This window comes from Lithobates pipiens, unplaced genomic scaffold (genome assembly GCF_037356315.1).
Source record: "Lithobates pipiens isolate NorthernLeopardFrog02 unplaced genomic scaffold, aLitPip1_a1.2 Scaffold_13, whole genome shotgun sequence".
NCBI lineage: Eukaryota > Metazoa > Chordata > Amphibia > Anura > Ranidae > Lithobates > Lithobates pipiens.
This window is the reverse complement of record NW_027507718.1, coordinates 540,416,967-540,489,055: the sequence shown is the minus strand read 5'-3', so window position 1 is coordinate 540,489,055 and position 72,089 is coordinate 540,416,967. Positions and strand designations below refer to the sequence as shown.

General features: G+C 48.4%; 2 protein-coding genes across 2 annotated transcripts; one reads left to right on the top strand and one right to left on the bottom strand.

Annotated features, from left to right (window-relative positions):
* Window positions 1-25,404: 25,404 nt before the first annotated feature.
* LOC143975767 (beta-1,4-galactosyltransferase galt-1-like) lies at window positions 25,405-38,805 on the bottom strand. The gene is made up of 2 exons (XM_077478286.1): window positions 38,696-38,805; window positions 25,405-26,833 (listed from the first exon to the last, which is right to left on the bottom strand). The coding sequence occupies exon 2, from the start codon at window positions 26,807-26,809 to the stop codon at window positions 25,547-25,549; it is 1,263 nt and encodes a 420-aa protein (XP_077334412.1). The 5' UTR covers window positions 26,810-26,833; window positions 38,696-38,805; the 3' UTR covers window positions 25,405-25,546.
* On the top strand, window positions 37,086-67,603 carry LOC143975766 (beta-1,4-galactosyltransferase galt-1-like). The gene is made up of 2 exons (XM_077478285.1): window positions 37,086-37,332; window positions 63,078-67,603. The coding sequence occupies exon 2, from the start codon at window positions 63,102-63,104 to the stop codon at window positions 64,362-64,364; it is 1,263 nt and encodes a 420-aa protein (XP_077334411.1). The 5' UTR covers window positions 37,086-37,332; window positions 63,078-63,101; the 3' UTR covers window positions 64,365-67,603.
* The last annotated feature ends 4,486 nt before the right edge of the window (window positions 67,604-72,089 follow it).

Here is a 72,089-nt window from a genome sequence, read left to right as displayed (position 1 = left end):
TCAAGATCAGGTACAGGGATCAAGATCAGGTACAAGGATCGGGATCAGGTTCAGGTACAGGGATCAGGATCAGGTACAGGGATCAGGTACCAGGATCAGGTTCAGGTACAGGGATCAGGTACCAGGATCAGGTTCAGGTGCAGGGATCAGATTCAGGTACAGGGATCGGGATCAGATTCGGGTACCAGGATCAGGTTCGGGTACTGGGATTTGGATCAGGTACAGGGATCGGGATCAGGTACAGGGTTCAGGTACAGGGATCAGGTTCAGAGATCAGGTACAGGAATCGGGTTCAGGGATCAAGTTCAAGTACAGGGATCGGAATCAGGTACAGGGATCGGGATCAGGTACAAGGATCGGGATCTAATACAGGGATCAGGTACAGGGATCAGGTGCAGGTACAGGGATCAGGTTCAGGGATCAATTTCAAGTACAGGGATCAGGTACAGGGATTGGGTACAAGGATCAGGTTCAGGTACAGGGATCGGGATCAGGTACAGGGTTCAGGTACAGGGATCAGGTTCAGAGATCAGGCACAGGAATCAGGTTCAGGGATCAAGTTCAAGTACAGGGATCAGGTTCAGGTGCAGGGATCAGGTACAGGGATCGGGATCAGGTACAGGGATCGGGATCAGGTACAGGGATCGGGATCAGGTACAAGGATCGGGATCTAGTACAGGGATCAGGTACAGGGATCAGGTGCAGGTACAGGGATCAGGTTCAGGGATCAATTTCAAGTACAGGGATCAGGTACAGGGATCGGGTACAAGGATCAGGTTCAGGTACAGGGATTGGGGTCAGGTACAGGGATTGGGGTCAGGTACAGGGATCAGGTTCAGGGATCAAGTTCAAGTACAGGGATCAGGAGCAGGGATCAGGTTCAGGTACAGGGATCAAGTACAGGCATCAGGTACAGGGATCGGAATCAGGTACAGGGATCGGGATCAGGTACAAGGATTGGGTACAGGGATCAGGTTCAGATACAGGGATCGGGATCAAGTACAGGGATCAGGATCAAGTACCAGGATCAGGTTCAGGTACAGGGATCAGGTTCAGGTACAGGGATTGGGATTAGGTTCAGGTACAGGGATCAGGATGAGGTTCAGGTACAGGGATCGGGATCAGGTACAGGGATCGGGATCAGGTACAAGGATCGGGATCAGGTACAGGGATCAGGTTCAGGGATCAAGTTCAAGTACAGGGATCAGGTTCAGGAGCAGGGATCAGGTATGGGGATCGGGTACAAGGATCAGGTTCAGGTACAGGGATCGGGATCAGGTTCAGGTACAGGGATCAGGTTCAGGTACAGGGATCAGGATCAGGTACCAGGATCAGGTTCAGGTACAGGGATCAGGTTCAGGTACAGGGATCAGGTTCAGGTACAGAGATCAGGAGCAGGGATCAGGTACAGGGATCAGGAGCTGGGATCAGGTTCAGGTACAGGGATCGGGTACAGGGATTTGGTACCAGGATCAGGTTCAGGTACAGGGATCAGATTCAGGTACAGGGATCTGGATTTAGGTCCAGGTACAGGAATCAGGTACAGGGATCGGGATCAGGTACAGGGATCGGGATCAGGTTCAGGTACAGGGATCAGGATCAGGTTCAGGTACAGGAATCAGATTCAGGGATCAGGAGCAGGTACCAGGATCAGATTTAGGTACAGGGATCAGATTCAGGTAAAGGGATTTGGATCAGGTTCAGGTACAGGGATCAAGTACAGGCATCAGGTACAGGGATCGGGATCAGGTACAGGGATCGGGTTCAGGTACAAGGATCGGGTACAAGGATCAGGTTCAGATACGGGGATCGGGATCAAGTACAGGGATCAGGATCAGGTACCAGGATCAGGTATGGGGATCGGGCACAAGGATCAGGTTCAGGTACAGGGATCGGGATCAGGTTCAGGTTCAGGTACAGGGATCAGGTACAGGGATCAGGATCAGGTACCAGGATCAGGTTTAGATACAGGGATCAGGTTCAGGTACAGGGATCAGGTTCAGGTACAGGGATCAGGTTCAGGTACAGAGATCAGGAGCAGGGATCAGGTACAGGGATCAGGGATCAGGTTCAGGTACAGGGATCGGGTACAAGGATCAGGTACAGGGATCAGGTACCAGGATCAGGTTCAGGTACAGGGATCAGATTCAGGTACAGGGATCTGGATCAGGTTCAGGTACAGGGATCGGGATCAGGTACAAGGATCAGGATCAGGTACAGGGATCGGGATCAGGTACAGGGATCGGGATCAGGTACAGGGATTGGGATCAAGTACAGGGATCAGGTTCAGGTACAGGGATCAAGATCAGGTACAAGGATCGGGATCAGGTTCAGGTACAGGGATCAGGATCAGGTGCAGGGATCAGGTACCAGGATCAGGTTCAGGTACAGGGATCAGGTTCCAGGATCAGGTTCAGGTACAGGGATCAGGTTCAGGTACAGAGATCAGGAGCAGGGATCAGGTACAGGGATCAGGAGCAGGGATCAGGTTCAGGTACAGGGATCGGGTACAAGGATCAGGTACAGGGATCAGGTACCAGGATCAGGTTCAGGTACAGGGATCAGATTCAGGTACAGGGATCTGGATCAGGTTCAGGTACAGGAATCAGGTACAGGGATCGGGATCAGGTAGAAGGATCTGGTTCAGGTACAGGGATCGGGATCAGGTACAGGGATCGGGATCAAGTACAGGGATTGGGATCAAGTACAGGGATCAGGTTCAGGTACAGGGATCAAGATCAGGTACAGGGATCAAGATCAGGTACAAGGATCGGGATCAGGTTCAGGTACAGGGATCAGGATCAGGTACAGGGATCAGGTACCAGGATCAGGTTCAGGTACAGGGATCAGGTACCAGGATCAGGTTCAGGTGCAGGGATCAGATTCAGGTACAGGGATCGGGATCAGATTCGGGTACCAGGATCAGGTTCAGGTACAGGGATCAGGTTCGGGTACTGGGATTTTGATCAGGTACAGGGATCGGGATCAGGTACAGGGTTCAGGTACAGGGATCAGGTTCAGAGATCAGGTACAGGAATCGGGTTCAGGGATCAAGTTCAAGTACAGGGATCGGAATCAGGTACAGGGATCGGGATCAGGTACAAGGATCGGGATCTAATACAGGGATCAGGTACAGGGATCAGGTGCAGGTACAGGGATCAGGTTCAGGGATCAATTTCAAGTACAGGGATCAGGTACAGGGATTGGGTACAAGGATCAGGTTCAGGTACAGGGATCGGGATCAGGTACAGGGTTCAGGTACAGGGATCAGGTTCAGAGATCAGGCACAGGAATCAGGTTCAGGGATCAAGTTCAAGTACAGGGATCAGGTTCAGGTGCAGGGATCAGGTACAGGGATCAGGTACAGGGATCGGGATCAGGTACAAGGATCGGGATCTAGTACAGGGATCAGGTACAGGGATCAGGTGCAGGTACAGGGATCAGGTTCAGGGATCAATTTCAAGTACAGGGATCAGGTACAGGGATCGGGTACAAGGATCAGGTTCAGGTACAGGGATTGGGGTCAGGTACAGGGATTGGGGTCAGGTACAGGGATCAGGTTCAGGGATCAAGTTCAAGTACAGGGATCAGGAGCAGGGATCAGGTTCAGGTACAGGGATCGGGATCAGGTACAGGGATCAGGTACAGGGATCAGGAGCAGGTACCAGTATCAGATTTAGGTACAGGGATCAGATTCAGGTAAAGGGATTGGGATCAGGTTCAGGTACAGGGATCAAGTACAGGCATCAGGTACAGGGATCAGGTACAGAGATCGGGATCAGGTACAGGGATTAGGATCAGGTACAGGGATCAGGTTCAGGTACAGAGATCGGGTTCAGGGATCAAGTTCAAGTACAGGGATCAGGTTCAGGAGCAGGGATCAGGTATGGGGATCGGGTACAAGGATCAGGTTCAGGTACAGGGATCGGGATCAGGTTCAGGTACAGGGATCAGGTACCAGGATCAGGTACCAGGATCAGGTTCAGGTACAGGGATCAGGTACAGGGATCAGGTTCAGGTACAGAGATCAGGAGCAGGGATCAGGTACAGGGATCAGGAGCAGGGATCAGGTACAGGGATCGGGTACAATGACCAGGTACAGGGATCAGGTACCAGGATCAGGTTCAGGTACAGGGATCAGATTCAGGTACAGGGATCTGGATTTAGGTTCAGGTACAGGAATCAGGTACAGGGATCGGGATCAGGTACAAGGATCAGGTTCAGGTACAAGGATCGGGATCAGGTTCAGGTACAGGGATCAGGATCAGGTACAGGGATCAGGTACCAGGATCAGGTTCAGGTACAGGGATCAGGATTAGGTACAGGGAGTTGGTACCATGATCAGGTTCAGGTAGAGGGATCAGATTCAGGTACAGGGATCGGGATCAGGTTTGGGTACCAGGATCAGGTTCAGGTACAGGGATCAGGTTCGGGTACTGGAATTTGGATCAGGAGCAGGGATCAGGTACAGGGATCGGGATCAGGTACAGGGTTCAGGTACAGGGATCAGGTACAATGACCAGGTACAGGGATCAGGTACCAGGATCAGGTTCAGGTACAGGGATCAGATTCAGGTACAGGGATCTGGATTTAGGTTCAGGTACAGGAATCAGGTACAGGGATCGGGATCAGGTACAAGGATCAGGTTCAGGTACAGGGATCAGGATCAGGTACAGGGATCGGGATCAAGTACAGGGATTGGGATCAAGTACAGGGATCAGGTTCAGGTACAGGGATCAAGATCGGGTACAGGGATCAGGTTCAGGTACAGGGATCAGGATCAGGTACCGGGATCAGGTACCACGATCAGGTTCAGGTACAGGGATCAGATTCAGGTACAGGGAATCGGGATCAGGTTCAGGTACAGGGATCAGGATCAGGTACAGGGATCGGGGTCAGGTATAGGCATCAGGTACAGGGATCAGGTATCAGGTTCCAGTACAGGGATCAGGTTCAGGTACAGGGATCAGGATCATGTTCAGGTACAGGGATTGGATACAAAGATCGGGATCAGGTCCAGGGATCAGGTTCAGGTACAGGGATCTGGTACAGGGAACAGGACAGGTTCATGTACAGGGATCAGGTTCAGGGATCAAGTTGCAGTACAGAGATCAGGTTCAGGTACAGGGATCGGGATCAGGTACGAGGATTGGGATGAGGTACAGGGATCTGGTACAGGGATCAGGTACAGGGATCTGGTACAGGGATCAGGATCAGGTACAAGGTTCAGGTTCAGGGATCAGGTTCAGGTACAGGGATCAGGTACAGGGATCAGGTACAAGGATCAAGTTCAGGTACAGGGATCGGGATCAGGTACAGGGATCGGGTTCAGGTACAGGGATTGGGATCAGGTACAGGCAGGGCCGTCTTTAATATTGATTGGACCCTGGGCAAAACTTTTCTAGCCCCCCCCCCATGCAGTTTTGCTCTCCACCTGCTCTGAGACATACAATAAATAGCAGCTAGACTCTAAATCAGTTTACTGAATCAGATCAGGCAGCGATTGCGATTGGTTACCAGCGGTTACAGTGTATCATTACCGCTCACTGACTGGTTGCTACAGGTTACAGCACACATTACGGCTCACTGATTAGTTGCTAGAGGTTACAGCACATGATTTATGCTTGTTGAGATTACTGTACAGTAATACTGCTCACTGATTCGTTGCTAGAGGTTACAGCACATCATCTCCTCACTCCAGGGGTCATGCTATACATATGGATGCTGCCTTTATTTACATATCTATGCAGCTATTTACATATGAATGCTGCTGCTATAACAATAGGGCAGAGCTGGGCAGCATTAGTAGCAGCACTTCACACTGAGATATCAGGACACAGAAAGAGACAAGGAAATTTAAACTGGGATAGTTGGCAAGTATGAGGCAGCTGCTTTGGGCCCCACAACAATGACAGGGCCCAGGGCAGCTGCCCCTTTTGCCCTGCCTTAAAAATGGCCCTGGGTACAGGGATCAGGATCAGGTTCAAGTGCAGGGATTAGGTACCAGGATCAGGTAAAGGGATCAGGTTCGGGTACAGGGATCAGGTTCAGGTACAGGGATCAGGTACAGGGATCGGGTACAAGGATCAGGTTCAGGTACAGGGATCGGGATCAGGTAGAGGGATCAGGATCAGGTACCAGGATCCGGTTCAGGGATCAGGCACAGCGATCAGGTTCAGGTACAGAGATCAGAAGCAGGGATCAGGATCAGGTACAGGGATCAAGATCAGGTACAGGGATCAGGATCAGGATCAAAGCTCACAGAATCAGGTGAGGGCACATGGAAAATAGCAAGGCACGGTGTGTGCGCTTTGCCGGGTATTTAGACACATCTCCTAGAAAGTGCTGGAGGAGCCGCGCTCGGAAGGTGTAATAGGTTGCTGCCGCCCTCCAAGTCCTCAGCCCCCGATTGGAGGTTGTGGATGTTCACCTGTTTTTTTTTTTAAATGAATATGGGGCTCTGGGCGCTACCTCTAAAATATATTTAATGGGATAAGCCCGTATTTTATGGAAGTTTTTTCAAAATCCTCCATGCTGATTACAATCAATGGCTCCCCTCCAAACTCTCTCCAGTATTCAGCTTGAGCTACCTAGTCCTGTACACACTGCACTATCCAGATTACAGTACAGTATATACCCCTGTATTGCATCTATGTGTAGAAAATGCAAAAAAGAAAAATGATGGTAATGCCCCAAGGGGGGGAAAAGAGGAGAAAAAAAATGAAGCAAATTAAAAAGAAAAAATCATTTAAAAAATTTGATGTTATGAAATTCCAACATGCATGTTGACAGAAACCAAACCAACGCACGAGGACGAAAAATATTATTAGTAAGTGCACCTATTGGGTCCCAGCAGTATATGCCGGTATTGCCATATTTCAGCCCAAGGTGTTATAGAAAGGAAAATCCTCTTTAACAGAAAAAAAAACTCCGTATCCAATAACGCTATGTAAATAATCCCGGGATCAACACAGAGACCGCGGAGGAGCGGCATGCGTTCCAGCTGCGCTCCACAGAATCTGCAGACCGGAAGTGACGTAGTGTGTGTGGCTCCGTTTGTACGCGTTTCGTCACAGACGTCCTCAGCAATGGTACAGGGATCAGTTTCAGGTACAGGGATCACAGAATCAGGTGAGGGCACAAGGAAGATACCAAGGCAAGGTGTGTGTGTGTGCGCTTGACGGGATCAGGTTCAGGTACAGGGATCAGGTACAGGAATTGGGATCAGGTTCAGGTACAGAGATCAGGATCAGGTACAAGGATTGGGATCAGGTACAGGGATCAGGTTCAGATACGGGGATCTGGTACAGGGATCAGGTTCAGGTACAGGGATCAGGTTCAGGGATCAAGTTCAAGTACAGGGATCAGGTTCAGGGATCAAGTTCAAGTACAGGGATCAGGTTCAGGGATCAGGTACAGGGATCAGAGCAGGGATCAGGTACAGGGATCAGGTTCAGGTACAGGGATCGTGTACAAGGATCAGGAACAGGGATTGAGATCAGGTACAGGGATCAGGTTCAGGTACAGAGATCAGTATCAGGTACCAGGATCAGTATCTGGTACCAGGATCAGGTTCAGGTACCAGGATCAGGTTCAGGTACAGGGATCAGGTTCAGGGATCAAGTTCAAGTACAAGGATCAGGTTCAGGTACAGAGATCAGAAGCAGGGATCAGGTACAGAGATCATGAGCAGGGATCAGGTTCAAGTACAGGGATCGGGTACAAGGATCAGGTTCAGGTACAGGGATCAGGTTCAGGTACAGGGATCAGGTTCAGGGATCAAGTTGAAGTACAGGGATCAGGTTCAGGTACAGAGATCAGAAGCAGGGATCAGGTACAGGGATCATGAGCAGGGATCAGGTTCAGGTACAGGGATCGGGTATAAGGATCAGGTTCAGGTACAGGGATCAGGTTCAGGTACAGGGATTGGGATCAGGTACAAGGATCATGTACCAGGATCACGTTCAGGTACAGGGATCAGATTCAGGTACAGGGATCTGGATCAGGTTTAGGTACAGGGATCAGGTACAGGGATCGGGATCAGGTTCAGGTACAGGGATCGGGATCAAGTACAAGGATCGGGTACAAGGATCAGGTTCAGGTACAGGGATCGGGATCAAGTACAGGGATCAGGTACAGGGATCAGGATCAGATACCAGGATCAGGTTCAGGTACAGGAATCAGGTTCAGGTACAGGGATCAGGATCAGGTACAGGGATCAGGTTCAGGTACAAGGATCGGGATCAGGTACAAGGATCGGGATCAGGTACAAGGATCGGGATCAGATACAGGGATCAGGTTCAGGTACAGAGATCTGGTACAGGGATCAGGTTCAGGTACAGGGATCAGGAGCAGGGATCAGGTACAGGGATCAGGTTCAGGGTTCGGGTACAAGGATCAGGTTCAGGTACAGGGAACAGGGTCAGGTACAGGAATTGGGATCAGGTTCAGGTACAGGTACCAGAATCAGGTACAGGGATCAGGTTCAGGTACAGGGATCAGGTTCAGGGATCAAGTTCAAGTACAGGGATCAGGTTCAGGTACAGAGATCAGGAGCAGGGATCAGGTACAGGGATCAGGTTCAGGTACAGGGATTGGGTACAAGGATCAGGTACAGGGATCAGGATCAAGTACAGGGATCAGGTTCAGGTACAGGGATCGGGATCAGGTACAGGGATCAGATTTAGGTACAGGGATCGGGATCAGGTTCAGGTACAAGGTTCAGGTACAGGGATCGGGATCAGGTACAGGGATCAGGTTCAGGTACAGGGATCAGGTACCAGGATCAGGTTCAGGTACAGGGATCGGGATCAGGTTCAGGTACAGGGATCATGTACAGGGATCAGGTACAGGAATTGGGATCGGGATCAGGTGCAGGGATCGGGATCAAGTACAAGGATCAGGATCAGGTTCAGGTACAGGGATCTGGTACAGGGATCAGGTTCAGGTACAGGGACCAGGTTCAGGGATCAAGTTTAAGTATAGGGATCAGGTACAGGGATCAGGTTCAGGTACAGGAATCAGGATCTGGTTCAGGTACAGGGATCAGGTTCAGGTACAGGGATCAGGTTCAAGTACAGGGATCAGGATCAGGTACAGCGATTGGGATCAGGTACAGGGATCAGGTTCAGGTACAGGAATCAGGATCAGGTTCAGGTACAGGGATCAGGTTCAAGTACAGGGATCAGGTTCGGGTACAGGGATCAGATCGGGTACCAGGATCAGGTTCAGCTACAGGGAATAGATTCAGGTACAGGGATCGGGATCAGGTTCAGGTACAGGGATCAGGTACAGGGATCGGGATCAGGTACAAGGTTCAGGTACAGGGAATGGGATCAGGTACCAGGATCGGGTTCAGGTACAGGGATCAGGTTCAGGTACAGGGATCAGGTACAGTTATTGGGATCGGGATCAGGTGCAGGGATCGGGATCAGGTACAAGGGTCGGGATCAGGTACAGGGATCAGGTTCAGGTACAGGGATCAGGTACAGGGATCAGGTTCAGGTACAGGGATCAGGTTCAGGGATCAAGTTTAAGTACAGGGATCAGGTTCAGGTACAGGGATCAGGATCAGGTACAGGGATTGGGATCAGGTTCAGGTACAGCAATCAGGATCAGGTTCAGGTACAGGGATCAGGTTCAGGTACAGGGATCAGGTTCAAGTACAGGGATCAGGTTCAAGTACAGCGATTGGGATCAGGTTCAGGTACAGGAATCAGGATCAGGTTCGGGTACAGCGATCAGGTTCGGGTACAGGGATCAGGTTCAGGTACAGGGATCAGGTACAGGGATCAGGTACAGGGATCAGGTTCAGGGATCAGGTTCAGGTACAGGGATCAGGATCAGGTACAGGGATTGGGATCAGGTTCAGGTACAGGGATCAGGTACAGGGATCAGGTTCAGGTACAGGGATCAGGTTCAGGTACAGGGATCAGGTTCAAGTACAGGGATCAGGTTCAAGTACAGCGATTGGGATCAGGTTCGAGTACAGGGATCAGGTTCGGATACAGGGATCAGGTTCAGGATCATGTACAGGGATCAGGTTCGGATACAGGGACCAGGTTCAGGTACAGGGATCGGGTTCAGGATCAGGTACAGGGATCAGGTTCAAGTAATGGGATCAGGTTCGGGTACAGGGATCAGGTTCGGGTACAGGGATCAGGTTCGGGTACAGGGATCAGGTTCAGGATCAGGTACAGGGATCAGGTTCAGGTACAGGGATCAGGTTAAGGTACAGGGATCAGGTTCAAGTACAGGGATCAGGTTCGGGTACAGGGATCAGGTTCGGGTACAGGGATCAGGTTCGGGTAGAGGGATCAGGTTCGGGTACAGGGATCAGGTTCAGGATCAGGTACAGGGATCAGGTTCAGGTACAGGGATCAGGTTAAGGTACAGGGATCAGGTTCAAGTACAGGGATCAGGTTCGGGTACAGGGATCAGGTTCGGGTAGAGGGATCAGGTTCGGGTAGAGGGATCAGGTTCGGGTACAGGGATCAGGTTCGGATACAGGGATCAGGTTCAGGATCAGGTACAGGGATCAGGTTCGGATACAGGGATCAGGTTCAGGTACAGGATCAGGTACAGGGATCAGGTTCAGGATCAGGTACAGGGATCAGGTACAGGGTTCAGGTACAGGGATCAGGTTCAGGTACAGGGATCAGGATCAGGTACAGGGATCAAGATCAGGTACCAGGATCAGGATCAGGATCAGAGCTCACAGAATCAGGCAAGGGCACAAGGAAAATAGCAAGGCACGGTGTGTGCGCTTTGCCGGGTATTTATACACATCTCCTAGAAAGTGCTGGAGGAGCCGCGCTCGGAAGGTGTAATAGGTTGCTGCCGCCCTACAAGTCCTCAGCCCCCGATTGGAGGTTGTGGATGTTCAGCTGTTTTTTGAAATGAATATGGGGCTCTGGGCGCTACCTAAGCCCGTATTTTATATAAGTTTTTTTCAAAATCCTCCATGCTGATTACAATCAATGGCTCATCTCCAAACTCTCTCCAGTATTCAGCTTGAGCTACCTAGTCCTGTGCACACTGCACTATCCAGATTACAGTACAGTATATACTCCTGTATTGGATCTATGTGCAGAAAATGATAAAAAAAAATGATGGTAATGCCCCAAGGGGGGGAAAAGAGGAGGAAAAAAACACAGAAAAAGCTCAACAGCAGTTATCATGCGTTCTCCACATACCACCTATTGGTAAAAAGATATTTTGAAACCAGTGGGATGTAGTACGTGATTGTAAACACTAGAGGGGGAACTTTAAAGTGCAAATTAATCTAAATAAAATACTCAAATGGAAATAAAAAAATTATATAAAGAGCTATAATAAAAGTAAAAATCAATATAAAAATAAAAGGATAACTGTGCAAGTCTACTGTTTGGATGTATAACTCCTCATGCAGGGTTTTTTTTATAGGTTCATAGTGTCCACAATTTCTATTTCCATGTGAAAAAAAAGGGGGAAAAAAAGGGGGAAAAAGAGGAAAAAGAGGGGGAAGCAAAAAACAAAAAACAAAACAAAAAAAAAAAGACCTCTAATATGTTCGATGTGACAGTAGATTCCAAATCCTTATCCAAAAAGTGTAAAAAAAATGTGCAAAAATACAAAAAAAAAGTGCAGAAAATGACAATAATTCATAAAAGATATAAAAAAAATTCTAAATTGTAGAAAATGTCTTGCAAAAAAAAAAAAAAACAGCATTCAAAAGTTCCATTAAAGTGCAAAGTGCCTATTAAACTTCAAAGGGAGTATAAAGTGCTCGACCAATTTATAGCAAAGAATATATGGAGACGAAGTGATCAAAAAATTAATACAAAGGGGTTACCACATCCCAGTATTATATACCAAAAAAGAAAAGGGGGGGAAAAGCAACGGGGCTGAAGGGTAACCAAGGAAATACCAATATAAAAATAAATAAACAATATTTTTATTATTATTATCCAAAAAAAAAAATGAATTCATTAAATATATACAGGAAAGGCACAGGTCATATAGCCACGAGCTATTACCAATCCTATACATAAGCTAATGCTGCTGATTTCAACATGTTTCGCTCCAGTGAGCTTCTTCAGGAAAATGCAGCTTTATTTTAAAAACTAAAAAAAAACAAAAAAACACATAATTTTAGTTTAAAAATATGGGTAAGTACACATAGGTGTGATAAGTATGCAATTTATAGCAAGTTTCCAGACAGGTCAGAAAAAGGTGACTTTAGTGCTTATTCACACAAATCCAGTGACTTCTGCGTTCACCCACTTTGGGTCCCCACTCACCAGATCCTTATCCCCCCTAGGGGGTTATGTGCGTGTGTAATATCTCCGCCTCCTCCAGTCGCTTTGTGGCCAGTTCCTCCACCTTCTCACTGTGTGTCAGTACCCCACTCCTATTTGAGATGGTTAGCAGTAGGCGGACGGTTCCTCAGAGGGAAGAAAAAAAACAAAAAAAAAAACAATTCCCATAGTGCAGTATGTTTGTCACCGAAAAAAAAAAATTTATTTATTGATAAAACTTTATACGGATCGGTCCAAAAAAACATAAAATCACAACAAAAAGCAAAAATTATATAATTAATCCAAAAAAAAAAAAAAAAATGAAGCAAATAAAAAATCATTTAAAAAATTTGATGTTATGAAATACCAACATGCATGTTGAAAAATTCCCATAGTGCAGTACGTTTGTCACAGAAAAAAAAAATTAATTTATTGATAAAACTTAATACGGATCGGTCCAAAAAAACATAAAATCACAACAAAAAGCAAAAATTATATAATTAATCCAAAAAAAAAGAAAAAAATGAAGCAAATAAAAAATAAAAAATCATTTAAAAAATTTGATGTTATGAAATACCAACATGCATGTTGAAAAATTCCCATAGTGCAGTATGTTTGTCACAGAAAAAAACAATTAATTTATTGATAAAACGTTATATGGATCGGTCCAAAAAAACATAAAATCACAACAAAAAGCAAAAATTATATAATTAATCCAAAAAAAAAGAAAAAAATGAAGCAAATAAAAAATAAAAAATCATTTAAAAAATTTGATGTTATAAAATACCAACATGCATGTTGACAGAAACCAAACCAATGCACGAGGACGAAAAATATTATTAGTAATATTTCAGCCCAAGGTGTTATAGAAAGGAAAATCCTCTTTAATGGGAAAAAAACTCTGTATCCACGCTATGTAAATAATCCCGGGATTAACACAGAGACCGCGGAGGAGCGGCGTGTGTATCCAGCTGCGCTCCACAGAATCTGCAGACCGGAAGTGACGTAGTGTGCGTGGCTCCGTTTGTACGCGTTTCGTCACAGACGTCCTCAGCAACGGTACAGGGATCAGTTTCAGGTACAGGGATCACAGAATCAGGTGAGGGCACAAGGAAGATACCAAGGCAAGGTGTGTGTGTGTGCGCTTGACGGGATCAGGTTCAGGTACAGGGATCAGGTTCAGGTACAGGGATCAGGTTCAGGTACAGGGATCAGGTTCACGTACAGGGATCAGGATCAGGTACAGGGATCCGGATCAGAGCTCACAGAATCAGGTGAGGGCACAAGGAAAATACCAAGGCAAGGTGTGTGTGCTTTGCCGGGTATTTATACACATCTCTTGCAATCAGGCTCAGGTGACGCCTGATCGCAGGATATTATGTCGGCTCCACACTGCCAGGAACCACCCGATGGTGGGCGCCAGTACTGCGGCCTAAAGATCAAATAATACCACCAGCCGGAGAGAGCTCCTCTGACAGTTTCAGACTGCCAGGAGACACCCGCTGGTGGACATCAGTACTGCACGCCCAATGTCTGAAAATTCCTAACAGCCGGTGGAACCATTCCTGACACCAGGAAGGGATCCCTTTTCCATAAGCACGTCAATGAGTCTACGGAACCAATCTAGGGAATGGGTTAAAAAATGCAGAAATGCAGATGTCCCCCCCACACCACAAAGCAGTACAAAATGATAACATGAAGCCCAGCACATAGCTAGCATGACTCCACAACAGGCACAGAGGTCATTATTATAGATTGGGAGAAAAGAGAGGCGACGCGGAGCAGCAGACCATGGATTGAAGAGTGCGGGGGCATAGAGAAGATGACCATGGATTGGAGAAAGAGTAGGTACAGTGGAGTGGACCATAGATGGAGGAAGGAAGGAGGCAGAGGGCACAAATCTTAGAATGGGAAGGAGAGAGGAGACACAGAGCAGATGACCATGGATTAGGAAGAGTGAGGAGGCACAGAGGAGATTACCACCGATGAGGGAAGAAAGGAGGCAAAGAACACAAACCTTAAAATGGGAAGGAGAGAGGAGACACAGAGGAAATGACCATGGATTAGGAAGAGTGAGGAGGCACAGAGGAGATTATCATGGATTGGAGGAAGAAAGAGTAGGCACATTTGAGATGACCGTTGATGAGGGAAGAAAGGAGTCAAGGAGCACAAACTGAAGCCTGGGGGTGGAGAGCAGAAACACAGAGGAGATGACCATGAATTAGGAAGAGTGAGGGGGCATCGAGGAGATGAGCATGGATTAGGAAGAGTGAGGGGGCATCGAGGAGATGACCATGGATTAGGAAGAATGAGAGGGCATAGATGAGATGACTATGGATTGGAGGAAGAATAGGCATAGTAGTGATAACCATAGATGAGGCAAGATATTAAGCAAACAGCACAAACCATAGACTGGGGAGGAGAGAGGAGATGACCATGGATTAGGAAGAGTGAGGGGGCATAGATGAGAAGACCATGTATTGGATGAAGAAAGAGTAGACACAGTGGAGATAACCATAGATGAGGGAAGAGTCATGTTGTGGAGTCATGCTAGCTATATGCTGGGCTTCATGTTCTCATTTTGTACTGCTTTGTGGTGTGGGGGGGGGGGGGTGGGGACATCTGCAATTTTTAACCCATTCCCTAGATTGGTTCCGTAGACTCATTGACGTGCTTGTGGGAAAAAAAAAACACAGACCTTAGACTAGTGAGGAGAGAGGAGACACTGAGGAGATGACCATGGATGAGGAAGAGTGAGGGGCAAAGATGAGATGAACATGGATTGGAGGAAGAGTAGGCACAGTGGAAATAACCATAGATGAGGGAAGAGAGGAGGCAAAAAGCACAGACCATAGACTGGAGAGGAGAGAGGAGACACAGAGGAAATGGCCATGGATTAGGAAGAGTTCGGAGACACAGATGAGATGTCATGGTTATGCAATAGAGTTGGTCTACTTACCTGTTCCCATGTGTTCATCTCTAGAGACCAGCCGACCCTCATCTGACTGCTTTTGTAATCCATCCTCTGGCATGGCTCCACCCTAGCTCCTATCAGAGAACTCTATATTAACCTGTGCACTGCAGGCCAACCCTGCTGATCAACCTTTGTGTGTTTAGCTTCCTGTTACCTGCCTTGTGCTCTTCTGTTGTTTTCCGTTACCGACTTTGGCGTGTCCTTGACTATCCCTGTTTGCCTGTGATCCTGACCTTTTGGCGTGTCCCTGACTATCCCTGTCTGCTTGTGGCCCCGACCTTTACTTTATCCCTCACTATCCCTATCCTCCTGTTGCCTACTGTGGGTGTGAGCTGGGGGACCCTGGGGGTCGCGACCTGGAGCCAGTTTCAGCCAAGTCTATCCTCACCACTAGAGGCGCTGGTGAACACCTGCTGGCTCTTAGACTCCGCGCCCCAGGGAATCTTACGCTCTAACCCTAGTGGGATCTGTCCCCCATCTGCAGCAGGCAGCCGTAGGGTCCACAACCTTGCGGTGCACTCCTGATCCCTACGGTGTGCACCTGTCACCTTGCCTCAAGGTGACCTGACATGAGATGACCATGGAATAGGAAGAGTGAGGGGCCAAGATTAGATGACCATGGATTGGAGGAAAAGTTGGCACAGTTGGAGATAACCATAAATGAGGGAAGAAAGGAGGCAAACAGCACAAACCATAGACTGTGGAGGAGAGAAAAGACACAAAGGAGATGACCAGAGAGTGGGGGAACAGAGAGAAGGCACAAGGAAGATGACCATGGATTGGAGAGAGAGAGAGGGTATATAGCACAGATGACTATGAATTGGGAGTAGAGAGAGGAGACATAGAGGATATTACCATGATTTGGAGAAGAGAGAGGCACAGAGGGGTTGTATATAGTGATGGACGAACTTCCGACGGGACGTTTCGCGAACGCGAAATGCGAACGGACCCAAACGTTCGCGAAACCGAACGTTCGCCGCGGGCCCCATTGACTTCAATGGGAGGCGAACTTTGCAAACCTTCATGTCGAATTTGCGGCCACGTGGTAATTATTAGGGGGTAAAACGTAGTCCCACCATCTGGACAATGACATAATACATGTATGAGGTGAATTTGGGATCGATAACTACAAGCATTTTTATTTTATTTGGGAAATTGTTCTAACAATTCAGGACTATGGAGCTAATGAAGGCAATGGAGGAGAGGGAAGGTCAGGGACCAGGGTAGGCAAAGAAGAGGGTGCAGGAGATGATCACCAGCAGCGTGACATACCGGAATGACACATGCACCGTGATAGAGGCATCTGACAGCAGCACCGTAATACAGAGCACTGACAGCAGCACCGTGACATACAGCGCTGACAGCAGCACCGTGACATACAGCGCTGACAGCAGCACCGTGACATACAGCGCTGACAGCAGCACCGTGACATACAGCGCTGACAGCAGCACCGTGACATACAGCGCTGACAGCAGCACCGTGACATACAGCGCTGACAGCAGCACCGTGACATACAGCGCTGACAGCAGCACCGTGACATACAGCGCTGACAGCAGCACCGTGACATACAGCGCTGACAGCAGCACCGTGACATACAGCGCTGACAGCAGCACCGTGACATACAGCGCTGACAGCAGCACCGTGACATACAGCGCTGACAGCAGCACCGTGACATACAGCGCTGACAGCAGCACCGTGACATACAGCACTGACAGCAGCACCGTAAGCAGCCCCAGGAGGAAGTCAGCACAGCACAGGGATGGTGTGATCCCCTCATAATAAGAACCCCCAGGAGGAAGTCAGCACAGCACAGGGATAGTGTGATCCCTTCATAATAAGAACCCCCAGGAGGAAGTCAGCACAGCACAGGGATATCATAAGCAGCCCCAGTAGAAATATGACACCGCTCAACCTCTTCAAAGAGGAGGGTAGGGGCATATAGTACGGTGTGCTTTTTTGGGTCAAGGAAGTGAGCCAAATGAATTAAGAAGGTCTGTGTGCTTGATTAAAAAAATAGTTTATAGACATATACATGGTCTACTGGTCACATGTGTTGAATTCCTCCGAGATCCATGCCTCATTCATTTTTAGAAATGTGAGGTAGTTAACACTGTGGTGAGCTAGGCGAGTACGCTTATCGGTCACAATCCCCCCTGCTGCGCTGAACGTCCTTTCGGACAGGACACTGGATGAGGGGCAAGCCAACAGTTCGATTGCAAATTGGGCAAGCTCTGGCCAGAGGTCAAGCCTGCCCACCCAGTAGTCTAGGGGTTCATCACTCCTCAGAGCGTCCACATCGGCCGTTAACCCAATGTAGTCGGACACCTGACGGTCTAGGCGTTCCCTGATGCTGGATCCGGATGACACCTGTCGATGGGTCGGCTGAAAGAATGACCTCATATCCGAAGTCACCAACACATCTTCAAACCGGCCTCTTCTTGCAGGCGCTGTTGGATTGGTACCCGCAAATCCTTCTCTGGGAGTGGGAATTGCTCCTCTGCCAGCGCACGCAAAAGCAGAATGCAGCATTTCTCGAAGCAAGGCCTGGAAGTGCTGCATTCTGACAGCCCTCTGCGACGGCGGTAACATTTCCGCCATTTTGTGTTTGTACCGGGGGTCTAAGTACGTTGCCACCCAGTACTGGTCCTTGACCCTCATGCTTTTTATACGGGGGTCCCTATTAAAACACTGGAGCATGAAGGCCCCCATTTGCACTAAAGTGGAAGCGGTGTGGTGGCCTGGCTCCTGCTCATCATCCAGGATAATGTCGTCCTCTTCATTCTCCTCTCCCCATCCTCGCACAACAGGGATCCCAGAAAGGTTTAAAGCATGCTCTTCTTGCTCCTGCTCATCCGCCCCGGCACCATCCTCCTCTGACTCCTCATCAGACTCCTGTTGTTGACTTGTCTCAGATAGAGTAGCCCCCCCTGGGAATTCATCCAGCATTGCGACTTCCTCATCTTCCCGCTCCTGCTCCTCCACAGCCTGATCAATGACACGACGCAATGCACGCTCCAGAAAGAAGGCATAAGGTACCATGTCACTGATGGCGCCATGGCTGCGACTGACCAGTTTGGTGATCTCCTCAAATGGCCGCAGAAGTCTGCATGTGTCGCGCATGAGCAGCCACTGGCGCGGTGAAAAAAAACCCAGCTCCCCAGAACCGTTTCTTTCGCAGAGTTCATACAGGTAGACGTTAACTGCACGTTTCTGCTGGAGCAGCCTATCAAGCATATAGAAGGTTGAGTTCCATCGCGTCGGGCAATCGCAAATAAGACGTCTGACCGGCAGATGGTGTCGCCGCTGAATGTCAGCAAGGCGAGCCATGGCCGTGTAAGATCTTCTGAAATGGGCCGAGATTTTCCTTGCCTGCCGCAAGATGTCCTGGACCCCAGGGTATTTGACAAGGAATCGCTGCACGACCAAGTTTAAGACGTGTGCCATGCATGGCACGTGCGTGATTTTGCCCTGTTTCAATGCGCTAAGCAGATTGGCACCGTTGTCACACACCACTTTACCAACTGTCAAATTGAGCGGTGTTAGCCACTCATCTGCCTGTGAACGCAAAGCTGAAAGGAGTGCCGGGCCAGTGTGGCTCTTTGCTTCCAGGCACAACAGACGCAGCACGGCATGGCAACGTCTCACCTGGCATGTGGAATAGGTTCTGGGGAGCTTGGGCGGTGCAGTGGAAGAGACGCTAGCAGCGGAAAAGGAGGAGGCAGCTGAGGAGGAGAGGGAGGAGGATGGAGTAGGAGGAGGAGAAGAAGAGTCAGGCCTGCATGCAATCCGTGGCGGTAAAACCAAATCTACACGGGTGCCACGGGTTACATGCTTGACGGCCGTCAGAAGGTTCACCCAGTGGGCAGTAAAACTGATATACCTTCCCTGCCCGTGTTTGCTAGACCACGTGTCTGTGGTCAGATGTATCTTGGCACCGACACTGTGTGCCAGAGATACATTCACTTGCCGCTGAACATGGCCATATAGCTCTGGGATGCCCTTCTCTGAGAAATACTTCCTTCCTGGGACCTTCCATTGTGGTGTTCCAATGGCCACAAATTTGCGAAAGGCCTCCGAGTCCACCAGTTTATATGGCAGTAGTTGGCGGGCTATGAGTTCTGACAAGCCAGCCGCCAACCGTTGGGCAAGAGGGTTATCCGGCGTCATCATTTTTTTACGCTCAAACATTAGGCCCACGGAAGCCTGCCTTTTTGCAGAAAAATGTGAGCTTGGCGTGATGGAAGGTGGAGTGGAGGACAATTGTGAGGAGAGAGGAGAAGGAGAAGTAGAAGACGAGGCTGGACGGTGAGAGCCTGCAGTGTGGCTTTGTGTGTTCCGTTGCTCCCACTGGGCTCGGTGATGGCTGCTCATGTGCCTTCTTAAGGCGGTCGTCCCTAGGTGAGTATTGGGCTTACCGCGACTAACGCGTTGACTGCAAAGATTGCAGATGGCAACGCTATTGTCAGCAGCGGACACGTTAAAAAAAGCCCACACTGCGGAGCCATGTGCCGGTGTCCTGGGAGCGCCAGATGTGACCGTACATGGTCGATGACTCGCTCCTGATACATTTGCAGTCTGCTTTGTCCCTGCTGTGCAATGTAAGTCATTGCTGCTTCTCCTCCCTATCTGCTGGTCCATATCTCCCTCTGAACTCCCCTCCTCTTCCTCTCTTGTGGGCACCCACGTGACATCACTAGACACGTCATCATCAACGTCACCTTCCCCACCGCTATAAGTAGAGATCTCGGAGTAGGCAGCAACACCGGGGACCAACCTCCTCCTTGGGCTGATCTGGGTACTGGCGTCAGACTGCTGAGTAGCGCTTGTTGCTACCTCCTCTTCCTGATCCAATACCAAGAGTGGCTGCGCATCAGAAATGTCCTCTTGATATGGATCGGAAAATAATTCCAGTGACTCAAGCGGAAGGTATGTGGTGGTGGTGGTGGTGGTCGTGTTGTTGGTGGTAGTGTCTTTGGGGGTGCACATAGCAGAGAGTGAAGAAGAGGGTGCAGATCGAGAGGATGAGGAGGGTGCAGAAGAGTAAGGCTGAGCGAGCCACTCAACCAAGTCTGGTGCATCCTTTAAAGTAATTGAACGCACCTTCTGCAACTTCCCACTTTGGCTCAAGCCTGTTGCTCCTGCCCTACCCCTACCACCCCTGCGGAAGGGCCTGCCTCTTCCTCTGCCTGTCATTTTTTAAATGACCCTGTGACAAAACTCTTAGTCCCTATACCGATGAAGGACTGCTGCAGTATAGGGCAGCGGTCAGCAGTGGTGCACGTCAACCCTATCTATTGTGGACCGATAGCGGTCCTTACAGAACAGCAGACTGTACCGCACTCAAGCCTATGTACCGTAGCACCCTATACCAAGTTACCAGTCCTTATAAGAACTTTTGTGGACCAAGCAGGTTGTGTATTAGTGTTTAGCAGACTGTACGTCAGTCCCTATACCGCTGAAGGACTGCTGCAGTATAGGGCAGCGGTCAGCAGTGGTGCACGTCAACCCTATCTATTGTGGACCGATAGCGGTCCTTACAGAACAGCAGACTGTACCGCACTCAAGCCTATGTACCGTAGCACCCTATACCAAGTTACCAGTCCTTATAAGAACTTTTGTGGAACAAGCAGGTTGTGTGTTAGTGATTAGCAGACTGTACGTCAGTCCCTATACCGCTGAAGGACTGCTGCAGTATAGGTGAGCGGTCAGCAGTGGTGCACGTCAACCCTATCTATTGTGGACCTATAGCGGTCCTTACAGAACAGCAGACTGTACCGCACTCAAGCCTATGTACCGTAGCACCCTATACCAAGTTACCAGTCCTTATAAGAACTTTTGTGGAACAAGCAGGTTGTGTGTTAGTGATTAGCAGACTGTACGTCAGTCCCTATACCGCTGAAGGACTGCTGCAGTATAGGTGAGCGGTCAGCAGTGGTGCACGTCAACCCTATCTATTGTGGACCGATAGCGGTCCTTACAGAACAGCAGACTGTACCGCACTCAAGCCTATGTACCGTAGCACCCTATACCAAGTTACCAGTCCTTATAAGAACTTTTGTGGACCAAGCAGGTTGTGTATTAGTGTTTAGCAGACTGTACGTCAGTCCCTATACCGCTGAAGGACTGCTGCAGTATAGGGCAGCGGTCAGCAGTGGTGCACGTCAACCCTATCTATTGTGGACCGATAGCGGTCCTTACAGAACAGCAGACTGTACCGCACTCAAGCCTATGTACCGTAGCACCCTATACCAAGTTACCAGTCCTTATAAGAACTTTTGTGGACCAAGCAGGTTGTGTATTAGTGTTTAGCAGACTGTACGTCAGTCCCTATACCGCTGAAGGACTGCTGCAGTATAGGGCAGCGGTCAGCAGTGGTGCACGTCAACCCTATCTATTGTGGACCGATAGCGGTCCTTACAGAACAGCAGACTGTACCGCACTCAAGCCTATGTACCGTAGCACCCTATACCAAGTTACCAGTCCTTATAAGAACTTTTGTGGAACAAGCAGGTTGTGTGTTAGTGATTAGCAGACTGTACGTCAGTCCCTATACCGCTGAAGGACTGCTGCAGTATAGGTGAGCGGTCAGCAGTGGTGCACGTCAACCCTATCTATTGTGGACCTATAGCGGTCCTTACAGAACAGCAGACTGTACCGCACTCAAGCCTATGTACCGTAGCACCCTATACCAAGTTACCAGTCCTTATAAGAACTTTTGTGGAACAAGCAGGTTGTGTGTTAGTGATTAGCAGACTGTACGTCAGTCCCTATACCGCTGAAGGACTGCTGCAGTATAGGTGAGCGGTCAGCAGTGGTGCACGTCAACCCTATCTATTGTGGACCGATAGCGGTCCTTACAGAACAGCAGACTGTACCGCACTCAAGCCTATGTACCGTAGCACCCTATACCAAGTTACCAGTCCTTATAAGAACTTTTGTGGACCAAGCAGGTTGTGTATTAGTGTTTAGCAGACTGTACGTCAGTCCCTATACCGCTGAAGGACTGCTGCAGTATAGGGCAGCGGTCAGCAGTGGTGCACGTCAACCCTATCTATTGTGGACCGATAGCGGTCCTTACAGAACAGCAGACTGTACCGCACTCAAGCCTATGTACCGTAGCACCCTATACCAAGTTACCAGTCCTTATAAGAACTTTTGTGGAACAAGCAGGTTGTGTGTTAGTGATTAGCAGACTGTACGTCAGTCCCTATACCGCTGAAGGACTGCTGCAGTATAGGGCAGCGGTCAGCAGTGGTGCACGTCAACCCTATCTATTGTGGACCGATAGCGGTCCTTACAGAACAGCAGACTGTACCGCACTCAAGCCTATGTACCGTAGCACCCTATACCAAGTTACCAGTCCTTATAAGAACTTTTGTGGAACAAGCAGGTTGTGTGTTAGTGATTAGCAGACTGTACGTCAGTCCCTATACCGCTGAAGGACTGCTGCAGTATAGGGCAGCGGTCAGCAGTGGTGCACGTCAACCCTATCTATTGTGGACCGATAGCGGTCCTTACAGAACAGCAGACTGTACCGCACTCAAGCCTATGTACCGTAGCACCCTATACCAAGTTACCAGTCCTTATAAGAACTTTTGTGGACCAAGCAGGTTGTGTATTAGTGTTTAGCAGACTGTACGTCAGTCCCTATACCGCTGAAGGACTGCTGCAGTATAGGGCAGCGGTCAGCAGTGGTGCACGTCAACCCTATCTATTGTGGACCGATAGCGGTCCTTACAGAACAGCAGACTGTACCGCACTCAAGCCTATGTACCGTAGCACCCTATACCAAGTTACCAGTCCTTATAAGAACTTTTGTGGAACAAGCAGGTTGTGTGTTAGTGATTAGCAGACTGTACGTCAGTCCCTATACCGCTGAAGGACTGCTGCAGTATAGGTGAGCGGTCAGCAGTGGTGCACGTCAACCCTATCTATTGTGGACCTATAGCGGTCCTTACAGAACAGCAGACTGTACCGCACTCAAGCCTATGTACCGTAGCACCCTATACCAAGTTACCAGTCCTTATAAGAACTTTTGTGGACCAAGCAGGTTGTGTATTAGTGTTTAGCAGACTGTACGTCAGTCCCTATACCGCTGAAGGACTGCTGCAGTATAGGGCAGCGGTCAGCAGTGGTGCACGTCAACCCTATCTATTGTGGACCGATAGCGGTCCTTACAGAACAGCAGACTGTACCGCACTCAAGCCTATGTACCGTAGCACCCTATACCAAGTTACCAGTCCTTATAAGAACTTTTGTGGAACAAGCAGGTTGTGTGTTAGTGATTAGCAGACTGTACGTCAGTCCCTATACCGCTGAAGGACTGCTGCAGTATAGGTGAGCGGTCAGCAGTGGTGCACGTCAACCCTATCTATTGTGGACCTATAGCGGTCCTTACAGAACAGCAGACTGTACCGCACTCAAGCCTATGTACCGTAGCACCCTATACCAAGTTACCAGTCCTTATAAGAACTTTTGTGGACCAAGCAGGTTGTGTATTAGTGTTTAGCAGACTGTACGTCAGTCCCTATACCGCTGAAGGACTGCTGCAGTATAGGTGAGCGGTCAGCAGTGGTGCACGTCAACCCTATCTATTGTGGACCTATAGCGGTCCTTACAGAACAGCAGACTGTACCGCACTCAAGCCTATGTACCGTAGCACCCTATACCAAGTTACCAGTCCTTATAAGAACTTTTGTGGAACAAGCAGGTTGTGTGTTAGTGATTAGCAGACTGTACGTCAGTCCCTATACCGCTGAAGGACTGCTGCAGTATAGGGCAGCGGTCAGCAGTGGTGCACGTCAACCCTATCTATTGTGGACCGATAGCGGTCCTTACAGAACAGCAGACTGTACCGCACTCAAGCCTATGTACCGTAGCACCCTATACCAAGTTACCAGTCCTTATAAGAACTTTTGTGGAACAAGTGAGTTGTGAATGTTTAGCAGACTGCAGCAGAAGGGCAGCAGTCAAGTATAATATCCTTTCTATATTTGGAAGAAAGAATATTATACATGTACAAGCCTATTACTGTACCACTGATACCAGTCCTGAAAAGAACCTTTGTGGAACTAATAATAACAGCAAGTCTTTAAAATTACCCTCACTGCCTGACAACACTGCTTCCTTCCTGTCCCTATACAAATTGGCAAAAAAAGAGAACGATTAGTGGTTACTGGAACAGCTCTTTTGTGGACCTTGATAGTAACAGCTAATGATGATGATGATGATGATGATGATGAAAGACTAATCTGGCTGTCCCTGTAGCATACACCGTCCTTTCCCTTTCTCTAAACTAACAAAAGACACTCAGGCTGCTGCAAGAATCAGCAGCACAGCAAACCTATCAACACCTAACACCTATACCAGTCCTGAAAAGAACTTTTGTGTACCAAATAGCTAGTGGTTTATCTCTCCCTACTCCACACAGGAACCTGTCCCTATCGTAACAGAAGAAAGAATGTAAAATGGCCACCGGATCGGGTGTATTTATAGGTTAGGGGGAATGTACAAGTGTCCATGTGCTGTCATGTCTCAATTGGCTGTCCTGTATCACATGATAAACGTGTCACCAAAGGTTAAAGTTCTTGTATACATTAAACACGTAAGTCCGCCGCGGCGAACGACGGAAAAAGGCGTTCGAACGTGCGGACCGCGAATGTCGGAAATTCGCCGCGAAACGACCGCCGGGCGAACCGTTCGGCCATCACTAGTTGTATAGAGATGGGTGAAAGAAAAAAGAGGCAAAGTGAAGATGACCATGGATTGGGGAAAGAGAAAGTAGGTACATAGAAGATGACCTTAGAAGGTGGTAGAGGGAGAGGAGGTAAGAAGAAAAAAAGAAGACCATGGCTTGGGGAAGAGAGAGAAGGCAGAAGAGATGAGCATGGATTGGGGCAAGAGAAAGTACGCACATAGAAGATGACCTTAGAAGGTGGTAGAGGGAGAGGAGGTAAGAAGAAAAAAAGAAGACCATGGCTTGGGGAAGAGAGAGAAGGCAGAAGAGATGAGCATGGATTTGGGGAAAGTGAGGAGACATATTGAACATTAGGGTTAGGAGAAAAAGAGGGAGTGGTGGGGAGATCTTGTTATATAATGGAGTAGGAAGCAGTGACGGATCAGTATTATATAATGTACGGAGATGCTGGGTGATACATAAAAAACATATTTATTTATTACACCCAACTAATCAGTGGAGATTTCTTGGAGGTAACCTCTCTACACCAGTTAATCAGTTTGATCAATATTCTGCCTATACAAAAGTTCCATAATTTGTATGTAGGATAAGAGGGAACTATTGGAGAGGGAAGAGTTTCTGAATGACTCTCTTCACATTGGGCACTAAGGATATATTGTATTTCCACAGTATGTCATCCCGGATCTGGTCCTTACTGACGACGTCCTTCCTTCGGACATTTTTACAATGGAAAGTCTTGGCCATCTCGATCGGCACATCATTAGATTGTCCTACGTATTTCGAAACATAATGGATGGAGGTCTGGAACACTTCCCTGGGGATTAGGATTATTTTACGAGGATTATGCGTTTTTGGGTTAATGGGATTTGGGAAGGCGTGGTGGAGAATATTGTCCCCGGGAACGTGAGACCACAGGTCAAATTCAGGACGCTTGTCTGATGCGGAGAAGACCTGAGTTTCAATGCGGAAGACACTGGTGTTCGGGAACTGTTTCTGAAGGCTCTCCATCAGCGATGACCAGTCCCAGTCCTTGACTGGAAGAATAATTTCATCAATGTCATTGAGCAGAACAAACTTACTTTTGTACATGTTCCTGTATAGACAATCATTTAAGGTTGCAATTTGCCCAAAATAACCGATTTCCTCAGTGAGTCCTGGGGTGTATGTCCACTTTTTCGATGTCTGGAGATGGCGGTCTATTGGCCATGGCACCACCTCTAGAGTTCCTTCATCAATGTAATGATGTAACACCTTCTCCACATCCTGGGAACAGTTTGTGTTATAGATGGTGACCTTTGAGGCCCCCAGAATCTTGTACATCTCAATACTCTGGATCACCTGGAGGACATTGTTGTAGTTTCCATACAAAGTAGAAATACAGACGGTGAAATTGGAGGAGATTGGCTGTAGTGGACGGTTTCTGACTTTAAATAGGAGTTTCTGTCTCTTGTTTGTGGAAATTATGGGAGAGAAAGACATATAAGTGTAATCACATCCGGAAGGTTCTGTACACAGGAGATTCGCCATTCCATATGGGAACCCAAATCTGTCTCTATGAAAATCTATTTTTGCCCTGACAAAGACGTTCTGATTGGAGGAACAATGGAAGATACAGTAGAGTTCTTTCACGGACACATGGAGGATGGCGATGACCCGGACTGATTGGCCAGGTCTAGGGTCATAATACGGGGAGATGATAAATGTTCGGTTATCCAGAGCTGTAATGGTGTCTGTGGCAATGGGAAGTCCATGAGATCTCATCTTCCGATGTCTGATTTCTGCATAGTAGGGGTAATAAAAGACAACAACGCCTACAAATATGATCAGTGTGCAGAACATGAATCTTAAACACGTCCACATTCTGGTCCCATCAGGCGATCACAGCTGTATGAAGACAAGAGAGTACAGAGTCAAATATATTCAGCGGAATTTGAAGTCTATAACTCTATCTATCACATATACCAGAGGAGCTTACACTCTAATGTATTCCTCACAATCACACCCTATTATCACTGCCAGTAATCACCAATGTGGGGGTTAATCGTAACACCAGCACCGAGATAGAGAGCACTGACACCAGCACCGTGATAGAGAGCACTGACCCCAGCACCGAGATAGAGAGCACTGACACCAGCACCGTGATAGAGAGCACTGATACCAGCACCGAGATAGAGAGCACTGACACCAGCACCGTGATAGAGAGCACTGACACCAGCACTGTGATAGAGAGCACTGAAACCAGCACCGTGATAGAGAGCACTGACACCAGCACCGATATAGAGAGCACTGACACCAGCACCGATATAGAGAGCACTGACACCAGCACCGTGATAGAGAGCACTGAGACCAGCACCGTGATAGAGAGCACTGAGACCACACCAGCACCGAGATAGAGAGCACTGACACTAGCACCGAGATAGAGAGCACTGGCACCAGCACCATGATAGAGAGCACTGAACCACACCAGCACCAAGATAGAGAGCACTGACACCAGCACCGAGATAGAGATCACTGACACCAGCACCGAGATAGAGAGCACTGACACCAGCACCGAGATAGAGAGCACTGACACCAGCACCGTGATAGAGAGCACTGACACCAGCACCGAGACAGAGAGAGAGCACTGACACCAGCATCGTGATAGAGAGCCCTGACACCACACCAGCACCGTGATAGAGAGAGCACTGACACCACGCCAGCACCAAGATAGAGAGCACTAACAGCAGCACTGATACTAGCAACTCGCTGCGGGACCCAAAAATATGACACAGCTCAACCTCTTCAAACAGGAGGGTACGGGCATATAGTATGGTGTGCTTTTTTTGTACAAGGAAGTGAGCCAAAGATAGAAAAAAGGTCTGTGTGCTAGATTAAATAAATAGTTTATAGAGTTATGCATATACATGGTCTACTGGTCACATGTGTTGAATTCCTCCGAGATCCATGCCTCATTCATTTTTATAAATGTGAGGTAGTCAACACTGTCGTGAGCTAGGCGAGTGAGCTTATCGGTCACGATCCCCCTGCTGCGCTGAACGTCCTTTCGGACAGGACACTGGACGAGGGGAAAGCCAACAGTTCGATTGCAAATTGGGCAAGCTCTGGCCAGAGGTCAAGCCTGCCCACCCAGTAGTCCAGGGGTTCATCACTCCTCAGAGCGTCCACTTCGGCCGTTAACCCGATGTAGTCGGACACCTGACGGTCTAGGCGTTCCCTGATGCTGGATCCAGATGACACCTGTCGATGGGTCGGCTGAAAGAATGACCTCATATCCAAAGTCACCAACACATCTTCAAACCGGGCCTCTTCTTGCAGCCGCTGTTGGATTGGTACCCGCAACTCTTTCTCTGGGAGTGGGAATTCCTCCTCTGCCAGCGCACGCAAAAGCAGAATGCAGCATTTCTCGAAGCAAGGCCTGGAAGTGCTGCATTCTGACAGCCCTCTGTGACGGCGGTAACATTTCCGCCATTTTGTGTTTGTACCGGGGGTCTAAGTACATTGCCACGCAGTACTGGTCCTTGACCCTTATGGTTTTTATACGGGGTCCCTGTTAAAACTCTGGAGCATGAAGGCCCCCATTTGCACTAAACTGGAAGCGGTGTGGTGGCCTGGCTCCTGCTCATCATCCAGGATAATGTCATCCTCCTCGTTCTCCTCCCCCCATCCACGCACAACAGGGATCCCAGAAAGGTTTAAAGCATGCTCTTCTTGCTCCTCCTCATCCGCCCCGGCACCATCCTCCTCTGACTCCTCTTCAGACTCCTGTTGTTGACTTGTCTCAGATAGAGTAGCCCCCCCCTGGGAATTCATCCAGCATTGCGACTTCCTCATCTTCCTGCTCCTGCTCCTCCATGGCTTGATCAATGACACGATACAATGCACGCTCCATAAAGAAGGCATAAGGTACCATGTCACTGATGGCGCCATGGCTACGACTGACCAGTTTGGTGATCTCATCAAATGGCCGCAGAAGTCTGCATGCGTCGCGCATGAGCAGCCACTGGCGCGGTGAAAAAAAACCAAGCTCCCCAGAACCTGTTCTGCCGCAGAGTTCGTACAAGTAGTCGTTAACTGCATGTTTCTGCTGGAGCAGCCTATCAAGCATATAGAAGTATGAGTTCTGACCGGCAGATTGTGTCGCTGCTGAATATCAGCAAGGCGAGCCATGGCCGTGTTACATCTTCTGAAATGGGCCGAGATTTTCCTTGCCTGCCGCAAGATGTCCTGGACCGCAGGGTATTTGACACCGAATCGCTGCACGACCAAATTTAAGATGTGTGCCATGCATGGCACGTGCGTCATTTTGCCCTGTTTCAATGCGCTAAGCAGATTGGCACAGTTGTCACACACCACTTTACCAACTGTCAAATTGAGCGGTGTTAGCCACTGGTCTGCCTGTAAACGCAAAGCTGAAAGGAGTGCCGGGCCAGTTTGGCTCTTGGCTTCATGGCACAACAGACGCAGCACGGCATGGCAACATCTCACCTGGCATGTCGAATAGGTTCTGGGGAGCTTGGGCGGAGCAGCGGAAGAGACGCTAGCAGCGGAAAAGGAGGAGTCAGCCGAGGAGGAGAGGGAGGAGGATGGAGTAGGAGGAGGAGAAGAAGAGCCAGGCCTGCATGCAATCCGTGGCAGTAAAACCAAATCTACACTGGTGCCACGGGTTACATGCTTGACGGCCATCAGAAGGTTCACCTAGTGGGCAGTAAAAGTGATATACCTTCCCTGCCCATGTTTGCTAGACCACGTGTCTGTGGTCAGATGTATCTTGGCACCGACACTGTGTGCCAGAGATACATTCACTTGTCGCTGAACATGGCCATATAGCTCTGGGATGCCCTTCTGTGAGAAATACTTCCTTCCTGGGACCTTCCATTGTGGTGTTCCAATGGCCACAAATTTTCGAAAGGCCTCCGAGTCCACCAGTTTATATGGCAGTAGTTGGCGGGCTATCAGTTCTGACAAGCCAGTCGTCAACCGTCGGCCAAGAGGGTTATCCGGCGTCATCATTTTTTTACGCTCGAACATTAGGCCCACGGAAGCCTGCCTTTTTGCAGAAAAATGTGAGCTTGGCGTGATGGAAGGTGGAGTGGAGGACAATTGTGAGGAGAGAGGAGAAGGAGAAGTAGAAGACGAGGCTGAACGGTGAGAGCCTGGAGTGTGGCTTTGTGTGTTCCGCTGCTCCCACTGGGCTCGGTGATGGCTGCCCATGTGCCTTCTTAAGGCGGTCGTCCCTAGGTGAGTGTTGGGCTTACCGCGACTAATGCGTTGACTGCAAAGATTGCAGATGGCAACGCTATTGTCAGCAGCGGACACGTTAAAAAAGCCCACACTGAGGAGCCATGTGCCGGCGTCCTGGGAGCACCAGATGTGACCGTACATGGTCGATGACTCGCTCCTGATACATTTCCAGTCTGCTTTGTCCCTCCTGTGCAATGTAAGTTATTCCTGCTTCTCCTCCCTATCTGCTGGTCCATATCTCCCTCTGAACTCCCCTCCTCTTCCTCTCTTGTGGGCACCCACGTGACATCACTAGACACGTCATCATCGACGTCACCTTCCCCACCGCTATAATTAGAGATCTCAGAGTAGGCAGCAACACCGGGGACCAACCTCCTCCTTGGGCTGATCTGGATACTGTTGTCAGACTGCTGAGTGGCGGTTGTTGCTGCCTCCTCTTCCTGATCCAATACCAAGAGTGGCTGCGCATCAGAAATGTCTTGATATGGATCGGAAAATAATTCCTGTGACTCAAGCGGAAGGTATGTGGTGGTGGTGGTGGGGGTGTTGGTGGTAGTGTCTTTGGAGGTGCACACAGGAGAGAGTGAAGAAGAGGGTGCAGATCGAGAGGATGAGGAGGGTACAGAAGAGTAAGGCTGAGCAAGCCACTCAACCAAGTCTGGTGCTTCCTTTGACGTAATCGCACGCACCTTCTGCAATTTGCCACTTTGGCTCAAGTCTGTTGCTCCTGCCCTACCCCTACCACCCCTGCGGAAGGGCCTGCCTCTTCCTCTGCCTGTCATTTTTTAAACGACCTTGTGACAAAAGTCTCTAGAGAAGTAAAGTATGTATGTGGAAGAAGGTATATAACACCCCGTTTCAATCTGTCGTTTTTGGGGGCCACTGGTCTATCACACCAGTTATAATACTTTTTTTTAAATTGTGTTTGTCACTCTTTGTAGTATCGCTGCAGAACCGCTCAGCAGTCACAATGCTGCACAGTGGAAATGCACTATACTATGCTTTCTATATGTGCAAGTATTTTATACGAGTATTACACCCCTATATACTGCACACCAAATAGTACACCTATACCAGTCCTTAAAAGGACCTTTGTGGACCTAGTAGCTAGTGATTTGCAGACTGTCCCTGCTCCAAACACCAAACTGTCCCTCATTCCCTACACTGATAAAAGACAGCTGCAGAATCGGTCAGCAAGCACTCAGCAGTCAGCAGCAGTGCACCATAATATACTTTCTATATTTGAAAGAAAGTATATTATACGTGTACAACCCTATATACTGTACACCTATACCAGTCCTTTAAAAGGACTTTTGTGGACCTAATAATAATAGCTAGTGATTAAACTGACTGTCCCTGCTCCACACAGCGTCCTGTCCCTACACTGACAAAAGACAGAATGTAAAATGGCCGCCAGATCAGGTCTATTTATAAGGTAGGGGGAATGTCCAATTGTCCATGTGCTGAAATGTCTCAATTGACTGTCCTGTACCCCATGATGGATGTGTCATCATGGGTCAAAGGTTTTTGAAAAAAAAAAACAGTTTTGTGCTTAAAAAAAACAAAACAGTAAAGTTAGCCCAATGTTTTTGCATAATGTGAAAGATGAAGTTACGCCGAGTAAATAGATACCTAACATGCCACCCTTAAAAATTGCACACACTCGTGAAATGGCGCCAAACTTTGCTACTTAAAAATCCCCATAGGCGACACTTTAAATTTGTTTTCTGGTTACATGTTTTGCGTTACGGAGGAGGTCTAGGGCTAGAATTATTGCTCTCACTCTAACGTTCGCAGAGATACCTCACATGTGTGGTTTGAACACCGTTTTCGTATGTGGGCGGGACTTACGTATGCGTTCGCCTCTGCATGCGAGCACATGGGGACAGGGGCGCTTTAAAATTTTATTTTATTTTTTTATTGTTAATTTTACTTTATTTATTTTAGTTTGACATTTTTTTTCCTAAAAATAAATTTTTTGATCACTTTTATTCCTATTACAAGGAATGTAAACATCCCTTGTAATAGGAATATGGCATGACAGGTCCTCTTTACAGTGAGATATGAGGGGTCAATAAGCCCCCGCATCTCACCTCTAGGCTGGGAAGCCTGAAATAAAAAATAAAAAATGGCAGAGTATTGGCAGGGTATTGCTGGGTATTTCAGGGTATTGGCAGGTATTGCAGAGTATTTGGTATTGCAGGGTATTGCAGAGTATTGCAGGGTACTGCTCGGTAGGAAAGTGATTAACCACTTGCTGACATATACCTAGTACGTGATCTGGCACGTCTGGGTAAGGGGTGTGAATGCGCGCTGCTGGCGGCACCCTCCTGCTGGTGGCACCCTCCCGCTGGCAGCCCACTCCCGCTGGCGGCCCGCTCCCGCTGGGATTATACACTTTTGGTAAAGAAAAAGAAATATGGCCTATTGAAGGCTGGTAAAGTATCACTGATGTGCACCATTCGCTGAGTAGACGTTCTTCACCACTAGCTGAGGTGAGTGGACTGTCTCTCCTTCCAGTGACCCCACAGCTCAGGTAGGTCCAGTTCAAGTAGGTCCAGCTCAGGTAGGTCCTGCTCAGGTAGGTCCAGCTCAGGTAGGTCCAGTTCAAGTAGGTCCAGCTCAGGTAGGTCCTGCTCAGGTAGGTCCAGCTCAGGTAGGTCCTGCTCAGGTAGGTCCTGCTCAGGTAGGTCCAGTTCAGGTAGGTCCAGTTCAGGTAGGTCCTGCTCAGGTAGGTCCAGTTCAGGTAGGTCCTGCTCAGGTAGGTCCAGTTCAGGTAGGTCCTGCTCAGGTAGGCCCAGTTCAAGTAGGTCCAGCTCAGGTAGGTTCAGCTCAGATAGGTCCTGCTCAGGTAGGTCCAGTTCAGGTAATCCCAGTTCAAGTAGGTCCAGCTCAGGTAGTTCCTGCTCAGGTAGGTCCAGTTCAGGTAAGTCCAGCTCAGGTAGGTCTAGCTCAGGTAGGTCCAGCTCAGGTAGGTCCTGCTCAGGTAGGTCCTGCTCAGGTAGGTCCAGTTCAAGTAGGTCCAGCTCAGGTAGGTCCTGCTCAGGTAGGTCCAGTTCAGGTAGGCCCAGTTCAAGTAGGCCCAGCTCAGGTAGGTCCAGCTCAGGTAGGCCCTGCTCAGGTAGGTCCAGCTCAGGTAGGTCCTGCTCAGGTAGGTCCAGTTCAGGTAGGTTCAGCTCAGGCAGGTCCAGCTCAAGTAGGTCCTGCTCAGGTAGGCCCTGCTCAGGTAGGTCCAACTCAGGTAGACCCTGCTCAGGTAGGTCCAACTCAGGTAGGTCCAGCTCAGGTAGGTCCAGCTCACACACTTCCAACACTGAGGTTTGTTTTGTTTTGTTTTTAGCACCTTATGGATCCCTTTGTCTACAACTCCCCTCCCAATGTCTTCTGGTTTGACTCGGCTCCATCTTGCCCCCCTTTAATAAATGGGGGGGCCACATCACGTTAGCAATCGATTGGCTGACAACAATTAATATCCACTCACCTGTCTCCTTGGTTTCTCTCCGGTGTCTCCGTGGCTGGCTGGAAGGGTTCGTTGGCATCGCTCCCTCGTTGGGTTGGGAGATTCCAACCATCAAAGAAGTCATGTTTATTGAGGCTGCCATAGTAGAAGCACGATGGTGACCGATGATTATTTTATCTACAGCTCTTCTACAAGCGTGACCGCTTACGTTTCCTCTCTGTGTGCAAAGGAGGGACAACGGGACACGCAAAAGCCCACAGCGAGCTATTTATACAAGGTTTCTTTTGTATCGGCCCTCGCCTATTATGTAACTCTAGATAAGCACCTGAAAGATCACAACATACATGATATACAATGTAATACTGACATAAAAGCACACACATGGGTTGGACTTCGTGGACTTTTTCTCAACCTCACCTACTATGTACATACAGTGCCTTGTGAAAGTATTCGGCCCCCTTGAACTTTTCAACCTTTTGCCACATTTCAGGCTTCAAACATAAAGATATAAAATTTCTATTTTTTGTGAAGAATCACCAACAAGTGGGACACAATTGTGAAGTGGAACGAAATCTATTGGATTTTTGAAACTTTTTTAACTAATAAAAAAATGAAAAGTGGGGCGTGCAAAATGTTTCGGCCCCCTTGCGTTAATACTTTGTCAGTCGGTGGTGGACTGGCTTGGTGGGGCAGTGCCGCCATGGCAAAACCTTCATGTGTTCCTGGATGTCACTAGGAAGAGGGAAGCCAGCACAAGTCTGACTTCTCCCATGATCCCCATCCTGGCGGCACTCTCCAGACTCCCTCAGAGACTGCAGACACGATACAGGAGATGGTCAGAGACTGCAGACATGATACAAGAGCTCAATGCAGCCTCACCAGTTCCCATCAAATGCAGCCTCACTGTGCCCATCAATGCAGCCTCACTGTGCCCATCAATGCAGCCTCACTGTGCTCATCAAATGCAGCTTTACTCTGCTCGTGAATGCAGTCTCACTGTGCCCGCCATTGCAGCCTCACTGTGCCCGCCATTGCAGCCTCACTGTGTCCATCATTGCAGCCTCACTGTGCCCATCAATGCAGCCTCACTGTGCCCATCAAATGCAGCTTTACTGTGCTGTGAATGCAGTCTCACTGTGCCCATGAATGCAGCCTCACTGTGCCCATCACTTCAGCCTCTCCTGTGCCCCATGTCCCAGTCTGCAGTCTCTGTCTGCAGGAAGGTGTGTTGTTGATGCTCGGTACGGTACCTTGCATGCCAGCAGGATATCCATGACGGGCAGCAGCAGGCAGGGTCTGTTCTCGTTTTGGATGGGGACGGTGCTCCTTCCAGAGGATCTGTCTGCTGTGAGATGGAGTGGTCCCTGGCCATCTGCACCTTCAGCCGTCCTAATTTTCCGGCCCCAGTCAGCCTGTCCTCTGGTCCCGGGGAAATGGAGAGCACTAGGTGGGAGTTGGAGAGAAGGGGGAGCAGAGAGTACTGGCGGGGTTGGAGAGCACATGGGTGGGGGCAAAGAGCAGGGGGGAGTGGAGATCACAGGGGTGGGGAGTGGAGAGTGCTGGGGGGGAACTTGAGAGCAATGGTGGGGGCCAAAAAGAACACACGCTTTTATCTCAGTGAATGTTTTTATTAATTGACTGTCCTTTCAAGACTGTCACGATCAGCGCTTTCGATTGTGGTTGCTCCTGAATGTTTTTACTTGTATTCACACCCCTCCTGGTGTGCTCATCCACACAGCTGCTCTTTTGGGCTCTTGCAAGGTTCTTAGTGCAATAGATGTCCCAGTTTCCAGGCGGCAGACAGTTTTTGTCTGTTCAGTATAAATACAGCTGTTCTGTGAAGCCCTCAGAGGTTTGTTAGAAAACCTTAGTGAACAAACAGCATTATGAAGGCCGAGGAACGCACCAGACAGGTCAGGGATGAAGTTGTGGAGAAGTATAAAGCAGGGTTGGGTTATAAAGAAATCTCCCAAGCTTTGACCATCTCACGGAGCTCTGTTCAATCCATCATCGGGAAAATGGAAAGAGTATGGGCACAACTGCAAACCTACCAAGACATGGCCGTCCACCTAAACTGACCAGGCCGGGCAAGGAGAGCATTCATCAGAGAAGAGCCAAGAGGTCCATGGTAACTCTGGAGGAGCTGCAGAGATCCACAGCTCAGGGGGGAGAATCTGTCCACAGGACAACTATTAGTCGTCTCTCCACAAATCTGCCCTTTATGGAAGAGTGACAAGAAGAAAGACATTGGAGAAAGAAAGTCATAAGAAGTCCTGTTTGTAGTTTGTGAGAAGCCATGTGGGGGAGGGGGCAGCAAACATGTGGAAGAAGGTGATCTGGTCAGAGGAGACCAAAATTCTACTTTATGGCCTAAAAGCAAAACGCTATGTGTGGGGAAAACGAACACTGCCCATCCCCCGAACACACCATCCCCACCGTGAGACATGGCGGTGGCAGCATCATGTGGTGGGGATGGTTTTCTTCAGCAGGGACAGGGAAGCTGGTCAGAGTTGATTGGAAGATGGATGAAGCCAAATACAGGACAATCTTAGAAGAAAACCTGTTAGAGTCGGCAGAAGACTTGAGACCGGGGCGGAGGTTCCCCTTCCAGCAGGACAACGACCCGAAACATCCAGCCAGAGCTACAATGGAATGGTTTACATCAAAGCATATTCATGTGTTAGAATGACCCAGTCACAGTCCAGACCTAAATCCCATTGAGAATCTGTGGCCAGACTTGAAAATTGCTGATCACAGACGCTCTCCATCCAATCTGACAGAGCTTGAGATATTTTACAAAGAAGAAGAATGGGGCAGAAATGTCCTCTCTAGATGGGCAAAGCTGGTAGAGACACCCCCAAAAAGACTTGTAGAGAAAGGGGGTTCTACAAAGTATTGACTCCGGGGGGGGAGCCATACAAATGCCCCTCCCCCACACTTTTCACATATTTATTTGTATCATTTATCATTTTCCTTCCACTTCACAGTTATGTGACACTTTGTGTTGGTCCATCACATAAAATCCCAATAAAATACATTTATGTTTTTGGTTGGAAAAAAATATGGGGGAACGTCAAGGGGTATGAATACTTTTTCATGACACTGCGGGGCCTTAGAAAGGAGGTTGTACCCTCCAAACATTTCCATAATGAGAGATTCTTGTCCAGGTGACGAGCAGAGTATATTGAGTGTATGGGTTATGGATTATGTATTGATAATTGATGAAGAGGAAGAACAATTAAAGGTAAGGAAGTGTCAGAGAAAGCTTCAGCAATATCCTTCTAATTGTGAGTTTGAAGGATTGAATGATCTTCCCAACAGGAAAGTTGAGAGTTAATGGAAGAGTATAAATTATGCAAATCAGGTGAAATATGTAAAGGGCTTCATGAGATAAGATAAGGATGAGATCTTTGACCTCACAGTATACCGAGAAGGAGCAGAAACAGATTCCATAGAAGTAGACATCGGCGGTGACTCTACAGATATTTCTGATGTGGAGCCGTCTATCTCTTCTCGTCAGGGAGGGGGGAAGGAAAAGAAAACAAAAAATTCCGTCTCTTTTTTTTTTTTTTTTTTTTAAGAGAAGAGTGTGGGACAGCGACCCCCCCAAATCCAACGAGAAGTATAATCATCATCCCAAAGAAAAGGCCAGGACAAGATGGAGGCACAAAGAAGTGGAGAGGTGAGTCCAGCGGTGCCCCAATGTGAATGGGATTGATTTCAGATTTCAGAATACTTTAATTTAATTCAAAAGGGAAATAATTGCTCTACGACCACATTCAACACAAGACAACACAAGATCACAATAATGAACAGAACAAAGACACAATACAATGACCAATGACAGCCATTGGTACAAATAAAACAAATTAAAACTAAACTCTAATAAAACTCCTCTACTATTTAAATACAACATAGAATAAATAACACAGATAGAGATGGGTAGAGCAGTTCAAGCCGAGCAAAAGTACGGCGGCAAAACTTCGCCCCGTTCAGCAAACACCCCGAATTTGAAGGTAGCTCACGGGATGTTGGCCCGCCGAGCGCCCCCCAAGGCACCCGCACGCTTCGCAGTGCATTCTGGGGCCCTAATTGGATGAAACCTTGGCACCTGACCGCTGCTCAGGTGCAAGGCTTCACCAATTAGCATTGTCAGAGCCCTGGTTGGACAAAATAATGATTACTTTCTCCAGTCTCGGCTCAGTGCTCATAGTCCCATAACATTACATAACATTTAGTGCTGTATACATTTTTATTTTTTTTTGTCCCCTGCCTGCCCTGCCCCCTTTTTGTTAAATTGTCAGAAGCAGTATTGCTGGCGGAGACGTGGGGTTCTCCCTTTTTAATTTTTTTTTTTATAGTTTTTACATTTCAATCGGCGTCAGTCCTCAATTTAAAGTGCGCCACACACCACTTTTCTTTGAATAAAATGCATCCAATCACACATGGAGGGTGGGGGGGGGGGGGTTGGGGGGCTAGAGGAACAAAGTTATAGGTATGGAAAAGCCCAGTTATGGGGGATGGAGAACCTCAGTTAGGGGGGATATAGGAGCTTAATTATGAGGGATGGAGGAGTTCAGTTATGGGGGGCTGGGGGAGCTCAGCAATGGGAGATAGAGGACCTCAGTTATGAAAGATGGAGGACCTCAGTTATGGGGGATGGAAGAGCTCAATTATGAGGGATGAAGGACCCCAGTTATGAGGGATGGAGGAGCTCAGTTATGAGGGATGGAGGAGCTCAGTTATGAAGGATGGAGGACCTCAGTTATGGGGGATGAAGGAGCTCAGTTATGGGGGATGGAGGAGCTCAGTTATGGGTGATTGAGGACCCCAGTTATGGGGGATGGATGACTTCAGTTATGAGAGATGGAGGACCTCAGTTGGTGGATGAGGATGATGATTTCATCCATGCAACTCCATTATGCCAGCTTGTCAGCCTCAGGTGACCGTGTCCCATCCAAGGAATAAGTGAGTGAGTCAAAATCTACAGCATGGGGGGGGGGGGGGGGGCACAGGCAGCAGCACACACTAACTCTATGACTTACCCTCCACGCTGTTCTCTCGTATCTGCATTCACCTGAGAAGGCTGGGTCCACTTTCACTACTGACAAACTGACCACACCCCCTGCCCGAATCCCGGCCAATCACATTGCACACTAAACTAGCAGCAGCTAGCATGCTCCGTCTCAGCAGGGAAGGAAGCAGGGCAAGTGCTGGCGTTGATCACCTGTCGGGGGTGCTAGTGGAAGGCGGCGGTGGCTCAGGGTTGTATGCTTCTTTCTGCTTCTCTATTGCGCGGGTCAGCGGCTGCCTGCAGATGAAAATTTAATTTCGTGTGCTGCTGGGGGGAGGCAGGAGTGGGCCCCTTGAGACGCTCGGGCCCCTTACAATAGTATTACCTGTACCCCCCTGATGGCAGCCCTGGTTATGGTTGATGGAGGAGCTCAGTTATGAGGGATGGAGGGCCTCAGTTATGGAAGATGGAGGACCTTAGTTATGCTGGATGTAGGACCCCAGTTATGAGGGATGGAGGAGCTCAGTTATGAGGGATGGAGGAGCTCAATTATGGGGGATGGAGGACCTCAGTTATGGGTGATGAAGATTCTCAGTTATGAGGGATGGAGGACCTCAGTTATGGGTGATGAAGATTCTCAGTTATGAGGGATGGAGGACCTCAGTTATGGGTGATGAAGATTCTCAGTTATGAGGGATGGAGGACCTCAGTTATGGGTGATGAAGATTCTCAGTTATGAGGGATGGAGGACCTCAGTTATGGGGGATGGAGGACCTCAGTAATGGGGGATGGAGATTCTCAGTTAGGAAGGATGGAGGACCTCAGTTATTGGGGATGGAAAAGCTCAGTTATGGGGGCTGTAGGAGCTTAGTAATGGGAGATGGAGGATCTCAGGAATGGGAGATGGAGGATCTCAGTAATGGGAGATGGAGGATCTCAGGAATGGGAGATGGAGGATCTCAGTAATGGGAGATGGAGGACCTCAGGAATGGGGGGTGGATGATCTCAGTTATGGGTCTGGAGCAGCTCAGTTATGAAGGAAGTGAGTTTGAAGGATTGAATGATCTTCCCAACAGGAAAGTTGAGAGATAATGGAAGAGTATAAATTATGCAAATCAGGTGAAATAGGTAAAGGGCTTCATGAGATAAGATAAGGATGAGATCTTTGACCTGACAGGAAAAAACAGGAAGGAGCAGAAACAGATTCCATAGAAGTAGACATCGGCGGTGACTCTACAGATATTTCTGATGTGGAGCCGTCTACCTCTTCTCGTCAGGGAGGGGGGGAAGGAAAAGAAAACAAAAAATTCTGTCTCTTTTTTTTTTAGACAAGAGTGTGGGGCAGTGACCCCCCAAATCCAACAAGAAGTATAATCATCATCCCAAAGAAAAGGCCAGGACAAGATGGAGCAACAAAGAAGTTGAGAGACAGCAAAGAAGAAAAAGGGCCAAATAGGGGCTGGGGAGTCACCAACCCCAGGGACTTTAACGGTATCAGATCAAAAAAATATGTGTAAACAAAGACATAAAATATTACAATTTTATTCAAGCTATACACAATTATAATTTAAACATTCATAAAAGCGATGATTTGACATCAATTGGCAAGAGAAGACATATTGATATTTATGTCTTCTCCTGCCAATTGATGTCAAATCATCGCTTTTATGAATGTTTAAATTATAATTGTGTATAGCTTGAATAAAATTGTAATATTTTATATCTTTGTTTACAAATATTTTTTTGATCTGATACCATTAAAGTCCCTGGGGTTGGTGACTCCCCAGCCCCTATTTGGCCCTTTTTCTTCTTTGTTGTATTTATTAACATTGGGACGTGGTATCCTGGCCTGTTTAGACTCCCTCTCTCTCAAAAATTTATTTTTCTAATGTCAAAGAAGTTGAGAGGTGAGTCCAACGGTGTTCAGTATGAATAGGATTTGTTATGAGAGATGGAGGACCTCAGTTATGGGGGATGGATGACCTCAGTTATGGGGGATGGATGACTTCAGTTATGGGGGATGGAGGAGCTCAGTTACGGGGACTGTAGGAGCTCAGTTTTGTGGAATCATCTCAAAGAAAAGGTCAGGACAACATGGAGAAAGAAAGAATTTATAGGTGAGTCCAGCGGTGTCCAATATGAATGGGATTAGTTATGAGAGATGGAGGACCTCAGTTATGGGGGATGGGTGACCTCAGTTATGGGAGACAGAGGAGCTCAGTTATGGGGATGGAGGAACTCAGTTATGGGGGGGATGGAGGAGCTCAATTATGGGTGAGGGAGGAGCTCAGGTATGCAAGATGGGTGACCTCAGTTATGGGTATTGAGAAGCTCAGTTATGGGGGATGGAGGATCTTAATAATGGGAGATGGAGGACCTCAGTTATTAGGCTGGAATAGCTCAGTTATGGGGGATGAAGGAGCTCAGTAATGGGGGATGGAAAACCTCAGTTATGGGGAATGGAAGAGCTCAGTTATGAGGGATTGAGGACCTTAGTTGTGGGATCTAGAGGACTTCAGTTATGGGAGTTGGGGGTGCTTAGTTATGGAGGATGGATGGCCTCAGTTTCTGGGGGATGGAGGAGCTCACTTATGGGGGATGGGGGAACTCACTTATGGGGGATGGAGGATCTCAGTTATGGGGGATGGAGTACCTCAATAATGGGTGATGGAAGAGCTCGGTTATGAGAAATGGAGAACCTCGGTAATGAGAGATGAGGGACCTCAGTTATGGATAATGAAGGAGCTCAGTTATGGGGAATGGAGGACCTCAATTATGGGGGATGGAGAGCCTCAGTTATGGGGGGTGGAGGACCTCAGTTATGGGGGCTGGAGGACCTCAATTATGGGAGATGAAGGACCTCAGTAGGGATGAGCTTTGACTTGAACATCGGCTGTTCGACCGTACATTCCTAACATTATGGGCCGTTCGTGCCAAATTAGAGTGGCGCGTCATAGCCTAAAATTCACTGCGGCATCGCAGTGCATTGCTGGCTGATGATTGGCCAAGCATACACTATGACCCGCATGCTTTGGCCAATCACAGCATGGAAAAAAGGGAGAGCCGTAATTGGCCAAAGCCAGAGTGGCCAAAGCCAAATCTCTGCCCCAGGAGCCACACTGGGGCAGAGATTCTGTCAGCTGTGCATGGGCAGGCTGAGAGGTGGTTGACGCCACACCAGCTTAAGCCAGGAATGGTGGTTTGCGACAATGGCACCAACCTCCTTTCCGCCCTCTGACAGGGACAACTGACCCATGTGCCCTGTCTGACTCACGTTCTTAACTTGATGGTGCAGTGTTTTTTGGGCAGGTACCCGGGCTTACAGGATGTCCTGAGGCAGGCCAGGAAAGTCTGTGTGCATTTCCAATGATCATTTAATGCCTGTGCTCGGCTGGCTGACCTTTCAAAAGGAATTGAACCTGCCCAAGAACCGCCTAATCTGTGACATGCCCACCAGGTGGAACTCAACATTGGCCATGCTGCAGCGGCTGCACATGCAGCAGAGGGCCATCAATGAGTACCTGTGCAACTACGGCACCACGACAGCTCGGTTTTTTCTCACCACGCCAGTGGGGCATGATCAGGGATGCATGCACTGTCCTGTCACCATTTGAGGAGGCCACGAGAATGGTGAGCAGTGACAGTGCATGCATCAGTGACACTGTCCCTCTTGTCCACCTGTTGGAGAACACGCTGCGTGGAATAATGGACAGGGCACTTGAGGCAGAACAGAGGCAGGAAGAGGAGGACTTCCTTGCCTCTCAAGGCCCCCTTTATCCAGACAGTGTTCCTGCTGGCCCACCAATCACACAGGAAGAGGACGAGGAGAAGGAAGAGGAGGAGGATTGTGTCGCAATGGAGGTGGAGCCTCAAGAAACCCGTGGACTTGTGCGTGGCTGGGAGGGGGTGGCTGCGGATCATGTCGTCCTTAGTGACTCAGAGGACTCCAGACCGAATGCCTCAGCTAACCTACGCTGCATGGCCTCCCTGATGCTGCAAAGCCTGCGGAAGGATCTTCGTATTCATTGGATCAAGGAGAGGGATCATTACTGGCTGGCAACTTTCCTTGATCCACATTACAAGCGTAAGGTTGTGGACCTTATCTGGCTGTCGAAGAGGGAGTAGAGGATGAAACATCTCTGGGAGGCCTTGCAGAAAGGTCTGTGCAACGTGTTCCCAGAGACTGGAAGGTTACAAACTCCTGGTCCTGGACAACGTGTTGCTGAGGCATCGGTCAGTCACAGGAGTGGTGGAGAAGGTGGCCGTCTGACCGATGTGTTCAGACAATTTTTTAGTCCGCAGCCCCAAGGTATGATTGGTTCCAGCAACCATCGCCAGCGTCTGATTTACATGGTGCAGGAATACCTAGGGGCAAGGTCAGACTTGGACACCTTTCCCACCAAAAATCCTCTGGCTTACTGGGTCTTGAGGATGGATCACTGGCCAGAGCTTGCTCAGTATGCAATTGAGCTACTGGCCTGTCCTGCATCCAGCGTTCTTTCGGAACACAAATTAGTGCTGCTGGAGGCTTTGTAACCGATCACAGGGTGCGCCTGTCCACCGACTCGGTTGATCAGCTGACCTTCATAAAAATGAATCAGTCTTGGATAACCAGCTACCAAGCACCTGATGCTGATGTAAGCAAATCATTTTTTCATGAATGTGAGATCCCTTCAAGACTGCCTATGCTGATGCTGAGTGACTGTCCTGTTATGCTGAGTGACTATCCTATTCCTCCTCAGTGTTCATATTGATAGCTTGTAAGAACATTTTTGGTTCTGGGCATCGCCACCAGTGGCTAAGGCCCAATTTTTCAGCCCCTGTTTAACAGGGGCGTGTAATTATAATTTTTGATGCCTTTTTTTGCAGGAGGGTTCGTTGCTGTCCTCAACTACAATATTTTTGAGTGGTTGCAGTGTCATGGCACCATCACCAGTGCCTAAGGACCAATTTTTGATGCAATACTTTGCAGCAGGGCTCATTCCTGTGCTCCAACTAGAGTATCTGTGAGCGGTTGCAGTGTCGTGGCACCAGTGCCTAAGGCCCAATTTTCAGCCCCTGTTTAACAGGGGTGTGTAATTACAATTTTTTATCCAATACTTTGCAGCAGGGCTCATTCCTGCTCTCCAACTAGAGTTTCTGTGAGGTGTTGCAGTGTTGTGGCACCAGCACCACCACCACAACCACCAAAGGCCCAATTTTTCTACCACTGTTCAACAATGGCATGTAATTACAATTCTTGATATAATCGTTCACAGCAGGGCGTTCACAGCAGGGCGTTCCAGCGCCCACCAAGAGTCACTTTGAGGGCTTACAGTGTTGTGGCAACAACAACAACTTAAGCCCAAATTTCTGCAGAGTACATAGGGCAGGCCCCTACTTTCAAACATCCAACTTACAAAGGTCTCCTACTTGCAAACGGAAGGAGACAACAGGAAGTGAGATGAAATCTACCCCATGGAAGGGAAATTCTCTCCTGTAAGAGTTGATATGGGAAAAACGTGTCTCCTCTCCACTGATGCTTTATCCCAATCCTTTTTTTACTAAAAACCCCACATTTTCAAAAAACATTTGTCATTGGGACAGAAAGAGAGGTGAAATCTTTTGAAGAGGTGCACAGACAGCAAAAAAAAATGTTACAGGGGTGATAACCTTCCCTATGTTTTCCAAAAAGCTTAAAAATAGATTTTTTAACTGGATCTACACTTTAAAAATGTACCAGTTGAAAATTACAAACAGATTCTACTTAACACAACAAACCTACACAGTCCCTGTCTTGTTTGCACCACCTGTATACTGCTATTCTGAGTATATAGGGCCTTTCCTTTTTTTAATTTGGGTACGAGGTTCCAATATCCATACAAGACCCAAAGGGGCTGGTAATGGGCAGGGGGGGCTACCCATGCCATTTTCTTAATGATTTTCATCCATATTGCCAGGACCAGACATTACATTAAAACCGCAAGCAGTTTTAAATGACTTTTTTTCCGTTAGAAATGTCATTTTGTGCAGGGACTGTTCTAAACACGGGAAACACGTGCCACTTCACAGGCATACTATAGACACCCCCCCCCCCCCCAGGCATGATATATAAAGGAATATTTCACTTTTTTTTTCACTTTAAGCATCATTAAAATCACTGCTCCCAGAAAAACCAACGTTTTTAAAAAAATTTTTTGCATTGATACATGTCCCCTGGGGCAGGACCCGGGTCCCCAAACCCTTTTTAGGACAATAACTTGCATATTAGCCTTTAAAATTAGCACTTTTGGGTTTGAACATTCGGGTCCCATAGACTTTAATAGGGTTCTAAAGTTTGCACAAATTTTCGGTCCGTTCACAGGTTCTGGTGCGAACCGAACCTGGGAGTGTTCGGCTCATCCCTAGACCTCAGTTATGGGGGCTCGAGGAGCTTAGTAATGGGAGATGGATGACCTCAGTTATGAGGTTCGAAGAGCTCAGTTATGGGGGATAAAGGAGTTCAGTTATGGGGGGTGAAGGAGCTCATTTATGGGGATGAAGAACCTCAGTTATGGGGAATGGAAGAGCTTGGTTATGAGGGATGGATGACCTTAGTTGTGGGGACTAGAGGAGCTCAGTTATAGAAGTTGGGGCTGCTTAGTTATGGAGGATGGATGACCTCAGTTATGGGGGGTGGAGGAACTCAGTTATGGGTGATTGAGGAGCTCAGTTATGGGGATAGATGACCTCAGTTATGGGAGATGGAGGACCACAGTTATGGAGGATTGAGGACCTCAGTTATAGGAATGAAGTCCCTCTGTTGTGGGGGACTGAGAAGCTCAGTTATTGGGATGGGGGACCTCAGTTATGGGTGGAAGAGGACCTCAGTAATGGGGGATGGAAGAGCTCAGTTATGGAAGATGGAGGACCTTAGTTATGCCGGATGTAGGACCCCATTTATGAGGGATGGAGGAGCTCAGTTATGGGGGATGGAGGACCTCAGTAATGGGGGATGGAGATTCTCAGTTATGAAGGATGGAGGACCTCAGTTATTGGGGATGTAAAAGCTCAGTTATGGGTGCTGTAGGAGCTTAGTAATGGGAGATGGAGGACCTCAGTAATGGGGGGTGGATGATCTCAGTTATGGGTCTGGAGGAGCTCAGTTATGAAGGATGGAGGACCTCTGTTATGGGGGATGGAAGAGCTCAGTTGTGGTGATTAAAGAGCTTAGTTATGGGGGATGAAGGACCTCAGTTATGGGGGATGGAGGACCTGAGTTATGGGGGATGGAGGACTTGAGTTATGGGAGACAGAAGAGCGTAGTTATGGAGGATAGAGGAGCTCATTTATGGGGACGGAGGAACTTAGTTAAGGGGGAAGGAGGAACTCAGTTATGGGGATGGAGGGACCCAGTTATGGGGATGGAGGAACTTAGTTATGGGGATGGATGAGCTCAGTTATGGGGGATGGAGGAACTCAGTTATGGGGATGGAGGGACTCAGTTATGCAGATGGAGGAACTTAGTTATGGGGATGGAGGAGCTCAGTTATGGGGATGGAGGAGCTCAGTTATGGGGGGTGGAGGAGCTCAGTTATGGGGGATGGAGGAGCTCAATTATGGGATATGGAGGAGCTCAGTTATGGGGGATGGAGGAGCTCAGCTATGGGGGGTGAAGAAGCTCAGTTATGGGGATGAAGAACCTCAGTTATGGGGAATGGAAGAGCTCAGTTATAAGGGATGGAGGACCTTAGTTGTGGGGACTAGATGGCCTCAGTTATAGGAGTTGGGGGTGCTTAGTTATGGAGGATGGATGACCTCAGTTATGGGGGATGGAGGAGCTCAGTTATGGGGATGGATGACCTCAGTTATGGAGGATTGAGAAACTCAGTTATAGGAATGAAGTACCTCAGTTGTAGGGCACTGAGAAGCTCAGTTATTGGGGAATGGAGGAACTCAGTTATGGGGGATGGAGGAACTCAGTTATGGTGGATGGAGGAGCTCAGTTATGGGGGATGGAGGAGCTCAGTTATGGGGGAGGGAGGAGATCAGTTATGGGGGATGGAGGAGCTCAGTTATGGGAGATGGAGAAGCTCAGTTATGAGGGATGGAGGAGCTCAGTTATGGGTAAGGGAGGAGCTCAGGTATGTAAGATGGGTGACCTCAATTATGGGGATTGAGAAGCTCAGTTATAGGAATGAAGTACCTCAGTTATAGGGATGAAGGATCCCAGTTATGGGAGCTGGAGGAGCTTAACTATGGGTGATAGAAGAGCTCAGTTATGAGGGATGGAGGAGCTCAGTTATGAGAGATGAGGGACCTCAGTTATGGGGGATAGAAGAGTTCAGTTGTGGGGATTAAGGAGCTCAGTTATGGGGGATGGAGGACCTGAGTTATGGGAGACAGAGGAGCTTAGTTATGGAGGCAAGAGGAGCTCATTTATAGGGATGGAGGAACTCAATTACGGGGATTGGAGGGACTCGGTTATGGGGGATGGAGGAGCTCATTTATGGGGGATTGAGGAGCTCAGTTATGGGGGAGGGAGGAGCTCAGTTATGGGAGATGGAGAAGCTCAGTTATGACGGATGGAGGAGCTCAGTTATGGGGAAGAAGGATCTCAGTTATGGGGGCTGGAGGAGCTTAATTATGGATGATAGAAGAGCTCTGTTATGAGGGATGGAGGACCTCCGTTATGAGAGATGAGGGATCTCAGTTATGGGTAATGAAGGAGCTCAGTTATGAGGGATGGAAGAGCTCAGTTATGAGGGATGGAGGAGATCAGTTATGGGGGATGGAGGACCTCAGTTATGAGGGATGGAAGAGCTCAGTTATGAGGGATGGAAGAGCTCAGTTATGGGGGATGGAAGAGCTCAGTTATGAGGGATGAAGGGCCTCAGTTATGCGAAATGGAGGACCTCAGTTATACGGGCTGGAGGAGCTTAGTAATGGGAGATGGAGGACCTTCGTTATGGGGGATGAAGGAGCTCAGTTATGGGGGATGAAGGAGCTCAGTTATGGGAAATGAAGAACCTCAGTTATGGGGATTTAGGAGCTCAGTTATAGGGGCTGGAGGAGCTTAGTAATGGAAGATGGAGGACCTTAGTTCTGCAGGATGCAGCACCCCAGTTATGAGGGATGGAGGAGTACAGATATGGGGGTTGGAGGACCTCAGTTTTGAGGAATGAATAACCTCAGTTATGGGGGATGTAGGAGCTCAATTATGATGGATGGATGACCTTAGTTATGGGGGATAGAGGAGCTCAGTTATGAGGAATGGAGGAGCTAAGTTATGGGGCTGGAGGTGGATGGTGAAGCTCAGTTATGGGGGATAGTGGAGCTCAGTTATGGGGGATAAAGGAGCTCAGTTATGGAGGATGGAGGACCTAAGTTGTGGTAGTTGTGGGTGCTTGATTATGAGGGATGGCTGACCTCAGTTATGGGGGATGGAGGACCTCAGTTATGGTGACTGTATGAGCTCAATTATGTGGATTGAGGAGTTAAGTTATGGGGGATGAAGGACCTCGGTTACGGGGATGGAGGAGCTCAGTTATGGAGATGGAGGAGCTCAGTTATGGAGATGGAGGAGCTCAGTTATGAGGAACGACAACAAACATTAATTGTATTCTCTATGGAGGCAAATTGGTGTTGGTGGATGCATTACTAACTTCCAACATTGGTGTCAGTGTGCCTAAAAATAACCCCCAACATTGGTGGTGAATGCAATATTATACCCCAAGCTTTGATGTCAGTGGGCACAATAATTGCCTCCAGTCATTACCAATGTAAGCAAAATGCAACCCATCCTCCACACCTCCTGCATTTGTGGCATTGTCAGTGAGAGTTAACCCCCCCATCCCTGCCTCATATTGGTGATCACGCCAGTAGACGTTGATTCCCCCATCCTCAACGCTAGGCATGACGATGCCTGTGGCCAATTATAGCTCAGGGGGTTTAGTACACGCCCCACACTATATAAGGCCTTGTGTAATGTGTTGGTGAGCAGGATAGGCAGGGACAGTGTCTTTTTGCTTGGGAACCTAGCGCTGTTACAGTGGGTGTTGTGTGCCTCCTGCACAGGATACACCTGAAGCTACCCCTTATTACTGGTGTTCTGTTTCTGTAATACAGGCATCTTCAGCAGTAAAAGTGGGTGTCGTGTGCCTCCTGCACAGTATACACCTAAAGATACCCCTTATTGCTGGTGTTGTTCTGTTTCTGTAACACAGGCAGGCAGCTGCAGTAATTACAGTCAGTGTACTGTGTCACCTGCTCAGTGTGCACCTAAAGCAACCCAATTGCTGGTTTTCCCATCTCCCTTCAGGCCATTACCATGTCTGGAAGGCCAACAAGGAGAGGCAGACAGTCACAAGCCAATAAAAGAGGGCAAGCAGGCTCTGTGTCTAGAGACAACAGTGCTGGTCGTGGACATGGTGCATCGTCATCAGCACATGGCCACATTTTCGGCAGCTGGACGTGTTGAACCGCATCATGCTGAAGACTTGGTAGAGTAGATGACCAAGCCCTCTTCATCCTCCTCATCCTCTCTCACCCAGGCTCAGGGTACTAGCAAAGCAGCTGCCAATGCATCCTCTTCCCTCATCTCAATGTCATCATCAGTGACTCCTTCCCTAGACCCACCACGTCCTCCTGAGGAGTCTCCTGAACTGTTTGAGCACAGTGTTGGGTACATGCTCCAGGAAGATGCCCAGCATTTTTTAGGCTCTGATGATGATTCCCAGCTAGAGGAAGGCAGTAGTGTGAGCACAGAGAGAGGGGATGTTTAAGAAGGACAGCAATCTGGCAGTCATGTTCCACAAGCTGCAGCATACTGCCAGGTTTGCTCCAGTGATGAAGAAGGAGGGGATGATGAGGTCACTGACTCCACGTGGATGCCTGATAGGAGAGAGGAGGAGGAGGAGGCACATCTCCAACGAGGCAGGATGCCCTCTGGGGGCCAGCTTGGGGGCAGCACACCGACTGAATCACACCGCAGAGCTCCGCCTGTGCAGGGCGCTGCCTCTGCGCGTTATTCCAAAAGTTCTTTGGTGTGGGACAAGTGCATCAGATCACACTGCTGCTATTTGCAACATATGTCTCAAGTGTATCTCAAGTGGCCAAAACATCAGCCGCTTGGGCACCACATGCTTGACCAGACATATGTTGACCTGCCATGCAACTCGTTGGCAAGCGTACCTCAAAGACCCACACCAAAGAACAAAGCGGCCCTCTCCTTGCTCCTCATCAGCTGGGATCTCCAACCCCACTAGACCTTCAGTCCTCTCTGAAACCTGCTCTGAGAGTAATGAAGGTGTAGAATTAGGTGTGTCACAGCCAAGTACTTGCGGCCACTCTGCTAGCAGTACACCCATGTCCGATTGTACCAGGCAAATTTCCCTGCCCCAGCTGCTTGACCGTCAAAAGAAGTTCACGCCCAGCCATCCACATGCCCAGCGGTTGAATGCTAGCTTGGCTAAATTGCTAGCACTTCAACTACTGCCTTTTCAGTTGGTAGACTCGGCCCCCTTCCATGAGTTTGTGCAATGTGCGTTTCCTCAGTGGCAGGTTCCCAAACGCCACTTTTTCTCACGGAAGGTGATTCCGGCTCTCTACCGGCATGTGGAAGGCAATGTCCATGCCTCGCTGGACAGGGCGGTCAGCGGTAAGGTGCATATTACCGCTGACTCATGGTCCAGCAGGCATGGACAGGGACGTTACCTGTCTTTCACGAGCCCATTGGGTCACTCTTCTGGCAGCTGGGAAGGATGCAGGACAAGGTGCAGTAGTGTTGGAGGTTGTTCCGCCACCGCGCCTCCAAAATGTTACTACTGGTTGTGACACACCTCTCTCCTCCTCCCCCTCCTCTTCTTCTTCCTCCATGGCCTCTTCCTGTGCTTTGTCCTCGGAACCAGCGGACATTCAAGGTGCTATACAAGTACGCAGGCAAAAAGATGCCATGCCGTGCTTGCGCTGGTTTGCTTGGGGGACAGGAGCCACACTGGGGCAGATATTTTGTCAGATCTGCAGGGGCAGGCCGAGAGGTGGTTGACTCAATGCCAGCTTAAGCCAGGAATGGTGGTTTGCGACAATGGCACCAACTTCCTCTCTGCCCTTTGACAGGGACAACTGACCCATGTGCCCTGTGTAGCTCACGTCCTTATCCTGGTGGTGCAGCGGTTCTTGGGCAGGTACCCGGGCTTACAGGATGTCCTGAAGCAGGCCAGGAAAGTCTGTGTGCATTTCTGCTGATCATACAATGCCAGTGCTGGGCTGGCTGAGCTCCAAAAGGAGTTGAACCTGCCCAAGAACTGCCTTATATGTGACATGCCCACCAGGTGGAATGCTACGTTGGCCATGCTGCAGCGGCTGCACACGCAGCAGAGGGCCATCAATGAGTACCTGTGCGACTACGGCACCAGGACAGGGTCAGGGGAGCTAGTTTTTTTTTCACCACGCCAGTGGGGCATGATCAGGGATGCATGCACTGTCCTGTCACCATTTGAGGAGGCCACGAGGATTGTGAGCAGTGACAGTGCATGCATCAGTGACACTGTACCTCTTGTCCACCTCTTGGAGCATACGCTGCGTGGAATAATGGACAGGGCACTTGAGGCGGAACAGAGGCAGGAAAAGGAGGACTTCCTTGCCTCCCAAGGCTCCCTTTATCCAAACAGTGTTCCTGCTGTGCCACCCATCACACAGTAAGAGGAAGAGGAGGAGGATGATTGTGTCAGCATGGAGGTGGTGCCTGGCACTCAGCATCAGCAGTAGCAGTCTTTTAGGGATGATTTACAGTCCCAAAAAACCAGTGGACTTCTATGTGGTTGGGAGGAGGTGGCTGCGGATCATGTTGTTCTCAGTGACCCAGAGGACTCCGGACCGAATGCCTCAGCTAACCAGGCTGCATGGCCTCCCTGATCCTGCAAAGCCTGCGGAAGGATCCTCGTATTCTTCGGATCAAGGAGAAGGACCATTACTGGCTGGCCACTCTCCTTGATCCACGGTACAAGGGTAAGGTTGCCGACCTTATCTTGCCATCGCAGAGGGAGCAGAGGATGAGACATCTCCGGGAGGCCTTGCAGAAAGGTCTGTGCAATGCATTCCCAGAGACTGGGAGGTTACAAACTCCTGGTCCTGGACAACGTGTTGCTGAGGCTTCGGTCAGTCACAGAAGGAGTGGTGGAGAAGGTGACCGTCTGACAGATGCGTTCAGACAATTTTTTAGTCCGCAGCCCCAAGGTATGATTGGTTCCAGCAACCATCGCCAGCGTCTGATTTACATGGTGCAGGAATACCTAGGGACAAGGTCAGACTTGGACAGCTTTCCCACTGAAAATCCTCTGACTTACTGAGTCTTGAGGATGGATCACTGGCCAGAGCTTGCACAGTATGCAATTGAGCTACTGGCCTGTCCTGCATCCAGCGTTCTTTCAAGGAACACACATTTAGTGCTGCTGGAGGCTTTGTAACCGATCACAGGGTGCGCCTGTCCACCGACTCGGTTGATCAACTAACCTTCATAAAGATGAATCAGTCTTGGATCACCACCAGCTACCAAGCACCTGAAGCTGATGTAACCGAATAATTTTTTTGGAAATGTCACATCCCTTCAAGACTGCCTATGCTGATGCTGAGTGACTGTCCTGTTATGTTGACTGACTATCCTCCTCCTCCTCAATGATCCTGCTGATAGCTTGGAAGAACATTTTTGGTTCTGGGTGATGCCACCAGTGGCTAAGGCCCAATTTTTCAGCCCCTGTTTAACAGGGGAGTGTAATTACAATTTTTGATGCAATGCTTTGCAGCAGGGCTCATTCCTGCACTCCAACTAGAGTATCTGGGAGAGATTGCAGTGTCGTGGCACCAGCACCAGTGCCTAAGGCCCAATTTCTCGTCACCTGTTTAACAGGTGCATGTAATTACAATTCTTGATATAATATTTCACAGCTGGGCCCGTTCCTGTGCCCACCGAGAGTTATGCCGCGTACACACGATCAAACAATCCGGTGGAAAAGTCCGGCAAACTCATGTCCGGGCTTTTTTACCCGAAAGTACGGCGGACTTAGAAAGTATTTTTGCACTCCAATCTTCCCGCCGGACTCGCATTTCAGCAGACAATCCGGCCGCGCGTGTGCCAGTCCGGCGTACTTTTAAAATGAACGGACTTTTCCCGCCCGGAGAAAAGTCCGCTCATTTTGAGCGCGTCTCCAGGTAGGCGGGGCCCGCGAAGGGGAACCCCAACGCTGAAAAAATCGGGCGTGGGGGTCCCCCCCAGGTCCACATCAGACCCTTGTCCGAGCACGCTACCCGGCCGGCCAGGAAAGGGGGGGACGAGCGAGCGCCCCCCCCCTCCTGAGCCGTACCAGGCTGCGTGCCCTCAACATGGGGGGTGCCTTGGGGAAGGGGGGCCGCGCGGCCCCCCCACCCCAAAGCACCTTGTCCCCATGTTGATGAGGACAAGGGCCTCTTCCCGACAATCCTGGCCGTTGGTTGTCGGGGTCTGCGGGCGGGGGGCTTATCGGAATCCGGGAGCCCCCTTTAATAAGGGGGCCCCCGGATACCGCCCCCCCACCCTATGTGAATGAGTATGGGGTACAATGTACCCCTACCCATTCACCTGCGAAAAAAAGTACAAAAAAAACACAACACAGGGTTAAAATCATTTTATTGCACAGCTCCGGGGGTCTTCCGTCTTCGGGGGTCTTCTCGCCGGACTCCTCCGCTATCTTCTGCTAGCTCTTTTACTAGCGGAGGAGCTCGGCTTTCTTCCTCATCGCCGGCCTCTTCTTCTGACTTCGGGGGTCTTGTCCCCCTCTTCCGTTCTTCTGCCGGGCCACCGCGCCTTCTTCTAGCTCTTTTACAGGCGGTGGCCCGGTCTTCTGTCGCCGCCTTCTGTTCTTCTCATCAGATGTTGCCTCGTCGTTCCCTCCACTCACAATGACGGGGACCGGGCGCGCGGTGATTTATATAGGGACATCACCGGATGATGTCCCCGCCCAGTATGATGTCACAGTCCCAGCATCCTCTGGGACTGTGACATCATAATAGGTGGGGACAGAAGACCGGGCCACCGCCTGTAAAAGAGCTAGAAGAAGGCGCAGTGGCCCGACAGAAGAACCGAAGAGGGAGACAAGACCCCCGAAGTCGGAAGAAGAGGCCGGCGGTGAGGAAGAAAGCTGGGCTCGCTTGTCCCCCCCCTTTCCTGGCTGGCCGGGTAGCGTGCTCAGACAAGGGTCTGATGTGGACCTGGGGGGGACCCCCACGCCGATTTTTTCGGCGTTGGGGTTCCCCTTTAAGTCCATACCAGGTGGCGAGGCCAGCGACGCATCCTTCGCGTGCCCCGCCTACCTGGAGACGCAATCAAAATGAGCGGACTTTCCTCCGCGTGTGTGGGCGAGTCCGTTCATTTCAAAAGTACGGCGGATAGTCCGGCGGACTTAGTTCGCCGTATTAGTCCGCTGAAAAAGTGGCGTGTGTGGGCAAGTAGCCCGTTCGGAAAGTCCGCCAGACTAAGTCCGCCGGATAGTCCGCTACGTGTGTATGCAGCATAACTGTGAGGACTTATAGTGTTGTGGCACCAGCACCACCACCACAACCACCAAAGGCCCAATTTTTCTACCACTGTTCAACAATGGCATGTAATTACAATTCTTGATATAATCGTTCACAGCAGGGCGCTCCAGCGCCCACCAAGAGTCACTTTGAGGGCTTACAATGTTGTGGCAACACCAACACCTTGTTCCGCCATTTCTGCAGAGCATATAGGGCAGGCCCCTACTTTCAAACATACAACTTACAAACGTCTCCTACTTGCAAACGGAAGGAGACAACAGCAAGTGAGATGAATAAAGACGGACCTCCAAAAAAATTATACAGGGGTGATAACCCTTCCCTATGTTTTCCAAAAAGCTGAAAAATAGATTTTTTGTTGACTGGAGCTACACTTTAAAAACGTACCAGTTCAAAATTACTTAACACAACAAACCTACACAGTCCCTGTCTTGTTTGTACCGCCTGTATACTGGTGTTCTGAGTATATAGGGCCTGGGGGGCTGGCAATGGGAGGGGGGGTACCCTTGCCATTTTTCTCAATGATTTTCATCCATATTGCCGGGACCAGACATTACATTAAAACCACAAGCAGTTAATGAATGACTTTCTTTCTGTTAGAAACGTCATTTTGTGCAGGGACTGTTCTAAACACGTGAAACACGTTACACTTCACAGGCATACTACAGACACCCCCCAGGCACAATATTTAAAGGAATATTTCACTTTTGTTTTCACTTTAATCTTCAGTAAAGACTTAAGCCCCGGACCATTTTGCTGGCCAAAGACCAGACCACTTTTTGCGATTCAGCACTGCGTCGTTTTAACTGACAATTGCGCGGTCGTGCGACGTGGCTCCCAAACAAAATTGACATCCTTTTTTCCCACAAATAGAGATTTCTTTTGGTGGTATTTGATCATCCCTGCGGTTTTTATTTTTTGCGCTATAAACAAAAATAGAGCACCAATTTTGAAAAAAAACACATTATTTTTTACTTTTTGTTATAATAAATATCCCCCAAAAATATATAAAAAAAACATTTTTTCCCCTCAGTTTAGGCCGATACGTATTCTTCTACATATTTATAGTAAAAAAAACCCGCAATAAGCGATTATTGATTGGTTTGCGCAAAAGTTATAGCGTTTACAAAATAAGGGATAGCTTTATGGCATTTTTATTGATAATTTTTTTTACTAGTAATGGAGACGATCAGCGATCTTTATTGTGACTGCGATATTGTGGCGGACACATCGGACATTTTTGACACATTTTTGGGACCATTGTCATTTATACAGCAATCGCTGCTATACAAATGCAGTGATTCCTGTGTAAATGACACTGGCAGTGAAGGGGTTAACCAGTGGGTGGCAGTGTAGGGGTTAAGTGTTCCTAGGGGTGTGTTACTAACTGTTGGGGGCAGGGCTTTCATTTAGTGAACACTGATCTCTGCTCCAATCACATGGAGCAGAGATCAGCGTCACTAGTTGCTAGGCAGAACGGGGAGATGCTGTTTACAACGACATCTCTCTGTTCAGCCGCCCTGTAAGACGATGGCGGATATGCCCACGGCGATCGAGACCGCGGGACCCGTGACCGGACTCACGGGGGTCCCGACCGGCACGCGAGCGCGCCGCCGGCAGAGCGCACACGATGGCAGGGCGGCATTGAAGATTGGACGTACCTGTACGCCAATATGCCTGCCCGTGCCATTCTGCCGACGTACATCGGCGTGCGCTGGTCACGAACTGGTTAAAATCAGTGCTCCCGAAAAAACGTCAGTTTAAAAAAAAAAAAATTGCCATTGATCCATGTCCCCTGGGGCAGGAGGCAGGTCCCCAAACCCTTTTTAGGACAATAACTTGCATATTAGCCTTTAAAATGAGCACTTTTGATTTTGAACGTTCGAGTCCTTCAGGTCTGGTATGGATTTCAGGGAGACCCCCACGCAATTTTTTTTTAACATTTTGGTTCAGGGTTCCCCTTAATATTCATACCAGACCCAAAGGGCCTGGTAATGGACTCGGGGGACCCCATACTCTTTTTTTTCAATGAGTTTGATCTATATTGCCGGGACCCGACAATTCATTACAGCCGCGATCAGTTTTAAATGACTTTTTTTCCTTTAGAAATGTCATTTTGCTCTCGGACTGTTCTAAACACGGGAAACATGCGCCCCTTTACAGGCATCCTATAGACGCCCCCCAGGTATGAAATTTAAAGGAATATTTCACTTTTATTGTTTCACTTTAAGCATTAAGAAAATCACTGCCCCAGAAAAATGGCCGATTTGAAAAAAAAAAAACAAATTGCATTGATCCATGTCTCCTGGGGCAGGACCCGGGTCCCCAAACACTTTTTATGTCAATAACTTGCATATAAGCCTTTAGAATTAGCACTTTTGATTTTTCATGTTCATGACCCATAGACATTATTGGTGTTCCGGTGGCTTTCAAATTTGCCGCAAGCACCGCGTATTGTTCGCTGTTCGGCAAGCAGGCGAATGGCCGATGTTCGAGTTCAACTTACGTTCAACTCGAACATCGCACTCATCCCTAGTCGCCACCTTCAGTGGAGTGGGAACCGCCATTAGGATAGTTGAGATATATGTTTCTTAGCCTTCTTACCCCCCTCCCTACTTGGAGACCCTACACTCTTTAATGTTTCTTGTGATTCCTCCTCCATAGAAATCACTGACTCATCACCAGAAGAACTTCCACCCTCCACCTCAGAAAACACCTCAAAAGTATCTCCATCCTCCCAGGTCCAGGAGCACTGACATCCTTCTTCCTCCTCCACCTCTTACCCTTTTTCCTTTAAGCCTCCAACCATTCCATATCCTCATTCAACAATCCTGGTGGCAGAAATCCCCCCCACCCCCCAGGACATCCTCATCCCTCCCCCCTGCCCCCCATAAGCACCTTGTAGAACAGCACCACCTGGTGGAGAAGCTCCTCTGGTGCAGAGACTGTTGTGACTGGCTCAGTGATCTCTGTACAGCACTGCAGTATATGTCAGAGATTAGGGATGAGCTTCGTGTTCGAGTCGAACATACGTTCGACTCGAACATCAGCTGTTCGCCCGTTCGGTGAATTCCGAACGTTATGGGCTGTTCGCGCCAAATTTGTGTGGTGCTCACGGCCTACAATGCACTGCGATGGCGCAGTGCATTGCTGGCTCATGATTGGCCAAGCATGCACTGTGACCCCGCATGCTTGGCCAATCACAGCGCCGGCAGCGAGGAGAGCCATGATTGGCCACAGGCAGGATGCCTGTGGCCAATCATAGCTCAGGCTGTGTAGTACACGCCCCACACTATATAAGGCCGCCAGCGTGGCGGCCTTGTGTAGTGTGTTGGCGTCTGAAGCAGTTAGTGGGTGTTCTGTGTACCTTCAACACAGTATACAACGATCGTTATCGGCCGATTTTCGATCTTGCTGTTGTGTAGTGGTTGTTGTCTGCGTGCCCTGACCGCAGTATACACCGCTATATTCACCTCACCTATATAGCTAATGATCTATCTTTTATAATAGAGCTTGCAGTCAGTGTTAGGAGATAGTGCGTGCTGTCTGCGTGCTCTGTACCCAGTACATACCGCTATATCCACCTACATAGCTCTTCTCTATTTGAGCCCACTTGCCATCTGCAGGAGTTATTGGAAGTTGTGTGTGCCTCCAGCACAGCACAGTATACATCTGTATTTACCCTTTATTGCTGGTGTTCTATAATAAAGGCATCTGCAGGAGTTAGTGTGTGTTGTGTGCCTCCAGCACAATATAAACTACCCAACTGCTGTTTTACCCAACTCCCTTCAGGCCATTACCATGTCTGGAAGGCCAGCAAGGAGAGGCAGACAGGCGCGAGCCGATAAAAGAGGGCAAGCAGGCTCTGTGTCTAGAGACAACAGTGCTGGTCGTGGACGCGGTGCATTGTCATCAGCACGTGGCCATGGGACACGCTTGTCCTTCTTTTCTGCAGCTGGACATGTTGAACCGCAACATGCCAACGACTTGGTAGAGTGGATGACCAAGCCCTCTTCATCCTCCTCATCCTCTCTCACCCAGTCTCAGGGTACTAGCAAAGCAGCTGCCAACGCATCGTCTTCCCTCGTCTCAATGTCAACATCAGTGACTCCTTCCCTAGACCCACCACGTCCTCCTGAGGAGTCTCCTGAACTCTTTGAGCACAGTGTTGGGTACATGCTCCAGGAGGATGCCCAGTGTTTGGTGGGCTCTGATGATGACACTCAGCTAGAGGAAGGCAGTAGCGTGAATGCAGAGAGAGGGGATGCTCAAGAAGGACAGCAATCTGGCAGTCATGTTCCACAAGCTGCAGCATACTGCCAGGTTTACTACAGCGATGAAGAGGGAGGGGATGATGAGGGCACTGACTCCACGTGGGTGCCTGGTAGGAGAGAGGAGGAGGAGGAGGAGGAGGAGGAGGCACATGTCCAACGAGGCAGGATGCCCTCCGGGGGCCAGCTTAGGGGCAGCACACCGACTGAATCACACCGCAGAGCTCCGCCTGTGCAGGGCGCTGCCTCTGCGCGTTATTCTAAAAGTTCTTTGGTGTGGGCCTTTTTTGAGACGAGTGCATCAGATCGCACCGCTGCTATTTGCAACATATGTCTCAAGTGTATCTCGCGTTGCCAAAACATCAGCCGCTTGGGCACCACATGCTTGACCAGACATATGTTGACCTGCCATGCAGCTCGTTGGCAAGCGTACCTCAAAGACCCACACCAAAGAACAAAGCGGACCTCTCCTTGCTCCTCATCAGCTGGCATCTCCAACCCCACTAGACCTTCAGTCCTCTCTGAAACCTGCTCTGAGAGGAATGAAGGTGTAGAATTAGGTGTGTCACAGCCAAGTGCTTCCGGGCACTCTGCTAGTGGTACACCCACGTCCGATTATAGCAGGCAAATGTCCCTGCCCCAGCTGCTGGACTGGCGAAAAAAGTTCACTCCCAGCCATCCACATGCCCAGCGGTTGAATGCTAGCTTGGCTAAATTGCTAGCACTTCAACTGCTGCCTTTTCAGTTGGTAGACTCGGCCCCCTTCCGTGAGTTTGTACAATTCCTCAGTGGCAGGTCCCCAAACGCCACTTTTTCTCACGGAAGGCGATTCCGGCTCTCTACCGGCATGTGGAAGGCAATGTCCTTGCCTCACTGGACAGGGCGGTCAGCGGTAAGGTGCATATTACCGCTGACTCATGGTCCAGCAGGCATGGACAGGGACGTTACCTGTCTTTCATGGCCCATTGGGTCACTCCTCTGGCAGCTGGGAAGGATGCAGGACAAGGTGCAGTAGTGTTGGAGGTTGTTCCGCCACCACGCCTCCAAAATGCTACTATTGGTTGTGACACACCTCTCTCCTCCACCCCCTCCTCTTCTTCTTCCTCCATGGCCTCTTCCAGTGCTCTGTCCTCAGAACCAGCGGTGTTCCGTAGGCGTTCAAGGGGCTACGCAAGTACGCAGGCAAAACGATGCTTGCGCTGGTTTGTTTGGGGGACAGGAGCCACACTGGGGCGGATGTTTTGTCAGCTCTGCAGGGGCAGGCCGAGAGGTGGTTGACGCCATGCCAGCTTAAGCCAGGAATGGTGGTTTGCGACAATGGCACCAACCTCCTCTCCACCCTCCGACAGGGACAACTGACCCATGTGCCCTGTGTAGCTCACGTCCTTAACCTGGTGGTGCAGCGGTTCTTGGGCAGGTACCCGGGCTTACAGGATGTCCTGAGGCAGGCCAGGAAAGTCTGTGTGCATTTCCGCCGATCATTTAATGCCTGTGCTCAGCTGGCTGAGCTCCAAAAGGAGTTGAACCTGCCCAAGAACCGCCTTATATGTGACATGCCAACCAGGTGGAACTCAACGTTGGCCATGCTGCATCGGCTGCACACGCAGCAGAGGGCCATCAATGAGTACCTGTGCGACTACGGCACCAGGACAGGTTTAGGGGAGCTCGGTTTTTTCTCACCACGCCAGTGGGGCATGATCAGGGATGCATGCACTGTCCTGTCACCGTTTGAGGAGGCCACAAGGATGGTGAGCAGTGACAGTGCATGCATCAGTGACACTGTACCTCTTGTCCACCTCTTGGAGCATACGCTGCGTGGAATAATGGACAGGGCACTTGAGGCAGAACAGAGGCAAGAAGAGGAGGACTTCCTTGCCTCTCAAGGCCCCCTTTATCCAGACAGTGTTCCTTCTGTGCCACCCATCACACAGGAAGAGGATGAGGATGAAGAAGATGAGGAGGAGGAGGATTGTGTCAGCATGGAGGTGGAGGCTGGCACTCAGCATCAGCAGCAGCAGCAGTCTTGTAGGGATGATTTACAGTCCCAAGAAACCCGTGGACTTGTACGTGGCTGAGAGGAGGTAGCTGCGGATCATGTTGTCCTTAGTGACCCAGAGGACTCCGGATCGAATGCCTCAGCTAACCTACGCTGCATGGCCTCCCTGATCCTGCAAAGCCTGCGGAAGGATCCTCGTATTCTTCGGATCAAGGAGAGGAACCATTACTGGCTGGCCACTCTCCTTGATCCACGGTACAAGGGTAAGGTTGCCGACCTTATCTTGCCATCGCAGAGGGAGCAGAGGATGAGACATCTCCGGAAGGCCTTGCAGAAAGGTCTGTGCAACGCGTTCCCAGAGACTGGGAGGTTACAAACTCCTGGTCCTGGACAACGTGTTGCTGAGGCATCGGTCAGAAGGAGCGGTGGAGAAGGTGGCCGTCTGACTGATGATTTCAGACAATTTTTTAGTCCGCAGCCCCAAGGTATGATCGGTTCCAGCAACCATCGCCAGCGTCTGATTTACATGGTGCAGGAATACCTAGGGGCAAGGTCAGACTTGGACACCTTTCCCACCGAAAATCCTCTGGCTTACTGGGTCTTGAGGATGGATCACTGGCCAGAGCTTGCACAGTATGCAATTGAGCTACTGGCCTGTCCTGCATCCAGCGTTCTTTTGGAACGCACCTTCAGTGCTGCTGGTGGCTTTGTTACCGATAACAGGGTGCGCCTGTCCACCGAATCAGTTGATCGACTGACCTTCATCAAGATGAATCAGTCTTGGATCACCCACAGCTACCAAGCACCTGAAGCTGATGTAACAGAATAATTTTTTTTGAAATATCACATCCCTTCAAGACTGTCTATGCTGATGCTGAGTGACTGTCCTGTTATGTTGATTGTCTATCCTCTTCCTCCTCCGCTGATATGTTGGAAGAACATTTCTGGTTCTGGGTGATACCACCAGCCCAATTTTTCAGCCCCTGTTTAACAGGGGCGTTTAATTACAATTTTTGATGCAATGCTTTGCAGCAGGGCTCATTCCTGCACTCCAACTAGAGTATATGAGAGAGGTTTCAGTGTCATGGCACCAGCACCAGTGCCCAAGGCCCAATTTTTCTGCCCCTGTTTAACAGGGGCGTTTAAGTACAATTTTTGATGCAATGCTTTGCAGCAGGGCTAATTCCTGCAATAAAACTAGAGTATATGGGAGAGGTTGCAGTGTGGTGGCACCAGCAGCAGTGCCTAAGGCCAAATTTTTCTGCCCCTGTTTAACAGGGACATGTAATTACAATTCTTGATATAATATTTCACAGGAGTGCCCCTTCCTGTGCCCACCCAGAGTAACGGTGAGGACTTATAGTGTTGTGGCACCAGCACCACAACCACCAAAGGTCAATTTTTCTACCACTGTTCAACAATGGCATGTAATTACAATTCTTGATATAATCGTTCACAGCAGGGCGCTCCAGCGCCCACCAAGAGTCACTTTGAGGGCTTACAATGTTGTGGCAACACCAACACCTTGTTCCGCCATTTCTGCAGAGCATATAGGGCAGGCCCCTACTTTCAAACATCCAACTTACAAACATCTCCTACTTGCAAACGGAAGGAGACAACAGGAAGTGAGATGAAAAAAGATGGACGACAAAACAAATTATACAGGGGTGATAACCCTTCCCTATGTTTTACAAAAAGCTTAAAAATAGTTTTTTTTGACTGGAGCTACACTTTAAAAATGTACCAGTTGAAAATTACAAACAGATTCAACTTAACACAACAAACCTACACAGTCCCTGTCTTGTTTGCACCGCCTGTATACTGCTGTTCTGAGTATATAGGGCCTGGGGGCCACACGCATTTCCTTTTTTTAATATGGGTACGGGGTTCCCGTTAATATGCGTACAAGACCCAAATAGGCTGGTAATGGGCAGGGAGGGCTACCCATGCCATTTTTCTCAATGATTTTCAACCATATTGCAGGGACCAGATATAACATTAAAACCGCAAGCAGTTTTAAATGACGTTATTTCCGTTTAATGTCATTTTGTGCAGGGACTGTTCTAAACACGGGAAACACGTGGCACTTCACAGGCATACTACAGACACCCCCCAGGCACCATATTTAAAGGAATATTTCACTTTTTTTTTCACTTTAATCATCATTAAAATCAGTGCTCCCGCCAAAACAGCCATTTTTAAAAACATTTTAGGCATTGACCCATGTCCCCTGGGGCAGGAGCCAGGTCCCCAAACCCTTTTTAGGACAATATCTTGCATATTAGCCGTTAAAATTAGCACTTTTAATTTCGAACGTTCGAGTCCCATAGACTTCAATGGGGTTCTAAAGTTCGTAAGAATTTGGGGTTCGTTCGAAAGTTCTGCTGCGAACCGAACCGGGGGGTGTTCGGCTCATCCCTATCAGAGATATATAAATGTATAAAAATAATAGTGTGTGACTGTGGGGGAGGGGACATTAGAGTGTAAGCTCCTCTGGTACAGAGACTGATGTGACTGGAGTATAAAGTTAACTTTACTTATTTTTAAACTTGAGTACTAAATTTGAAATCTCACTATACGTATTTTATGCTCTTACTCTCTCTTTTTTAATCTTCTTCCAGCTTTGATCACCTGATGAAACCAAAATGCGGAAGTGTTTTAGATACACGTTCTGCGCACTGTCCATGTTTATTTGCGTTGTTGTCATTACTTTCTCCTACCATGTACAATTCAGACATCGGAAGATGAGATCTCAGAAACTTCCCATTGCCACAGACACCATTACAGCTCTGGATAATCGAACATTTATCATCTCCCCGTATTATGAGCCTAGACTTGGCCAATCAGTCCGGGTCATCGCCATCATCCATGTATCTGTGAAGGAACTCTACTGTATCTTCCATTGTTCCTCCAATCAGAATGTCTTTGTGAGGGCAGAAATAGATCTTCACAGTGACAGATTTGGGTTCCCGTATGGAACAGCAGATCTTCTATGTGCAGAACCTTTCGGGTGTCATTACACTTATATGTCTTTCTCTTCAACTAATTCCACAAAGACGATTCATGAGCTCCTGTTTGAAGTCAAGAACCGTCCACCACCACCAATCTCCTCCAATTTCACCGTCTGTATTTCTACTTTATATGGAAACTACAACAATATCCTCCAGATGATCCAGAGTATTGAGATGTACAAGATTCTGGGGGCCTCCAGAGTCACCATCTATAACACCAACTGTTCCCAGGATGTAGATAAGGTGTTACGTCATTACATTGATGAAGGAACTCTAGAGGTGGTGCCATGGCCAATAGACCACCATCTGCACACGGCAAAAGGATGGCGTTATTCCAAAGTACCCACCGCTGAGGTCGGATATTTTGGACAAACTGCAGCCCTAAATGATTGTCTATACAGGAACATGTACAAAAGTAAGTTTGTTCTCCTCAATGACATTGATGAAATTATTCTTCCAATCAAGGACTGGGACTGGTCATCACTGATGGAGAATCTCCAGAATAAATACCCAGATACAAGTGTCTTCCGCATTGAGAATCACATCTTCCCGAATTCAGTCAACATCTCTGGATTTGACTTGTGGTCTCACGTTCCCGGGGTCAATATTCTTCATCATTCTGTCCGGGAACCTATAAACTGGAAACTCTTTAATGGCTGCAAATTGATTGTGAATCCCCGAGATGTATTTCAGACCTCCGTACACTCAGCTCTGAAACAAAGAGGACGCTGGAAGAATATAGGATCAGATACGGTCCTCACCTTCCACTGTACACATAAATATCGAAGGGACATCCCCACAGAGGAACTCATTCCAGATGATGTACTGAGGAGACACAACATGTCCTTAGTGCCCAATGTAGATAAGGTCATTCAGAGACTTTTCCCTCAGCAATAGCCCCCCGTATATCCTGTAATGTAGAGTGAAGACTGCAATTCTGTGTTCCCGATTTAAAAACTCAAATTTATAAATTGGTTTACTGATTAACTACTTTCTGACTGCCGGCCGTCAAATGACAGCCAGGCGGCGCACCTATTGTGGCAGGAGGCCGTCATATGACGGCCTCCCGTTTAAACAGGGAATGCGCGCGATCTTGTGTGTGCATCCCTGTTTCTTCGGTAGCGGCGTGTCACGGAGACACCGCTCGCCACCGAAGGGGGTGAACAGTCATTGGTTATGGCTGTTTACCACGTGATTGGCTGTGATGAAGTCACGGCCGATCACCGATGGTCACACCCCCACTGTGCACGGCGTAAACAAACCGCGGTAACGAGATGTTACCGGGTTCTCCTCCTCACACGTCGATCGTGTGTGAGGAGGAGATTGCGGTAACATCTCGTTACTGCCTATAGTATACACCAATCACACTGATTGCCCCCCCAATAAAGAGGACCTGTCACCACCCCTCATAGTACCTGTCACTCACAGTCCATCAGAGCACCTGTCACAGTCCATCAGAGTATTTGAGTACCTGCCACAGTCCATCAGAGTACCCGAGTACCTGTCACAGTCCATCAGAAGACCCGAGTACCTGTCACAGTCCATCAGAGTACCCGAGTACCTGTCACAGTCCATCAGAAGACCCGAGTACCTGTCACAGTCCATCAGAGTACCAGAGTACCTGTCACAGTCCATCAGAGTTCTCAGAGTACCTGTCACAATCCATCAGAAGACCAGAGTACCTGTCACAGCCCATCTGAGTACCCGAGTACCTGTCACGGAGCATCAGAGTACCCGAGTACCTGTCACGGTCCATCAGAGTACCTGAGTACCTGTCACGGTCCATCAGGGTACCCGAGTACCTGTCACGGTCCATCATGGTACCCGAGTACCTGTCACGGTCCATCATGGTACCCGAGTATCTGTCATGGTCCATCAGAGTACCCGAGTACCTGTCACGGTCCATCAGAGTAGCTGAGTACCTGTCACAGCCCATCAAAGTACCCGAGTACATGTCAAGGTTCATCCGAGTACCCGGGTACCTGTCACAGCCCATCAGAGTACCCGAGTACCTGTCTCAGTCCATCTGAGTACCCGAGTACCTGTCCCAGTCCATCTGAGTACCCGTCACAGTTCATCTGAGTACCCGAGTACCTGTCATAGTCCATATGAGTACCTGAGTACCTGTCACCGCCCTTCAGAGTACCCAAATACCAGTCACCAAGCCATCAGAGTACCTGTCACCAGGCCATCAGAGTACCAGAGTACCTATCTGCAGCCCATCAGAGTACCCGAGTACCTATTTGCAGCCCATGCCTCATAGAATATATGTTGGGGTGTTTGCTTTCCAATATGGGATCATTTTGTGGGTAATTTCACTATCCTGGTGGTTCAGGACCTTGAAAAGTGTGATGGGTAGGAATGAAATGAGATGTGTCATTTATGCTCCTAGAACGCCTGAAGGTACTACTTCAATGTTCGGCCTCTCTGTGGCCAGGCTATGTAAAAGTCCTACACATGTGGTATTGCCATACTCGGGAGGAGTAGCAGAATGTATTTTGGGGTGTAATTTTTGCTATATACATGCTATGTGTTAGAAATATCTTATAAATTGACAATTTTGTGTAAAAAAAAAAATGCGTTTTCATTTTTTTTCCACATATTCCAAAAACTTCTAAAAAAAAAATTCAAAAGATTCATTATGCCTCACAGATTATACGTTGGGGTGTTTGCTTTCCAAAATGGGGTCATTTTATGGGCAATTCCATTGTCCTGGTACTCCAGGGCCTTCAAAAGTGTAATAGGTGGTTGAGAAATGAGATGCGTCATTTTTGCTGGTAGAACGTCTGAAGGTACTACATCAATGTTGGTCCTCCGTATGTGGCCAGGCTGTGTAAAAGTCTCACACATGTGGTATCGCCGTACTCGGGAAGAGTAGCAGAATGTATTTTGGGGTGTAATTTGTTGTATGCATATGTTGTGTGTGAGAAATAACCTGATAATATGACAATTTTGTAAAGAAAAATTATAATAAAAAAGAAAATCTTCATTTTGCAAAGAATTGTGGGAAAAAATAACAACTTAAAAAAACTCACCATGCTACTTACTTAATACCTTGGAATGTCTACTTTGTAAAAAGGGGTCATTTGGGGGGTATTTGTACTTTCCTGACTTGTTAGTGTCTCAAGAAATGAGGTACACCTGATGTACTGAAGGCCTGATCAGAAGTGATCAATTTTCAGTGATTGGCACCATAGATTGTAGACTCTATAACTTTCACAAAGACCAAATAATATACACTAATGTGGGTTATTTTTACCAAAGATAGGTAGCGGTATAAATTTTGGCCAAAATTTATGAAGAAAAATTACTAATTAGCAAAAATTTATGACAGAAACAAAGAAAAAGGCATTTTTTTCACAAAATTTACGTTTTATTTTATTTATAGCACAAAAAATAAAAAACCCAACTAGTGATTAAATACCACTAAAAGAAAGCTCTATTTGTGTGGAAAAAAGGACGCAAGTTTCATATGGGTACAGTGTTGCATGACTGAGTAATTGTCATTCAAACTGTGAGAGCGCTGAAAGCTGAAAATTGGTCTGGTCAGGAAGGGGGTGTAAGTGCACTGTATTGAGGTGGTTAATAAAGACTGCTTGGAACATGGGTGCTCAACCTATGGTCCTCCAGCTGATGCAGAACTACAAGTCGCATCATGCCTCTGCCTTTGGGAGTTATGCTAGTTAAAAAGATAGTGGTGCGCTGTACTCAATGGGGAAATGGGATCAGTGATGACTAATGGTAATGTTCAACCTGATCCTAGAAGAGGGGGATTGGTTGCTATAAATAGAATAAATATTGTTCCTAACATAAAAGCATAAGTGATGCATAAAAGATAATAGGAAGTAACTCCAAGAATGTGGGTGATAATGAACCCACGTGCTGGAAGATAAATGTAAAACGTGCAATCACAAAGTGAAAGTAGTGCATAAACTCAGTCCACTATACTCGTGTTCGTCACGAGTCGAGATCCCCTGATGAAGTCACGTGACTCGTGACGAACACGAGTTGGGACTGCTGCCGGATATGACGCTGATCGAGCTCGTTGCTCATTTTTACATTGCTCCTTATCCTTTTATGTTTGTGAGTACCTGTTTGCTTTATTTTAAGTAATAAATGTACGGTTTTAAATACTACACTATGAAGGCATTCCTCCTCTTTACTTACACCCCTCTATGAGGTATTGTGGTGAGACCTTCCATCCTGAGCATCCTTAGCCCACCCTTAAAGGGACCACACGCTGCCTGTAAAAAAAAAAAACCATAGTCTTTTTGAAATGTACCTGCCTACTCACAAACAAACTGTCCTTTTTGAATAAAAACACATAGGAAAGCATTTTGTGAACATAAAATATCCATTTATTCTGGGTAACAAAATAAAGAGGAAGGCAACGCCGGAGAAACATTTGGAGTTTGTGAAGCCTTTTGGCCCCAAGGGCACACATCAATTCAGTGGAAACCAAAATTGGGATTTTGAGGAATCCATATAATAGGGAGCACAATCTGGTCCAGGAGTCCCAGAGATCAGGAACAGCAGCAGATGACATATCTGTCCCCAGGCTGTGGTACTACACCAGCCTGCGTCTTCTGTCAGACCAGACTGAACCCAGGTCATCACTTTTTTCTCTTCCCTGCAGCCTTCCCTACGGCCTTCCTTGGAGGCTGTGGCTCTGGTGGTGGACTTGTGGCAGGAGGAGGAGGAGGAGGAGGATGGGCTTGCTCATAAATGTGGCTGTTCTCTGTGAGCTTTCCCCTCAACCCCTTCTAAAGGGCCTCATAAGAAATTTTCTCACAGAGGAGCCGTTGGCCCTTCTGTAATTCCAGTAACCTGGTGGCTAGATAGCAGCCATAGGCCTCTTCAACGTTGGGGGGTGCTCCTCAGAAAATCGCTGGCTTCCCTAATGAGGCCCAGTGCTGCGTCCTCTGTCATTGTCCCCTTCCAGGGCCTTTTGGCTGTAAGGTGGAGGGGAGGTACCTGGGATTGGGTGAGGGTCCTACTGGGCCCAGCACCATCCTGGCTGACGCTTGGCACGGCCTCCTCCTGGCTGACGCTTGGCACGGCCTCCTCCTGGCTGACGCTTGGCACGGCCTCCTCCTGGCTGACGCTTGGCACGTCCTCCTCCTGGATGACGCTTTCAAGACCCTCCTCCTGGCTGACGCTTGGCACGTCCTCCTCCTGGATGACGCTTTCCAGACCCTCCTCCTGGCTGAGCTCATCCTGTGTATAAAAAAGGGACATAGTTGTAGTTTTTGCTTCATCAATCACACACAATTTTCAGCTCATGACTTGAAAATTGAATTTTAATCAATAGAAAATATCATTCTCACCCCAGCATTTTTCAAGCTGGTCACCAACATTTTTGGCCGCTACTGTCTAGTGATATATATACATAATTTTTGGTCTAAAATCATTGATTTGTAAGCAATTATAACATCTAGTTAACATCGTTAATATTAGGACAATAAATATGTCTAAAAACTAATATACCTGGTTCCAGCTGGGCGCATCCACTTCTTCCAGGATAGAAGGCCCAGGTTGTTCCTAGGAAGCCTCTGCTGGGGTGGAGGGAAGGGTTGAAAGAGATTCCCTGGCTTCAGTCTGGTCATCCAGGAACCTCAGTTTTTGGAAATACCACAGCCTGGGGACAATTCTCAGCTGATTAATATAGATAGTTATTGGGGGCTATTGGCGCTACCTTCAAGTGATAGTTGTACTATTAGACCTCCGGTAAGTGACCAGTATCAATATGCAAAGCTAATTTGGTGATATGAATACAGACCTTTCCCTATTCTTTATATGTATATATCTATATATATATATATAGCTATACTGATCGTATATATATATATATATACTAGTGGCACCAATAGTGTACGTCTACCATACACATATAATAGCCTCCACAAGTGGGTACAGAACTGTGTATAAGAAAACTTTAGTTAAGAACCTTATCCAAGTTCAAAGAGGTGTGCAAATATACCAATAGGGAAATAAAGAATATAAAAGAGAGTATAAAGAAAAATAAATAAAAATAAAACACACAAAACTAAAAAACCTTTAGAGTGCTATGTGAATAATTGTGATTAATTCCTCTACATGTAGAAATATAACATAAAATATCTTTGTATTAAATATTTATACTAACTCCCCCTATGAATAATATTCTCAGTCAATAGTGGTGCAGTGTAGACCCTATGTGAACTCATTACTATGAGTACCAGCTGATGTGAGTTAAACCAAGGATTGTATAAATCGGCAACCCCTACATAGGTGATACCTATAAAGGCAGACAATACATATATATATATATCTAAAAGCAAAAAAATATCAAAAAGAAGAGGTTATATACCACAAAGAATATACCACAAAAAGTATATATGTGCCCTAATATGTGAACCTTGTATCGATAATGAAAGCTATACTGGGGTTTACAGTGACCTTCCCATCCACATATAGCAGATAGAACAAATGATAAGTGAAAGATACAGAAAAATAGAAAATTGAAAAAGATAAAAAATGCAAAAAGTGCAGTGGGAAAAAATAGGATAAAGTGAAAATAGTCCACAAAAGTTCTTCTGATAAACGTCCAACAGTGTGTAAGATTCCAACTCAGAAAAAACAAGAAAGGTGACTTTCGTGATCATATACGGTAATTTTCTTTAGTGACTTCCGTGCTTGTTTCCCCTTTTAGGTCCCCACTCACCAGATCCACATACCCCCTAGGGGGCTCCTGATGAGCAGGCGCCATGTTTTTTTTTCTAAAGTTAATGTAGCACTGACCCCAGAAGGAGCGGCTGATTTAATTGGGCTTACCGTTACCTTCTTGACCTCGTGTGTGTCTAGGGGTTTACCGAGGTAGATGGCCCAAAGACTGCAGAGACTGACACCAGATCCGCTTAAGGGATTTTTATTTGCAAAGAAGAGTAAACGAAACACAGTCTCTGAAAGTAGGGTTAGAGGGTTTAGGTAGAAAAGTCCAGGTACTCTTGGAACTAAGTCAAATAGAAAAAAGAGTCTCTCACATTAGGAAATCCAGAGAATAGCCATTCACAGCTGGATCCTCACCCTTATGGGATAGTCCTTCTCTCACCAGGCCTAGCAGCCAACAGGGTGTTTGAATAAAACAAAGTCTCTGCCACAGACTTGTTATAGGACACTTGAATAACTGAAAGATGTAGACAAAGTCAGAGAACCCTCGTACGGTACCAGTATCTTGCAGCCGGTCTGGCGTTACCATACGAGACCAGATTCGCCTCCTTCTGAGAAGTCAACCTTACGTGGCCTTCTTCTGAAAAGTCCTCCCCTGGATGCTTCTACAGTTGCTGGGCCTCTCCACAAACCGAGACGGCACCGGACCACCTCGGAATCCTTCCTCCAGTTACTTTGCCTCGGGCCAGCCAGCCCCGAGACTTGGAGTCGGGTGGATCCCCAGCCCAGGTCATGAGAGCCCTGGGGGCTGGTCAGGAGGACCAGGACCAAACAGCCAGAAAGCACATCTGGACTGGAACCCCGAAGTACGTGATGTCAGCACCTTAAGTACCCCCTCCCAGAATGCACAGCAAGAGTGACCCTCCCACTGGGCTGATTCCGAGAGAGAACTGGCACTCAATGCACCTTACTGGACTGCATTCTGGCATTTGCCAGAGATGACAGCGCCACCTATGGTCAATCAGAACACAATGCAATCCAGTTAGACTGGTACTGAGACCAAAATCGAGTGTAATTGAACCAAAAACCAAACTGCGGTTCAAGGAATATTAAATTACAAAAATACATAGCGCGTGCTCTTCAGGAGCCGGCGCTATATTCATTTGCCTGAAACCACAGTTGGGTTTCAGGACTATTCTCTAAATTTCTGGTGTCGCTGTCACCGCCGGCAAGAGTAGAAATGCAGTTTAGCTGAGTGTATTGAATGCCACTGTATTCTCAGAACCAGCCCAGTGGAAGTGTTCTCCTGCTGTGCATTCTGGGGGATGGTATTTAAGGTACCAACGCCACGTGGACCGGGGGTTCCATCTTTGATTTTTTTTGTGTCTGTTCGGTTATGGTGGTCCTCCTGACCAGCCCCATGGCCCTCCTGGCCTGGGGTGCGAAACCATGCATTCCGAGTCTTGGGGCCGGCTGGCCCGAGGCAACGCAACTGCGGGGACAGGCCCGAGTGGACTTCGGGGCCTATTGATCCAAGGGTGGTCCGGTGCCGTCTCATCTGAAGGGAGAGGCCCAACAACTGAAGAACCTAAGGGGAGGACTCTTCAGGAGAAGGCTGTGCGCAAGGCTGGCTGCTCTGAAGGAGCCTGGAGGCTTAGTTGAAGGGCACAACTTGGATCCACACTCATACGGTATCGCCGGATCGGCTGCGAGAACCTGGTACCGTATGATAGCTCTTTAAATTTATCTACATCCCTCAGTAACGCTCAAGAGTACATCACAAGTCTGTGGCAGAGATTTTGTCAAACACCCTACCGGCTGCTGGGCCTAGTGAGAGGAGGTCTATCCAGGGGTTGTAAAATCCAGCTGTGAAACGGTCTTTATTCTCTGGATTTACTATAAGGACTTCCCTTTTTTTTTGCAACCTAAGTACCTGAACTTACTCCCAACCCTCTACCCTCTATTGAGAGACTC

What these genes read in the sequence shown, in the direction of transcription:
- LOC143975767 (XM_077478286.1), bottom strand. Translation starts at nt 26,809, where the DNA reads ATGTGGACGTGTTTAAGATTCATGTTCTGCACACTGATCATATTTGTA.
- LOC143975766 (XM_077478285.1), top strand. Translation starts at nt 63,102, where the DNA reads ATGCGGAAGTGTTTTAGATACACGTTCTGCGCACTGTCCATGTTTATT.